General features: G+C 33.6%; 8 protein-coding genes across 8 annotated transcripts in view; 5 read left to right on the top strand and 3 right to left on the bottom strand.

Moving 5' to 3' along the window:
• Nucleotides 1-775, top strand: part of LOC133688797 (kunitz type trypsin inhibitor 111-like) — a 790-nt gene extending 15 nt beyond the window's left edge. The window contains exon 1 of the mRNA XM_062108413.1: nucleotides 1-775. This exon is cut by the window's left edge and continues 15 nt beyond it. Within this exon, the coding sequence (XP_061964397.1) occupies nucleotides 56-637 (582 nt within the window). The 5' untranslated portion in view covers nucleotides 1-55 and the 3' untranslated portion in view covers nucleotides 638-775.
• A 9,163-nt stretch (nucleotides 776-9,938) lies between these two features.
• On the top strand, nucleotides 9,939-11,649 carry LOC133672426 (stemmadenine O-acetyltransferase-like). Its single transcript, XM_062092873.1, has 3 exons — nucleotides 9,939-11,174; nucleotides 11,386-11,399; nucleotides 11,556-11,649. Exons 1-3 carry the CDS (start codon nucleotides 9,939-9,941, stop codon nucleotides 11,647-11,649), a joined length of 1,344 nt encoding a protein of 447 aa, XP_061948857.1.
• Nucleotides 11,650-12,127: 478 nt separating this feature from the next.
• Nucleotides 12,128-14,051, top strand: LOC133697887 (uncharacterized). The gene is made up of 5 exons (XM_062120745.1): nucleotides 12,128-12,391; nucleotides 12,487-12,552; nucleotides 13,019-13,101; nucleotides 13,184-13,386; nucleotides 13,850-14,051. The coding sequence occupies exons 1-5, from the start codon at nucleotides 12,156-12,158 to the stop codon at nucleotides 13,940-13,942; spliced, it is 681 nt and encodes a 226-aa protein (XP_061976729.1). The 5' UTR covers nucleotides 12,128-12,155; the 3' UTR covers nucleotides 13,943-14,051.
• A 23,645-nt stretch (nucleotides 14,052-37,696) lies between these two features.
• On the bottom strand, nucleotides 37,697-38,343 carry LOC133698412 (classical arabinogalactan protein 9-like). Its single transcript, XM_062121323.1, has one exon. It carries the CDS (start codon nucleotides 38,246-38,248, stop codon nucleotides 37,835-37,837), a length of 414 nt encoding a protein of 137 aa, XP_061977307.1. The 5' UTR covers nucleotides 38,249-38,343; the 3' UTR covers nucleotides 37,697-37,834.
• A 2,622-nt stretch (nucleotides 38,344-40,965) lies between these two features.
• On the bottom strand, nucleotides 40,966-45,632 carry LOC133680763 (bifunctional riboflavin biosynthesis protein RIBA 1, chloroplastic-like). The gene is made up of 7 exons (XM_062103746.1): nucleotides 45,400-45,632; nucleotides 44,448-44,811; nucleotides 44,137-44,358; nucleotides 43,344-43,666; nucleotides 43,019-43,148; nucleotides 42,033-42,329; nucleotides 40,966-41,581 (listed from the first exon to the last, which is right to left on the bottom strand). The coding sequence occupies exons 1-7, from the start codon at nucleotides 45,462-45,464 to the stop codon at nucleotides 41,324-41,326; spliced, it is 1,659 nt and encodes a 552-aa protein (XP_061959730.1). The 5' UTR covers nucleotides 45,465-45,632; the 3' UTR covers nucleotides 40,966-41,323.
• A 4,414-nt stretch (nucleotides 45,633-50,046) lies between these two features.
• On the top strand, nucleotides 50,047-54,777 carry LOC133672702 (dicarboxylate transporter 2.1, chloroplastic-like). The gene is made up of 4 exons (XM_062093195.1): nucleotides 50,047-51,038; nucleotides 52,224-52,537; nucleotides 53,721-54,169; nucleotides 54,421-54,777. The coding sequence occupies exons 1-4, from the start codon at nucleotides 50,196-50,198 to the stop codon at nucleotides 54,534-54,536; spliced, it is 1,722 nt and encodes a 573-aa protein (XP_061949179.1). The 5' UTR covers nucleotides 50,047-50,195; the 3' UTR covers nucleotides 54,537-54,777.
• Nucleotides 54,778-55,215: 438 nt separating this feature from the next.
• On the top strand, nucleotides 55,216-57,706 carry LOC133672691 (phytosulfokine receptor 1-like). The gene has a single exon (XM_062093184.1). It carries the CDS (start codon nucleotides 55,492-55,494, stop codon nucleotides 57,538-57,540), a length of 2,049 nt encoding a protein of 682 aa, XP_061949168.1. The 5' UTR covers nucleotides 55,216-55,491; the 3' UTR covers nucleotides 57,541-57,706.
• A 1,905-nt stretch (nucleotides 57,707-59,611) lies between these two features.
• Nucleotides 59,612-63,767, bottom strand: LOC133688047 (uncharacterized). Its single transcript, XM_062107430.1, has one exon. The coding sequence runs from the start codon at nucleotides 63,620-63,622 to the stop codon at nucleotides 59,828-59,830; it is 3,795 nt and encodes a 1,264-aa protein (XP_061963414.1). The 5' UTR covers nucleotides 63,623-63,767; the 3' UTR covers nucleotides 59,612-59,827.
• Between the last annotated feature and the right edge of the window lie 1,169 nt (nucleotides 63,768-64,936).

Below are 64,936 nucleotides of genomic sequence, written 5' to 3'. Positions count from 1 at the left end.
CAAGTTTCAAAAGCACTATTAGCATACTATTTTTGTTGTTAAAGATAAGCAAACCATGTTGAAATTGATTGGAAGCTTGAGTTGCATATGGCTACTCATGGCCATATCTACCATGGCTCAAGACCAGCCTCCTGTGCTTGACACTGCCGGACGACCTGTAAGAAGTGGCGTAGAATACTACATCCTGCCAGCTGCAACCGATATTGCTGGTGGGTTAACACTAGTGGCTCGCAATGGATCCTGCCCATCTTTCGTTGGTCAAGAACCCCTCACACCAGTTGTATCACAGGGCCTTCCTGTTGTCTTCTCACCGTATGTTGCTGGAGAGACCATTGTTAGGGAATCCAGTAGCTTCATAATTGAGTTCTCAGCTGCCTCAACTTGTGTCAGCTCTACTAAATGGAACTTAGCTGCAAGAGATCCAGCAACGTCAAGGAGAAATATTGGGATAGGAAGCAGTGGAAGTTATTTCATGATTACCAAGGAGAACAATCTCTATTACTTGGCATTTTGTCCGGCTGATACTTGTAACATCTGTAGGTTTGATTGTGGCACTGCTGGCATCACGATAGAGAATGGCACGAGGTTTTTGACTTTGGATGGTCCTGTATTTCCTTTTAGATTCAGGAGGGCTTAAATTGCTATCATTAATGTAGTAGTGAAATAGGAGGCTATATTCTCCAAATAATGTCGAAAGGTTGGCCCTTTTGTCATTAAAATAGTAAATAAATGGAGACCACTCATGAATTATGATAATACAATTTATCTACTTCAATTTAGTAGTGTTTGATCTACTAATGCTTGTTTAGAACAAGTAACAAAATCATAATTGAATACACCTTTTAGTCCCCACGAATTATTTATTACAAAAAAAACCTATGGAGATAATTTACTTTGTACCAATACCCATTACACTTTATGCTACAGTATAATGATTATTTTGTACTTTAATGAAAAATAAATTTTTTATAAGATTTATTTGGTATTGTCAATTGGGAGTGCACAAGTCTTTTTTTTATTTAAATAGTAAAGTAAAAATATTTAATTCCCTTTAAAAGTAAAAAATCTAAATGGGCATCTAGGGGCTTTATAGATTTTTTCAGTTTTATTAACACGATAAAATGATGAAATTACTTTCACAATAAAAAAAATATAATGCTTCCGTATAAGAGTGTTTTTGTCTTTTTATTATGTTTGTTTTTATAATAATAAAAATTTCATTTAGGGGGTAATTAGTAATTTAATAAATATAAATATTATTAAAAAATGTTAGACGCGTGTGTGCAACGCGCATCCACATGCAGGGTGCCTACACATCTTTTGAGCAGTGCGTGTGGTGTCTCCCAATAGCCAAACACCGCCTTCTGCATGCTATAGCTCCTCCATGATGTAGCGACATGTATGACCAACGACTCTCTGATTTGGTACCGATAGCTTTTTCTCCTTTATTTTTTCTCCTATAGCTCCTCCATGATGCAACGACATGTATGACCAACGACTCTATGCATTCTAATAATTTTTTTAAATTTTTTTATATGTTAGATTTGATTTTTATTTTTTAAAAAAATAGATTATTTTTAAAATTAAATTTGTTTTGTAATTTCATACTCTTTTGATTTTTCTTCCTATTAGATTTGATATGTATTCTTTTAATATCCTATTAACACTTATTACCCACATCTTATTCAATACCAAATAGAAATCTGAAAATAGCCCCACAGCGACCACAAACCACAGCCATGGCGGCCATGCACCACCCTAGGTGCAGCTTCCTGCAGATTAACTTGTTTGGGTGGAACTATTCAAATGAGATTGGGCTAAATTTGAAATTTATGGATGATAGATAAAGATAAAATATAAAATAAATTTATTTTTAAAATAGTTTTAGAATAACTTTTTATTTTTTAAAACATTACCAGAAAATTGATAAATATAAACAGAAATATCGAGGGAATATTTCCGTTGGTAAATTTCCGAAGGATTTTACCGACGGAAATATTCCTTCAGTATATACCAAGGGAATTACCGTGAAAAAAACAATTAAAACAAAGCAAAAAAAAAATAATGAAGTGTTATTTTTACCAACGGAATTACCGATGGAAGAAATCCGTCGGTAATTCCGTCGGTAAATTTGTTGGTAAAAATGTGAACACTGTTCATCATGTCAATTACAAAGAGAATCACCGACGAATTGAAAAGTCGTCGGTGTTATTTCACGGTTTTCTGAAAAAATTCAATTAATTTAAAATTTTCATTTAAATATTACAGACGGAATCACCGACGGATTGAAAAATCATCGGTAATTTTTTGGCGGTTTCTATAAATTTTTTACGAAATTAAAAATTTAAATTAAATATTACCGATGAAATTACCGATGGAATAATTAAAAAATATTAATATTCAATTAGTCATCGGTAAATCCGTCGGTAAAGTGCCTCAATAAAAAATCTGAATCCCCTTATTTCACAAGAAACAAATCCATTTCTTATTATTATTCTTCCTCTTCTTGCTCTTCTACTTCTTCTTCTTCTTTTTCTCATTCTTCTTCACTATATGTAAAAAACATCATTAAGGTATGTCTTCTTCTTCTTCTTCTTCTTCTTCACTATATGTAAAAAACATCATTTCTTATCTATTTTTTTCTTTTCTTTTCTCTCCTCATCTCCTTCTCTTTTCCTCCATGCTTGGGTATGTCTTCTTATTCTCTCTTCTTTTATCCTCTTAATTTTTTTTAATTAATATTCTTAACGAAATTTTTTTTCTCTCCTTAGCTTCACTTGCAACTACATTAAGGTAAGATTTTTTTTTTCTTCTTTTTCATGATTTTTTTCACCATATTTGTTTTTTATTTTATTTTTAATTGTTTTTGTTCTTAATAATTGTATAAATGTTGTTGTGAGATTTTTTTTTCATATGAGATCAATTTTTAGTAGATTTATTTATAGGATTTTTAAATTTTTAGCAATTGCTGCTTCATTTTTTTCATATGAATTTTTTTAGTTGAATTTATTTTTTTGTTTTATTTTTTTGTTGCAAATTTGTTTGAGTTGATTTTCTTATTCTTTTTTCCAAGCATTTTGATTATATATTATAAAGTGTTAATTTATGTTAATTTAATTATTTTATAATTTTATAAAATGAATTTTTTTAAAATGTTTTTAAATAATTACCGAAGGAATTACCGACGGAAATTCCATCGATAAATCCGTTGGTAATAAAAAATATTATTACCGAGGGATATACCGACGAAATGAAGCGGATAAATTTATTTTTTTTATTACTAACGGATTTACCGACGGACAAAAAATTACCGACGAAAGATTCACCGACGGAGCATTTTTGATGGTGATTCCGTTGGTAAATTAATTACCGACGGAATATGTGTCTTATACCAACGGAAAAATTCCGTCGGTAAAACTGTTAAATCTTGTAGTGAAATCAAAATAAAAAAGATAATAAATATTTTCATTCTTCTTATATTATCCTAGTCTCTTTAAAATAAAAAATAAAAGAAGAAGATAGGAAGACATGTACCTTCTATCTTTATTACCTCCATATCAGTTGTAACGAAACGTAAACAAAATTATTGATTTGTTAATTAATAAACTAACTAGGCCAGATACAAAACCCTAATACCTCCATATCATAGTTTTTAACTTGATCTAGTAATAACATTTTTATAGAAGCATTGTTGTAACACAAATGAATGAAGCTGATAAATTGTTTCAAACAAACTTAGAACTCCATTCTAAAGTTTCCAATAAATCATTTAAAGTTTTGGAAAAATGAATGGCATTGTTTCAAGCTATAACAGCTAAAAAATGATTTATTTATTTATTTATTAATATAAATGTTTGAGCCAGCTTGTATGTACCTCGACGAATCTCACGATTCTTGAAGTTAACGACCATATAAACCTCTAATAACCATGAAATTTATAAAACTCGAATTAGTGATATCTAGAAAATAAATTTAAAACCTAATAAGTTGAGCTACACCTCTTAGAATTAACAAACAATCCATTTCGTTTACTGCAGTGGAAGCTTACCTACAGTAAAACCTCATTTAGTTTTAGCTTCTTTGTAATGTAATGTAATTATAATATAATATCTCGTACTTGTTCATGAAAAATTGGTAAATGGGCTAATGGGGCCAAATGTGAATGGAAGCACTCCGGTCCACTTTTTATTTTATTTTATAGGTTGAAACATTCCATTCTTTATTAACTTCAAATAAAGTGGTTCAAGGATAAACATTGGGTATATAGGCTTCAAAAACTCTCACACTCGTCTCAGATAAATTTATCTCCCAAGTTGGCTGGTGATAGTGGCAGCTCATGACCCAGATGTTGCAGTCGTAGCTGCAATAAGGGCTGCTTCACCTATTTGACCGCCAGAAAAAAGTTTGGGATCATAATTTTAATGGACTTTTCCTTTGAAAATGTAGCAATATCTGCCTCATTCCTATCTTTATATTTGATATGATATCGTCTTTATATTTGATATAATATCATAATTTTAATAACGAAATAGTCACAAGTTTGAATTTTATTATTTTTATTGTATTTGATAAAAATTTAACACAAGATAATATGAATCTGTATAAATTTATAGTCCACTTGAAGAAATGTGTTAGAGAATTATATAAATTATATCTTAGAGTCTCACCTAACTGCTTAGGTTTTTGGGTGAAATAATTATTTGATATGGTATCATAATATTAATAACCAAACGATCACGAGTTCTAATTTCACTATCCTTATTTTCTTTTCTAATTAATAGCATAATGTAGTTTTGACACTTTTACTTGAAAGGGTGTGTTATATAGAGGGTAACATCTTGACCAAGTGATCACAAGTTTAAATTTTACTATTCCCATTTTAATTAATAAAAATTAAGCATAAAATAATATGAGTTTATATAAATTTCAATTCCAAAATATTTTTATTTGAGGATATGTATTAGAAAGTAATAGAGATTGTTGTACTTAGTAATCATGAAATATTTTCTTGTTTTTCTTGTCAAAGCACTTGTTAGGTGATTGTTCAGTGGGCGGAGTTAGGATGATTTGTTAGAAGGAAAAAAACTAATATAACAATATATTATATTTTTTTTACTCTATTTTTTTTTTTTGGATTCGAGGAAACCTCACTCCCCGGAAAGCGCACTTTGTGGGCTCAGGTGAACGAGTAAAACCCCAGCTGTCCCAGGCTCTTACAAGAGGTGCACGCCCTGACTCTAACTTGAGACCTACTATGCAGATTTCAAGCCCTTTACTCTATTATACATACATGAGTTGTAAAAACAAAATGGTTGCATGATTTAATTTTATTTAAAGAACTTATTATAAATATATAATAACCTTTGTACATGTAAGAAGTTTATAGTAATATAAAATTGAATCAAAGCTATAAAATTAATTTTATTTTTATAATGCATCAATCACTTTAATTTTATTGGTATTTATATCTATATAAAAAAAGCAAAAACAGTAGAATTAGATAAAAACACTTCTCGAATTCTTAATAAATATTTCAAAACAAAACATAAATAGATTTTAAATTTGGATCATCAGTTACTTTATTGTGATGGAAGATGAATTAATTTTGGTGGCTCTCCTCAGTTCTTTCCATTTGTATTTTTATTTCTCTTTTTTATTTTCTGTATTTGGGCTCCAGAGAGTTAACAGGGCAAAGCAAATTGAGTTGGAAAAGTTGTTTATGATTTTATTTTCCACGTACAGAACAAAGAAATTTAAAGTCAAAAATAGCAAATGTCTGTATATATCTCAAAATAAAAGAATTTATTATTGGAAGAGTTCATTTATTTAAAGTAAAAATATTAAATCTTCCTACCCTTGAGCACTAAATAATAATAAAAATTAAAATATTTTGCAGGACCCGGGTCATGCTTGACTCCCCTTAATTCCGTACCTTCTAGATTCAGGAGGGCTTAAGTTACTACCAAATGGGTGGCCATATGCTCCAAATAATGTCAAAGGGGTGGTGGCCCTTTTTGTCATTAAAATAGTAAAAAAATGGAGACCATTCATGTACAATGATAATATAATTTATATACTTTAATTTAGTAGTATTCATTTCAATTTAATTATAATGTTAAATTTAAATTTAATTAATAAATAAGTTAATTTATATATTTAAAAGAGATAAAATTCAATTTATTTTGTTTCCTATATTACCCTCATTTTACAAAGATCTTTTTTTAAAAAAAGATGGATAAATAATTATTTAGGGAAAGTTAATTTTAACATTAAATTTTTTAAAAGAATTATAAATCAGAGGGATTGACTTCTAATTTGTTTTGTACTAGTTTTAGAGATTAAATTTTATTTGAAATTTAATTATTGATATTAAAGATGATATTTCATTACAACCAGTGAATTGAATTCATATATTATTAATGAATTAAATATATAGCTTGGTTAATAAAAAAAGATCATGGTAAGAATATGTTGATGAGTCTAGTTGATCCCTAAATGTAAAGGCGTAATGTCAATAGAGCCCTGCAAATTGAAAATCGCCTCGTGCCTAGTTGTTTAAGAAACTGTTCAGACGAAGCTGGGCCAATTGTGAATATGTGGATATGAGTACCCTTTGATAATGCTTTATTACTGCTTTCGTCAATAGAAGTGGTCCGAGTACAAAATCCCCATTGATTTCGTCTGAAGTTCATATTAGCTGGCTATATTTAGCCTAAAACCACATTTCTGATATATATTTTTTTATTAATATGAGTGCGTGTTCGAATCAGTTTGTATGCATCTCGATTAATTTTATCAATTCTAAAATTAACGATCATATAACTCGTGATTCATTAATATAAAAACTAGCTTAAATTGAATTAATAAAAAATTTAATATTTTTTTCAAATAAAAAATTAAATATTAAATTAATTCAGATAAATAAAAATATAATTATGGCTTAACTCGTCGGCTAGGATGATAAATAAAAGACTTATTCATCTGAACATTCAACGATCAAACATTGTTGTTGGCTATTTGGATAAGTTACTTATCTTTGGATTAATTGAAGATAGTTTAAATTTTAACATTGATGCAGTAGAGGTTTTTTTAAAATGTGTGTGAATATATAAAAAAAATGTTTTTTTAAAGAATCTCGATTATCTAATAGTTGTATATTGAATAATTTTATTTTCTGATGAAACAAGTTCTGCGGTGATTCAATTTCCTAAATTATTACTTATTAACAACAATAAAAGAATTGAGGGCTGCTTGCAATGTTCATATTAGTTACCTCTTTTATTTTTCTTTTCTTTATTTTATTGTAGTTTTATTATTCAATAATTTATTGATTTTAAATTCATCTTTATAATTTGTTCCGATTTATTTTCTTTAAAATTATTACAGTGTTAAATAAATATCCTAATATTTAGTTGGTGCTCGATTTCATGATGACTACATTTATTATCATATAATTAAATAAAAAATAGTTTTTTTTAAAATAGAGTTATTAAATCCACTAGAGTTCATTACTTGGATCGCAGATTTAGTAGGTTAAATTGCAAAGTCCCGATCATGCAATATCTCATCATCTCAATATTAAGAAAAACAAGATATTATCTCGATTTTTTTTAAGTCAAACCATGTTTTATCTAATTTTGGTGCTCGATTAATGTTTTGATTTGATAAAATAAGATAAAATTATATTAATGTAAAATAATTAAGGTTTAAGGGATCAAAATTGAACCTAAAACAAATATGGTGGGCTGGGATGGACAAGCAGGGTAACTTTATTGGCGCATGAGTCACATACGCTAGCTTGTTGAGGCAATTCACCATGTTTAGGTGGCACATGCAGCTACTTTTGATGGCGAAACACAGTTGTTCACAATTGCAATGGAAGCAATGTGACAAGCTTTTGATGACAAGCTTTTCTTCTCCACTCTCTTTTCTCTTTTCTCTCTTCAAGAATTACACTTATCTACAAAAATAATAATAATAATAATAAAATAAAGGTGTCCTATCTTTTTTTAAAAAACTTGATCTTCATGCTTTTAAATGTTATTTTTGCTTTAGACCCTTTTTTAAAAAAATCATTTTTTATTTAATTTCATCCTTTTATATTGGGTTGGTTAAGAATTGAACTTTGTGATTTTTTTTATTTGAGTGATTTTAATCTCATAACCTGGGTTATAAATTTAAAAGGTTAACCTAATTTGACATCAATCTTTTTTTTATTCCTTTTTTACACTGATTTTCTTTATTAATTGCATCCTTCAACATTGGGTTTGTTGAATATTGAGCTTCATGATTTTCTTCATTTTTCTTCACTTTATAAATATTGATATTTTTATTATAATTCAAAGTATTAATATAAAAAATATTATTATTTGTGTTATAAATATACTTGGAATTCTTAATATAATTATTTGTGTTAAAATATTATTATTATTTTTAATTCTAAATATTCATATAAAAAATATTATTTTTTGAGTTATAAATATTATTGGATTTCTAAATATTATTATTTTTGTTATAAATATTATTATTTTTATCATAATTCTCTTGAGTGTTCTAGATGCAGAACCAATTGGCCTTAAGTCTTGTGTCATGACCCAATTCTATTGGATCCAATGTTAGGACCCATTTCGCATGGGTCCTACGTCCGGACTCAAGTTTCTTGGGTCCTGGATATGGAGGCAATTGACTTGTGTCCTACCTCTAGACTTAATGTTCCTGGGTCTTGAGTTTCTAAATATAATTATTTGTGTTATCAATATTATTATGTTTATTATAATTAAAAGTATTCATTTTAAGAATAGTATTGTTTTTATTATAAATATTATTATTTTTATTATAATTGAAAGTATTAATATTAAAAATAGTATTATTTGTGCTATAAATATTATTATTTTTATTATAATTCTAAGTATTAATATCAAAAATATTATAATTTGTGTTATAAATATTATTGGGTTTCTTAATATAATTATTTGTGTTATAAATATTATTATTTTTCTTATAATTCAAAGTATTCATATCAAAAATATTATTATTTGTGTTATAAATATTCTTGAGTTTCTTAATATAATTATTTGTGTTATAAATATTATTATTTTTCTTATAATTCAAAGTATTCATATCAAAAATATAATTATTTGTGTTATAAATATTATTATTTTTTTATTATAATTCAAAGTATTAATATAAAAAATATTATTATTTGTGGAATCAATATTTTTATTTTTATTATAATTCTCTTAGGTGCACCAGACGCACTAAACGTAGCACCAATTAGCCTTGGGTTCTATGTCGGGATCCAATGCTCTTAGGTCTTGCATTAGTATTATAATTAAAATATTATTTTTTGTATTAAAAATATTATTTTTTGTATTATAATTAATATTATTAATAAATTTGAAAAAAAATTATTATTATCATTAATAATTTTTTTTAAAAAATATATATTATTACTATTGAAGAAAAAACATTATTTTTTAAAAAATTAAAAAATATAAGAATTTAGATAAACAAGTTAAATATTATTTTTAATAATATAAATATTATTATTGGGTATGGTGTTCTTGCCAATCTCAATAGATCTGACAATATTGCAGCTAGACATAACACTTGTGAATTGTGATGAATCTTAGATTCTTTTATATCTTTTATAAAAATAGAAAGTTGGCCGCGGACCTAACTAGTTAGGTTTATGGAGTTACAACTTAAGTTATGGAGTTACAACTTCAGTTAATTAATTCTTTGTATTTAAGGAGGATGCGTTAACTCAAGTAGTTACAAGTATGAACATAGTCAATCTGTTATTTGACCGGACCAAAGTAACAGACTTGGATACCAGGTATGTTTATTGTCTTAACATGTTAGCAAGGATCAATGTTGTAATTTATTTTCAAAATTCTGAACATTGCCTAGTACTGATTCAGGTACCAGGCTACAAGATGGAGGTTCAAATTCTGTCACAGAAGTTCATAAAACCCTACAGTCAAACCCCACTTCACCTAAGGAACATGAAGGTATCATTGATTGATCAACTTGCTCCTCCGGCGTATACACCTATGATTCTCTACTATTCTGCTGTTAACGGTGAGAAGACGATGTCCGAAAGGGATAACAGATTTAACAGGTTAGAAAAATCATTATCAGAGACACTGGCATGCTATTATCCATTAGCAGGAAGATATATTGAAGACAGGAACATGGTTGATTGTAATGATGATGGGGCATTATTCTTGGAAGCTAAGGTGAGTGGCCAGCTTGCTCAACTTGATCTCCAGGGAGCGGTTGATGTTAAGTCGTTGAATAGATTCGTTCCATTTGGAGATGAAATGGCCTTTAATCCTATAGTACTAGCAGTTCAAATCAACAAGTTTGACTGTGGTGGGTTGGTCATTGGTGTGTGCATATCGCATAGGGTAGCTGATGGTCACACTATGGGGGCATTCCTAAAAGCATGGGCTACAGCCTGCCGAGCAGGGATGCATGAAGTGATCCGGCCTAGTTTTGATGCAGGAGCTCTATTTCCGGCAAGAGATGTCTTACGTTTCGGTACTCCAGTTCCTAGAGATCATGGAAGTCAGATTGTCACAAAAAGGTTTGTTTTCGATGGAGAAAAAATAAGCAGTCTGAAGGCTAAAGTTATGTCCTATGCTCGTGATTCAGACGTCAAACGCCCTCCTTCGCGGGTGGAGGTGGTGACAGCACTATTATGGAAAGCTCTAATAGGCGTAGCTCAAGCAAAACATGGAAAACTAAGACCTTCTTTGCTAACCCTTCCATTAAATCTTCGGGGGAAAGTGGATCTTCTGATTACAGAGAATTCTTTTGGAAACCTCTACAGGATGGTCGGTGTTCGATTTAATCCTAAGGAGAGTAGTTCAGAGATGCATCATTTGGTAAGTCTGCTCAATGATGCAGTAAACAAGGCCAACAAAGATTGCGAAAAAGTGGTAAATTCTGATGATGTGATAGCTATGGTCAGTAAATCCATGGAAGAAATACATAACGGAGCAAGGAATGGGGATCTAGATATCTGTGTGGTTCCTAGCTGGTGTAAGTTTCCTTTTTACCAAATTGATTTTGGCTTTGGAAAACCAACTTGGTTTAGCAGTGTGCATAAACCTTTGGAAATAGTACTTCTTGTGGATACCAAATTTGGGACTGGAATTGAAGCTTGGGTGAGCTTGGAAGTAAAAAATATGCTTCAGTTCCAACAATATATATCAGCATATTAAGGCCATCACTTCTATCAACAATATATATCAGCATATATCGCAGCAGTGCAGCAATACTTCCTCAGATGACATCTATTTTAAAGCTATTCAATTATCAAAATCAAGTTTCAATAATCAAACAGGGGTTTATGACATCTAATTTTATGTTCTTCAGGATTTTATGTGCCTGTAAATTGGGTTTTTATTTAGAAACCGAAGGAAATTAACCTCATTTTATCAGTTTCTAATAGACTCCACGTATTTAAACCTTCAAGATTAACCAGTAACTGGATATCCTTTCTCTCCATGTTTGATTTTCTTCCAAAAATTCCCTATGCGGTTCAGGGATGCTCGTGAGGAATTCAAGGTGGAGGCATTTACAATCGAGTCCGAGGGACTGTACCATACTGCGTTGGCTGTCGCCATGGAAGAGATATGAATCATATGGTGATGGTGATGGTTCCATCTATGGAATTTTCTTTTAGAAAACAGAGAATTAATGGCTTGTTGATCACTTCTTGAAGAAAGTTGCGTGTGTGCTAAGTGAAACTAGAAGAAGTTTGGCGTCTCAGCAACTTGTTCGAAATTATAATCAAATGTTTAACTCAGAAACTTGGAAAAAAATGTAAGCAAAGAAAAAAGAAAATTACCAGGTCAAGTCTAAAATGCAGCAGCATCCTTTCTCTTCTCCCCCACAAGGAAATTCAAGAAATTGTCAGTAAAGTTCAAGAGAGCCGAAAGGAAGAAGTCTTGAAAGAGTCACAAGTTTTAACTTGCAAGGAACAGTCTAAGAACATGGCATGCTCTAAGACTTATGTTAGGTTTAAACCAATAGCTTGAAGTGACAAAATTTACATCATCACTTGGCCTTCAAGGATTCTCGCATGAAAATGCGTCAAGAATCAAGACCTTGTACTCCTTTATCAAGCACACAATCTGCCCTTTATGCAGCTCATAAAGACTGGCTTTTTGACAATTGACATATTATCATTAACTATGTCGGCTAAAAGGTCTTGGACTTCTTACAATCTACGAAGTTTTCTCGAACTAATTCATCGTTACAGAGCCAGCTCCAGCAATGTTTCTACAGTGTCCAAGATCGGACAGGGTTTATCATTTCATCAAGGATTGCAGTTGATTAATGCCAATTGCCAAGAAGGGAGACGATTCGATTCCAATATGTAATCTTGCTTCTCAAGTTTTCACTTTATTTTATTTTATTTTTTTATCTTTTTTCAAACTTGTGCAAATTTTTTTTTTCCTGTACATAATCTAGGATGAAGAGTGGCAAGGTTGCCCCAGCGCCGGTTCCAAATCCTCCCGGAAGTAACTTCCCCCGTTGGTATGGTCTCACTTTGCACCATAGTTGTTAGACGGGATTCAAGAACTAAGCGGAAAAGAGCCCATGTCATTGAATCATTGAATTAATTTAAGAGTCATCGACTCAATTATTTTATTAAAATGATTTCATTTAGTTATTTTATTATTCTTTGTTTTTTTCTCTTGGTGTTAACCCTATTAACTTTGAACTGGATTTGAATGGAGTTCGAACAAATCACTAAAAAACTAGCTAAGTTAATCCAGTTTTTATTTAATCAATGTTTTGTCTAATTTAATTAAAAACCCAATGCAGGTCGAGTTTTGATCTTAAATTTTCTAAATCAACTTGTGTGTGTGTGTGTGTGTGTGTGTGTAAACTAGACCTATTTATCGAGGCATGGTATTATTTTTATGAAGCCAAAGCTAGCTAATTGATTGAGTTATTATTATTTGGAGAATAACATTGCAAGGAAAATCATTCCATGCAGGGCAAAATGGATCTTGGGAACTATACTATCCATCTTACTACCTTTTTGGCAGCAAGAATGGGAGAAGCTCAGAAGGATGGAAGGTACAGACAGAAAAACTTAATAAATGCTCATAGACATGCATAACTAAATCTTGTTTATCAACTTGGGAGACTATGATTTTAGGAGAATCGGAAATTATTGTTGAAGAGGTTGAACATGTAGCAGAGGTGGTAGAAAAGGTGGCGACTGTGGCGGAGAAGGTATCAGAAGAGGTGGCTGAAATGCTGCCTGAAAACGGAAAACTAAAGGAAACAGCTTTGTTGATAGAAGCCGTTTCAAAAGCAACTGCCTATGATGCTAAACTAACACAAGACTTTATTCACAAGGTAAGTTGTAACAAGAGATTTCAACTGGCATAATTGCATAAAGTTTGCAGAAACTCGAGGGACAAATCTTTAAAGCTAAGATTCACTATTTGCACCCCATGCTTTCATCAATTCATCAAAAAAGCCCCTGTGTTATCACTTCGGTCAATTAAGCTCCTGTATTTTCTATTTCAATCAAATATAAAAAGGTGGGAATGGTGGGGGTGAGTGAAATTAAAGAGAATGAAAGAAAAACTGGTGATAATTATTCCAGAAGTGAGAAAGCCTACTCAATTGGCTAAAGTAAGTTTCCTAATAATAGCAAGTTATACTCAATTGATTGAAATCTAAAATACAAGGGCTTATTTGACCAAATAGATAATAGAAGGGCTCTTCTGATGAATTTGTGAAAACAAAGAGTGCAAATTGTGAGTTTATGCAATCTTTAAAACATCAAAGTAATTGTTTCTCGTAAAACGTGCAGGTGGATGCTGTGAGGCATGACATTGATGACTTAGAGACGATGGTTGAACCCGTAATAGAAAAGCTTGTGCAGCAAAACTCTCAAGGAAAGTGAAACGGTGAAGAAATCATCAGTTGCCTTTGTAACTGCAGTGCTCCTATGTACTAACACAAGCAAAGTATATGTTTCTTTTCAATCAAGAAATGAATCTACACATTGAACATGGATCTTCTCTGTAATTATGAAATCATTCATATTTGAGAATGGTTATCAGATAATGTTCATTTTCAGAATAAAAGCTAACGGTAGAATTGGCTAAACTTGTAAGCAACTGCAGATAATTATAAAATCAAAACCCCAGATCTGAAACAAAGAAAAAAGAAAAAAAAAGTCCCAGTGTAGAGAATTATCTCTTCAAGATAGGGAATGATATTATATTAACCAGAGTAATGTTGTCTTCTAGCACTTGTAGCCTACAGAAGAACCAGTTGAATCAAAAATCATGTCGGCCAAGAAATGATATTCAAATCTAATAGGTGATTAACCAAGGTGGTCAATAAATAGCAGAATGCACTGAAACTGATTGTTTTCAGCCACAAGACAAACAAATATGCTGCAGTATCGAAGTAGGATTGGATCTGTCAACCACTTTTAAAAGACTAGCTGTATAGGATTCAAGAATTTCAGATGATAATTTTCGCCGGTAATCCCAAATTAGAAAGGAAAAAACTACACTCACTTCAGGGTTTCTTTTTTGTTATACAAGGAATAAACTGAATCTTGAAACAGTAATGTGTTAGATTCGTAGGAAAGAAGGTTGATGCAAGTATAAAAACATCAGGAAAGGAACAACTGCTGTGTATGTCCTACCTAAAACATTAAAAGAAAAAATATGTGATGCTTTTTTCTTCTTTCTTTTTGCTTTTTGGAATTTATTTTTTTTCAATGTAACATTCTCTGCAATTACAGTAAAAGTACTAAATCAAAGGATTCGAAACTAAACTATAAAACAGAACAACAAGTCTAATCCAAAATTTTTGTTGAAGTTTATTTTGATTTATAAGTTCTTTTTTTTTTGTAGATCCCTCAATAAGAAAGACCTACCTGAAAACAACAATAGAGAAGGAAAATAATTAGTTACCATGATTCTAGCCACAAAAATGATCAAATGGTGGTGGTTATTGGCATTTAAATTGCCAGAAGAGTGAATCAAGTCTTAAATCGATCGAGGCTTGGGAAAATTTAGGGTCTCGGATTGATTTTTTGTTTTTTGACTGACACAAGTGGGTTTGTTGAGTTGTGTATGTTGTTTTTCAGGTGTTTTCAATTGAAAATAGGTTTTTTAGTCTAAAAAACAAAAGACAAGTTTCTGCCCATTTTCGAACCAAGCATGACTGGCAGAATTTGTGCCCACAAGCCTGAAGCTGGTAACAGTCCTCAAACTCACACAGGCAAATAGGGCAGGCAATGTTATCACCTTCATATCGTTTGACAGATCTATTAACACTGACAGACCGTGCATAGTTATGAATCATCTCCTCCACTCTAAGTCTCAGATCCTTTTTTCCAGTAAAAGAGATAACATGTCGCCTTGTATTAAGCATAAGTTCAGCCTCAGGGAGCTTCTCTTTGAGCCCAAGCAATTCAGGACCAAACTTCTCCACCACCTTCTTCACAAGATCATTCGGCATGGCTCACCTCAAAGACGGATATCTGTTTGCTGCTTATCACGGAATGCTAGAAGAGATGCTACTAACTTCTGTTCCGTAAGGGCTGCTTGGTTCTCTGGGCCAAAGATCCTGATGGTGAGGTTCTGCCTATCAAATAGAATGCATGTTCCCATTTGTTGCTGCACTGACTTCATGAGCATGATGCCATCTCTGGAGGAAAGAAGCTGCAGAACAATTGGGGTGAGGCTACCATGATTTACTGTCTTTCCATTCATCAGCTGCTCCAGGAGCCTTTCAACTCTGCTACAGTCCTTGTTGCACTAGCAGGTATCTGCACTCTATAAGAGCCATTCTCATTCCTTTCTAAATTGCAGCGGACACCTGCATAGTCAAATTTGTTTGCACAAGATTATTAGGTTCAGGAAATAATAAATAATTGGCATTTCTTGTATTAAATCATAGGGTTAGGTTAAACAATATGAAAAAAGAAAAGAACAAGGACTAGTGTATCCCAGAAGAAAGATGCTTAAGATCCACAATCCTAGGATCAAAGTGAGTGTCATCCATCCAAAGGATATTTGTAGAGCTTCCCTATTTCCCTGAAGCTCAACGTTTTGTCCCATGCATATGCTTGAAATTCCAAATCAGTGCTGACATGAACCAGCCATAATTAACGATACTTGTTCACAGAAAATTTGATTGTTAAACTCAAGATACTTTTGTTACCAGGAAATTTTTTTTAATAAATAACAGTTTTTTAATTTGAAAACCAATATGAATCAACCTAATAGATATTTAATTTGAGAATTTAGAGGCGAGTTAGTTCAGGAGTACCGGACCATGTTCCTAAAAATTTAGAAAAAAAAAAGTTTTACTTAAAATTAATATATTTTTTAGTATTTTTAGATCGTTTTATGCGCTAATATAAAAAATAAAAACAAAATATTATTTTGATATATTTCTTAATAAAAAACATTTTAAAAAATAAATACAACCACACTCCCAAACACACCCGAATTTAAATGAACCCGTCAAACCAAAAAACCGAAAACTAATAAACTTCTCTTTAGTCAAATAAACAAACAATAACAACAAGACAAGAGCATAACCAAGTACCAATAACTTCAATATTATCATTGTAAGACAATTAAACACAAAAAAATCATACTTTTATTTTTATTTACGAAGCTAAAATAAGGATATAAAATATAAGGTGCTAAGCCTAAACCAATCATATAACGATACAAGTATCTTCAACAGCCATTGTCACTATATATTTTTTGTGTGAAATAATCCAATTCAATCAATATTAATTATGTTCATCAATGATTGATTGGCAAATGTATTTATTTTTATACAAATAATTAGTTTCTTCCAATACCTTAGTATTACATGAACAACGACAGAAAAAAATTATAATTATTGTAAACACGATATGAAATGTATTAATATATTTAGATATGATTTCTAGATCTTTAGTTTCTAACTAAGATTTCAGAAAAACCCCTATTTTGAGACCATGTGCTTGTATCAGATTGGCAATTTGAACCCTGTATTAATAATTTTGCGAGTTTATTCATTACATTTAGAACTGATTTCAATTGTTAACAAAAATCTATGTAAAAAATGTTTTTTACTGATACGCTCCATCAAAATCTTGACTCCATAGAGAGAATCACATAGTAATCATGTGAATTTCTCATAACTAGCAATCTTGAAATTAAAAACAAAAACGGAAAGAAAATAACTTACAAATATTTTGTTTATTTTAATTAATTTTAGTTCTTTTAAAAATCAAAGCTAAATATTATATTATACTCTAAAAGACGTGGGAAAAATAGTATACATTTACTGAAAACATAGACTCATTGCACTGTGAATCATGTTTGTAAACATAGAATGTTTGTACTCTAGACGATACTGTAGCGTCATGAAGGTGTTTCCTCTGCTTTTTTTAGTAAAAAAGTGTTGCTAAGAACGTTGTCTTTTATGTTTTTTATGTGAAAAACTATTGGGTCTAGCTGCCTAAATCGTTTCCAATAGATGTTGGGTCTGGCTCGCAGCCATACTCAAGGCTATTGGATCTGGCTTTGAGCCAAACTCATATATGTCCAATTTTAGATATTTTTGCCTTTGTAGATTTTTTTTCTTTTCTCTTAGTGAATTTTTTTTTCATACGGTGAAGACAAAATAAATTGATAAGACTTTTTTTTTATATTATATAAAAGTTGGGTGATGATAATATTTTTTTCATTTGAAGTTAGGTTAGTTGAATTTCTTTTCCCTTAGAAGTCAGACATGTTAGCAGGACCCAATAGAGATGGGCCCTACTGCCAAGCAAGACCTAATAGAGATGGGCAACACCTAATACATACAATGAATAGCGCATAACAGAGCAACGCCCAATACACTAGCAACTAATTTCTTTCCCTTTATTTTTTCCCTTTAAAGATATTTTCAATTTTATTTTTTCCCTCTTTGATTTTTCTTTTCTTTTCTTTGATTTAATTTTTTTTCATATTGTAAAAGGGAAATAAATTGAAGAGACTTTTTTTTATATTGTACAAGAGTTGGATGATGATAATTTGTTTTTCAATTGAGGTTAAGTTGAATTTTCTTATTAAACCTTGTTTGTTTTTACTTTTCAAAAATGCTTTAAAAAGATTTGAATTTTTATTTTATTTTTTTCTTTACTTCAAATAAATATGTTGTGATGTTTTTGTATTATTTTGATGTGATAATATAAAAAAAATATCTCAATACATTTTTTTAAAAAAATATTTTTTAAGATATTTTCAATTTTATTTTTTTACAATATTGGGTCTAACTCCGCAACCAAACCCAAACCCTTTGATCTGGTTGTGGAGCCAGTTGATGTTTTTGTATTATTTTTATGTTATGATATAAAAAATCAATTTAAAAAAATAAAAAAAATATCATCTCAATATATATATATATATATATATATATATATATATATATATTTTTAAAAATAATCGTTATGTAATAATATAATAACTAGCATATTGGCCCGCGCTCCACAACAAGTTAATAAAAAAAATTTCAAGTACAAAATTTTTTGAAATAGGTTAAAAGCACAGAATGTATTTGCACCATCATCACCTTCAAATAAAGTATTTTCTATAGTAGCACTATGAATAGCGCAACGCATAACAACACCAAATACATCAGCAATTAATTTCTTTTCCTTTAACTTTTTTTCCTTTTAAGATATTTCTAATTTTAATTTTTTCCCTCTTAATTTTTTCTCTTATGAATTTTTTTTCTTACTGTAAAGAAAAAATAAATTGGTGTGATTTTTTTTATATTGTAAAAAAGTTGGATGATGATAAATTATTTTCATTTTAGGTTGAGTTGAATTTTCTTAGAAAAATGATTTTAAAAAAATTAATTTTTTATTTTTTTACTTCAAATTAATATTTTTTGATGTTTTTTTATTTTTTAAATATATTTTTTAAAAAATATATTGAGATTGGGTATGGCTGCGCAACCTAACCCAATAGTGTTGGGCCCTGCTGTCCAGCTGGATCCACTAGAGTTGGGCCCAACAATATTGAGTTCGTCTTTGTAGTCAGACCCAATACTATTTTGAGTCTAGTTTGGCCTTCAGATTCAATAACATTGTCACCAGACTCAAGACACTTAATATATTCTCTATATTATACATATTTTTTTTACATTTGAAAAAACAAATTGTTATTCACTCGTTTCGGAGCGCAAGTCAATATGCTAATTTCGGTTAAAATTATGTCGCCCAACGCCACGAATATTTTCCAACGCAAGTTTTAATATAACAAATAGATTTTTGTTAGCAATTGAAATAGTTGGATTGAATTGCCTAAATGATTGTCTGAAACTTTTATTTCACTACAAGATTCGATAGTTTTACCGACGGACAAATTCCGTCGGTGTGTGATTAGAAGTTTGTCGGTGATTTTTTTACCGACGTCATCACCGACGGATTACGTCCGTCGGCTTTACCTTCGTCGGTGATTCCAATTTCCATCGCCATATCGGTCGGAAAAACAAAAAAACCATTTGCCAATGGTTTTACAGACGGAAGTTGCATGCCAAAAAAAAAGATTCCCGCTTGAAATATACCAACGGATTTTTAGTCCGTCGGTGATATTCCCGCTTGAAATATACCGACGGATTTTTAGTCCGTCGGTGATATTGTGATTTACCGACGGAAACAAACCGTCGGTAAATCTATCGGTGAGTGTATGAAATACCGACCGAATATGTCCGTCTGTAAATTCGTCGGTACTTGTGGAAGCTATTGTTTAATGCCGACGGATTAAGTCCGTCGGTAAGTCTGTCGGTAAAATCCTTGGCAATATTTTTTTTCTGAATTTGTTTTTAAAAAATTATTTAGGATATATAATATAAAACTATATAAATTAATTGTAATACAAACCAATTATACAAATAAAATTTATATTAAACATAAAAAAAAACAATATTAAATAATATTCATTACAAACTGAATATGTTTCAAGAAAAATATTAAATGAAGTTTTAAAGGTAAATAATGTTGATTACAAATTAATATAAAGGTGGAGCTGGTGGAGGAGGAGGAGATCCTGATGGAGGTTGGTGGTTATACGGCCAAAAAAGATTAGGCGCACATGTTCCACTATTTGACAAGTTCATAATCATTTCGCGAAGCTGTTTATAAGCCGCTTTTTGTTGTTCATGAGCCGCTTCATACTCTGGTTTTTGTTGTGCTTGAGACGCTCTGAGTTGCTCAGACTCCGCTCTTTGTTGTGCATGAGACGCTTTGAGTTGTGCGTACTCCGCTTCTAGGTTATCGTATTTCTCGGTGAGCTGAGCCGTGTGTTGCTGCAAGGCCACGAACTCTTTAGATTGAGAGCTCGATATTGATTGGGAGCTCCCAACAGTTAAAACACTACGGGTCAACCGCAAGTTGTCGGCCGTAGTGTTGGAGAGCCCGTAAACCCGATTTTTATCGGGTCCACCTGACGAGCCAACCTCCATCCACAAATCCAGATCGAATTCCGGATGGGTCAAAATATCGTCTCCGTATCTCTCCCTCAACCGATTATTATAAGTCTCCTGAAAATAAAAATAAAAGTAATCATCATATTCAATACATTGAACATAATAACTTACAAAATAAAATGGTTAAAAACAAACATACCACGAAATGCTGAGCACGGTTATCAACGAACTGTTGCGCCCCCTTCTGACGGTCTTGACTCCGCACGTGCGTCTCCACAAACAGCTCCATCGGGCTCGGCTCACGTCCAAGAGACGCAGCCTATAATGAAAAAAGATATATTAACAATAACTGAATTTAACGATATATTTCATGTAAATTAATCTTACCATCCGTTTCGCATGTACAGCAAACGGAACGGAGCCGCCAGTATGCGTTGTCACCCCGCCATGAAGTGGCCGATTCCGGTTGCCAGCACCGGACTGTGAGCGTCGCGTGAACCGCTCAGACGTCACGTGCTCAAGATAGTGCGGCCATATATCTTCCGGGATGTATATCGATTTGAAATTCCTCCAAACCGCAACATCGTTCCAACCTTGGAAACCCCTATCCCTCGCGAGTTTTTTTGCCTTTTTCTATGCTTCATACCAAAAATCACGCAACCTACTTCACGCAACCAAAAATTACATTTCGAAACATAAGTTTTTATCTAAAAAAAATCCTGTATTATTTTCGATCTTACCTAGTTGCCGCGTGATTTTCCCACACCCTCCTCACAACAGTGTTATGCTCACTGTCCCAGCAGAATTTGTGCTGTGTATAAATAAACAAGTTTAAATAAAAATAATAATTTATTTACAATTATATTAATAAGCTGAAAATTATAAATTAATACCAACCTCAAACCTGTTAAACCATGCATTGATTTGAGGCATCCATTCAGGATGCTTGGATAACTGACTCCATTGAAATAATGGAATCTCCATCGATGATTTAAACGCCGATGATATTACTCGAGCGGCTTCAATGTTTGTGAACCTGAAAATAAATGAAATAAATTCAATAGTGATTACTTCATAAATTATGTTGTAATTTTAAAAAAACTAAAACCTTAACAAACTTACATTGAAAGGTCGTCCTTCCACTGTGCCTCGTACTTGCGGGTAAATTGATTCCGCTGCGAAGGCACGCTGCCTCTGCGCTGTGAAGTACCGCTAGAAGAGGCAGCATCGGTCGACGGCGCAGGTGGTGTAGGTGCCTCTTCTTGAGAGGCACCTAAGGAAATATCATCATCGCTGCTAGACGAACTAGCTGCGACCGCACTTGAGCGACCAGCTCTGGTTTTCGTTCTACGCATCTACACAATTTGATACAAATAATTATATAATTAAATTCAAATGTAAAAAAAAATTTCGACAGCACCTCCCCTATACCGGATACTACCCAAATCCACAAACTTGCACATATTAACAATAGCCACAACCAATTTACCCAATCTATACTAACCCCGAACAAGATAACAAGGTTTAGGCAGGAAAGAGATATAAAAAGTGCAGATTATGTTTACTTTAGCTTCCAACAAATGTAAATCATTCAATAATAAATTTAAAACAAGCAAGCCCATGAAAACAGAAAAAAATAGACCAACAGTGAAGACAACTTCTTGATAAAAAAGAATGCCTCAGTTTTCTCAACATACAAATCCATTTCTACTCTTGAAAATAAAGACAAAAAATGTATGCAGAATTCCTCAGATCAAAACATTTACATAGCAACAATTAACATAATCTTTTAAATTTAAAAAGTAACAGCCACTCACTCACTCACACTGACATGATTGAAAATCCTGTAGATTAAGCAACTTAATCATCATTAAGACAATTCTCTACCACCATGATTAAGACATCAAACCAATATAAATCAAGCAATCACACATCCATAATTAACATTGACAATATAAACCTCTTAATCACAGCAATAAATCACTTCAAATTTACCCAATGAAACTAACATGACCAACCCTATTTCGAAACAACAAAATTAATAATAATTATGCAATAATAAAGTAAAATTAATAATTATTCCAACATATTCAATTACTAATTCTATGGTAAATTCAACATGAACAATAAATATTCAACAAATTAACTAATAATAATTATGCCAATACAACAATAAAAAATATTCAATAAATTCAAAAAAAAAACTATAGACTTTAGCAATGAATTATGCAAAAAAAACTATACACTTTATCTACATTACAAAAAATACACCAAAAAAAATAACCAAAAATATAGCAAAAAAAAACTATTAAAGTAAAATAAAATAGAGGAAACACTAACCTTTTAAACTGATGAAGATGATGAAGAAAAATTGCTAGAGATTGGAGGTGAAAGCTTTGAAGAATGGAGAGGAAAAAAATCAAAAGCTTTAAGGTGAGAAACGAAGAAGAAGAAAAAATAAACTGAACGGGCGGTCACTTGAACTTATATGGCAGTTTTACCGACGGATTCACCAACGGATATAAAATTAATTATTATTTTAATTTATTCCATCGGTGATGTGTTAAAACTCCGTCGGTAAATTTTGAATTTCGCACCAAAATTTTTAATGACCCTCCATATTTTTCGTGGTCCGTTGGTAATTCCGTCGGCAAGATGACGCGGTCAGAGGCGCATTTAATGCACAACCCTTTGAAATTCGAGCGGTCCGTCGGTAATTTTATAGGTAAAACTGACCCACCGATAACTTACCGACGGAGTTAAATTCGTCGGTGTGGTCGTCGATGATCGGGTGGCATTTCAAGTAATTATTTTCGAACTCTCTGTGAAACGCCGACGGACTTAAGGCCGTCGGTGATGTGGTGGCATTTCAAGTAATTATTTTCGAACTCTCTGTGAAATGTCGACGGACTTACGGCCGTCGGTGATAGGGTGGCATTTCAAGTAATTATTTTCGAACTCTCTGTGAAATGCCGACGGACTTAAGTCCGTCGGTGTGGTCGTTGGTGATGTGGTGGCATTTCAAGTAATTATTTTCGAACTCTCTGTGAAATGCCGACGGACTTAAGTCCGTCGGTGTGGTCGTTGGTGACGTGGTGGCATTTCAAGTAATTATTTTCGAACTCTCTGTGAAATGCCGACGGAGTAAGTCCGTCGGTGATGTGGTGGCATTTCAAGTAATTATTTTTGAACTCTCTGTGAAATGTCGACGGACTAAGTCTGTCGGTGTGGCCGTCGGTGATGTGGTGGCATTTCAAGTAATTATTTCATGTCACAAAATATATCATCCATGATCAACAGTATATTACTAACAAAGTTTAATTAGTATAAACTTACTGAATAAAAAGGTCTCAGCTCATCACAGTTAAATAGAACATAGTTGTGTGCTTGTTTGAACTCTATTTCCGACAAATATCTTCCTCTTACGGCATTTTTAGGTGTGGGTCGTCCAGTATTGGAGAATATTGACAAGTTCCCACTGGAAGGCACTTCACCGCCATCATCATGCCGTGGAACGTGATTGATTCTCGTTCTCAAATGAGGTTCGAAATAGTACGAGATAAATGTTGAGATCTCTTCAACAATATAGGTCTCACATATCGAAGCCTCAACATGCGCCTTGTTCTTAACCTTTTTCTTCAGATTAAACAAGTACCTGCATTGAAATATTAATCAAGTATTTTCAATTAAAAAAAAACATATAAAATACTTTTATATATGAATTACATTGCAACTGTAATATCTAACCGTTCGAATGGGTACATCCATCTATATTGGATCAGTCCTCCAGCTTTTGCCTTGAACGGTAGATGTATAGGGAGATGCTCCATTGAGTCAAAAAATGATGGAGGGAATATCATCTCAAGTTTGCATAGTGTCTCGATGATATTCGTTTGAAGCCTCTCAATGTGATCAACATTCAACTTGTTGGAGCATATATCTCTGAAGAAATGACTGATCTCCGTGAGTGCATCCCATATTCCCTTTGGCAACAAATCACGAAAAGCTAATGGGATGAGTGTTTGCATAAACACGTGGCAGTCATGACTCTTCATTCCATACAATCTGCAGTCCTCTATATTAACCAGCCTTGATATGTTCGATGCATGTCCATCCAAAAAACGCAGACTCTTAAGCCATTTGTAGACTAGCAGTTGTGCGTTTTTCTCTAACACGAAGCTTGCTCTTGATTTTGTGACCCGTGACTCATCATAAACCAACTCCATATTTTTACGGTTACAGTATAAAGCTATATCCAATCTAGCCTTGATGTTGTCCTTTGTCTTCCCCTTCACATCCATGACGGTGTTGAAAATATTCTCAAACATGTTATTTTCGATGTGCATGACGTCAAGGTTATGGCGGAGCAGATTGGTCTCCCAATAAGGAAGCTCAAAAAAGATACTAAGCTTTACCCAATTATGGGTCAAACCAAAACCAGGAAACTTTTGCTTACTTGATTGAAGGCCAAACACAATGTCACCGTACTCTAAGACAACATCATGCAATTCTTCACCGGAAAGACGCGGGGATGCAACATCTTTTTCAACTCTGCCAACAAAGAAATCTTTTCTGTTCTTTCTGTACCTGTGATGAATTGACAAGAAGCGACGGTGACAGTCAAAAAAAGAAGCTTTACCTCCATTTGCTAGCGTGAATGCCTTGTTGTTTTCCATGTAGTATGGACATGCAAGTTTCTCATGCGTGCTCCAACCAGAAAGCATTCCATAAGCTGAAAAATCAATGATAGTCCACATCAATGCCGCCCTCATAAGGAAATTTTGTTTCCTCGATATATCATAAGTCAGAGCTCCGGAGGACCACAACTGCGCCAACTCATCAATCAACGGTCGAAGACAAACATCTATATTCCGCCCCGGGCTTCTTGGACCGGGTATGACAATAGATAAAAATATAAACTCCGGCCTCATACACATTCCCGGTGGCAAGTTATAAACTATGAGTATGACCGGCCAACAAGAATAAGGAGCAGTAAATGACCCAAATGGGTTGAATCCGTCTGTACACAACCCAAGACGCACATTCCTTGATTCAGCTGAAAAGTAAGGATGAACACTGTTAAAGCGTTTCCACGCTTCGCCGTCAAAAGGATGAACCATCACTCCATCAACCGCATGGTGTGCTTGGTGCCATGTCATGTGCTCAGCAGTCCTTAGTGACATGAATAACCTCTGCAGTCTAGGTATGATCGGGAAGTATCTAAGTTTTTTATATGCCACTAGATTCTTTCCCCTGCCAGTTCTAGGTTTGTAACGGGAATGCCTGCATGTCATGCACTCGGTCATCTCAGCATTTTCAAGGTAGTATAACATGCAGAAGTTAAGGCACATGTCAATTTTTTAGTATCCTAAACCGAGGGGTTTCATCATGGACTTCACAGCATAGAAGTTCTCTTTCAGCCTGTTCCCTTCAGGTAAAATGCTTCTTGCCCATTCAATAATCTTGTCATACACGGCCTCACTCAACCCGTGATCTGACTTGATGGTGAACACCTATGCTACGGCCGATAATTTACTGTGGTTTGTGCAGCCATCCCATAATGGTTCGTCAAAATCTTTCAACAAATCAAAAAACCTAGCTGCATCTACATTAGGTTCTTCTTCTACGATTGGACATTGACTGCCATTACCTTGATTCATTCTCATTGCATCCATAACCATATTTCTGTAAGGATTAGTGTTGTTATTTGTTGTTTCATGCACGTTGCTAGCACTAGAAGTAGACCCAACCACCGTTTCTTCCATTCTCCTCTCACTCTCGCTAACAAATACTTCTCCATGTGCATACCAACACTGGTAATTCTCCATAAACCCTTTGTGTAGAAGATGCATCATTACAACATCTGGATGCAGATACTTTTTCTTTTCACACTTCCTGCATGGACACCTAATAGCGCCTCCAGTAAAATTTCTGGGAATAGATGTTGCGAAATTAATAAAACTCTGAACCCTATTACAATAATCCATCCTCTGCAATCCTTGGGGTGACTCTCGATACATCCATGAACGATCATCCATGACTTATATCGAACCTCTATAAAATTATGATGACATCATGTATTAATTAACTAAGTTAGGTAAATAAACTTGCAAAAATATTACTTTACCTCGAGATTATCCAACAAACTAATCACAACTTCTCATAAATATTAAATATTCATTATCATTTATCAACGTCCATACGAATTAAAATATATAAATTTACAGAAATTACCACTCCACAATACCATTGATAAAACTTTAAACGGGCCCATTAAGCAAGCTATTAATTATTTCAAAATAGCACATGTAATTCAGTAATTCCATAAAGAAATAACAATTTACAAACAAATACAATCTTATAAAATCTAAAACAAACCATAACAGGTACAAAATTATACATTCATATACTACAAGTTTGTTTGAGAAATAACAATAAAACATGTACATCTACTAACAAAATACATATACTAAAAAAACAATAAAATTAACATTTAATTAAATGTTAAAATTTAAAAAGATAGAATTACTTACAAAAATTGATAAAATCCATCAGTAAATCAGAATACGAATGTTGTGACCACAAAACTTCAAGAAATATAACTTGTTGTGCTGATATGAGGAAGATTTTTTTTTTTTGGGGGGGGGGAGTGGGGGCTGGTTGTTTGCAGATGGGGAGAGTTGGGATGAGGAAGAAGAAGGAGAAATAGGGGAGGAGAGGGTCGGCAGAGCTGTCATATATTAACTTTTTCCGACGGTTTCACCGACGGAAACTCCGTCAGTTATTACGTCGGTGATTCTAACGGAAACATAGACACGTCACCGTACGGATCTACCATTTCAAATCCCTCTGTGAGTCCGTCGGCAATTTAAACGGCAAAACCGGTCACATCACTGTACGGGCACTGTACGGGCTGTCGTTTTAAATCCGTCGGAAAAAAAACCCGCCAAAACCTCCACGTCAGCGACCCGCCTTTTTTTTAAATTCGGAAAATTTTCCGTCTGTAATTCAGTCGGTAACTACCGACGAAAAATTTCCGTCGGTAGTTACCGACTGAATTACGGACGGAAAAGTTTCCGTCGGGAATTACAGACGGAAAGTGGTCGTCGGTAATTTCGACCTCAAAATACCGACAGAAATATTCCGTCGGTAAATCCGTTGGTATTTAGCTTCTGGTAGTATTTCAATCCATTTTATTCTATTTCGTCCAATTAATTCATTAATTTCAATTATATTAAATCCGATTTAGTCCGAAATTAATTCCAGACAATTAAAACTGATTCAATTTGCCAATTGGACGCAAACAAAAAGTTTCCAAATTGAGGATTTTCTTGTAAATTTGTAAATTAAATGTTCATATATTGGTTGGTTTCATATCTAAATGTAGAGGTCTTTTCTATTTTTAGTTCAATGAAATTTATATCTTTGACAAAAAAATTATAATATTTTTATTCATTATTGAAATGAAAAGTGTAACCATGGAATACATTATACTCTTCAATTCTTTCTCCTTTCCCCCTTGTTTTAGTGTTGTAAGATATTCTACCATTTTATATGTTAATCTTAAGAAACTCTCTTGATTTCTTTCAATTAATGTTCAATTTATTTTATTTTTTTGTCTATAACACGTTCGACAATAAATTTTCTCCAACCACATTAATCTTGAGTTTTTGTTAATTAGTATTTAATTGGATTCTTTTATATATCATATTTTCAATAATAAGTCTTCTTTAATTGCTATCCGAAAAAAAAAGGGAAATAAAATATTAAATCCACAGATCAACGAGACAAAAGGAACATGTCCACCTTTGCGTCTAAAAGCTTGCGATGGTCATGATTAGAACAATTTGATTATTGTGTAAAAAAAGCTTGAAAAAAATAAAATAAAATTACAACATCTCATATTAATTTACCAAATAATTTAATCAGAAAAATATTTGAATAAAATAAGTACTGTTCATTAACAAATCAATGGTCGTAATTGGTTAGAAAAACCTAGAAATTAATAAGATTTCGGGTTTTGCCAAAAATAAAAGAGAAAAGATTCTAAATCTTAACATAAAAAAGGGCCAATCACACTGTGTATTTTCAAAACTATGATTTAAGTATATAAAAAATAAATTACAATCTTCAATTTAATTATTAATTTTGACTGATTTGATAATATCATTTATATCCTAACTATGATTGTACAGATTTGTGCCAATTATTATCATACCATTTTCACTAGAATTACAAAATCTATTCTTACAAACAAATATTACAATAACAAAAAAACAAATCTACACTGTCATTATTATTATTATTATTATTATTTCCTTGTGAAATAATCTCATTCTCGGGACCATCATTATCTGCTGACAACTATATTCCTTAACAGTGTAATTTCCTACCCTAATTCCAGCACAAAAGAGTGTATTTTGCCTTACTACATGCTCTGAAAAAAAACATCTTTTCCTCCTATAAATACATGCACCTCTCTTGCAATTGTAACACAGAACACAACTCTCTTAAGTACATTGTCTCTCTCTGAGTATCTGCCATGGCTTCCACATGTGTTGTCTTGATGACCCTGATGGCGATTTTGCTTGTTGGGTCTACTATGGCACGGTCTCCAAAATCTTCTCCTACACCTTCACCAGAAGCTCATGTTCCTGCTCATTCTCCCACACCTGCACCTGCTTCTGATCCTACTCCTCCTTCACCATCACCATCAAAGGCACCACCGAAAGCCGCACCAACTCCAGCCCCTACTGTTGGCTCTCCTCCTTCGCCTCCTCCATCTTCTACTCCGGCTCCAGCCAACCCCACTGCCTCTTATTCACCAGCTGAAGCTCCTAAACCATCAAATGCTGTTTTGAAGAAAGTGTCCATTGGTGGAGTTTTGTCTGTGGGGCTTTTTGCTGCCGTTTTGGTTGCTTAGGGTTTCATGGATTTGTTCTTGGATTATGTTAGACAGGAGTGGATTTAAGAATTTTTCTTTTTTGTTTATTGAGTTAATTATTCTTGTTGTCCAAATAAATTATGATATATTTACATACAGATTTATTTCTTGATTAACTTCATTCTGTATTATCAATGGTTGCCATGATGGTTTATATACAATTTTCTCTAAATTAGCTAAAAATAAATTATAATCAGGAGATTATTACATGGGTTCATAGATAAAGATATAAATTGAAAAAACAAATTAATTAATTACAACCCTAAATTCAACAGATCAGACTATTTTTATTATCTAATATCTCTAAAAAAATATAATAGTAGAGAATTAAACTATCTAAGTAATTAACTCTTGAAAATATTATTACAAAAAAAATCCATCTTTCTTATAACCAACGCTTAAATTTTTATTTTTTTTCATGTATGGTGAGATGAATTCTCGAGCCAACTTCAAGTCAATTGAAACTAAGATTTAGAAAAAAAAAAAAGATTTTAAAGATAAAATTTCAAAGGTGAATCTCTAATATTATTTCATACATTCAAAGTAAATAATTTGAAAAATAAAAATTTCAAAATTAATTTTGAAAAATAAATAGAGGAAACACAATTTCTTAATTGACCAGCATTTCACCATGAGGTTTTGATTTGTTAGCATTAATTTGTATCACTGGTCAATATAGCATATGTGTGTTCTCTATCTTGTTTGATTAATTTCATTATTTTTGCAGAAGATATATGAATTATTTTGCAGAGGAAATTTCTTATACGCACCTGGCCAGCTTGAATTGTCACAAACATCATTAATTCCCTTTAATTTGCGTTAGACACAGCTTATTTTGAATGGTTCGGTTTCATTTTCCATTTTCATCCCTATATTTTTATGTTGTTTTTTTAAGATTCATCTTTAAATAATTGAAGCCTTCCTAAAAAAATAAGAAGTGAAAGCATCTAATCTTAACACTGATCTTATTTTTTATTATATTGATTTAAGTTTTCCAAAAGACTGTCCTACCAATTAAATTAAGGGTTATTACCAAAATTTTTAGATTTATCGATAAAAAATTTTATTGGTATTTATACTCACAGTTCATCAGCACAAAACTTGCCGATATGTTCACGGAAGAAAATAATCCATCAAAAAAACTCTTGTCAGTAATTTGTGGTCTGTCGATGAATCTGTCAGTAATACTTTTACAGATGGATTTACTGACGGACAAAGTGCACTAGGAAAAAACTTTACTCGCTTCATTCCATCGGTACTTTCATCGCTGAATATAACATATCACTGACGTATGTCATTTCATCGGTGATTTTTTTTCATTAGTTTGTATGTCTGTCGGTGAATTTGACATGTAACCATCAAATAAACCGTTTGTTATTCCATCAGTGAGTAAACAATGACAGTGGCATCAGCAGTAATTCTTTTCCAACTCTCTGGAATATACCAACGGACATAATCCATTGGTAACCCCGTAAGTAATAATATAAAAGTATATTTTCTAAAAAAATCTATTAAACAGAAACATAAATTAATTAATATAAAATTCAAATCTTTATTATAATTTTAAATATTTATAAGTTCAAATACAATCAATCTAGAATAGAGGCGCTGCAAGCATCCAACAATTGAAACATTGTGGGCCATCCATAAGAACTCGACCGTAATGTTAAAGAGACCATACACCCAATGTTTATTGGGTCCACCAAACGATCTTACCTCCAATCACTAATCTAGATCAAGATTTGGATTGGTCAAAGGATCATAACTATATCTCTTCTTCAACTCAATGTTATATGTATCTTGGAAAAAAAAACAACAAAATCAAAAAAATAATAACTTAAGAAAAAAAATGGTTGAAAACAACATACTACAAAGTGTTGAGCTCAACTATCCACGAGTTGTTGCACCCGTTTTTGGCATTCATCAATCCGCACGTGTATTTCCACAAAAAAGCTTCCTCGGGCTTGGTTCGCGTCTAAGAACCGTAGCCTGCAAGAAAAAAAATTTGTTAGTTAAATATATTTATAAAAAAATAACTAATAAAAAATGGATGTAATTAAAAAGAATTTTACTATCTACTTCACATGCAAACAAATGGAATGAAGCAGTCAATGTGCATGGTAATGGAATACTAAACACGTTGGTTCCGGTTCTCCATACTATAGTGTAATCGTTACACAAAACTATCGGACTCACCAGAGTGTCATTGTCATTACATTAAAGTTAATTTTATTAAGAAATATTACATTATAGTTTATGGCATTACACGTTCGTGTTGTGCAAATTAATTAGAATTGTCTTCTTCTTCAATTTCTTCATTGTCATATTCATCACAATCTTCTACGATGATGTTGTCTATAATCATCTTCATGGACTTGTGTATGTCCGCTGGTTCTCAAAACATCATTTAACTCTTTAACGTCAACATCAACAAATGTATTCTCGACGATGAGAAGATTTAAATTTTCTTCTAAGTCATTAAACGAAGCAACTCGATATGGATCAACTAACTCATCAAGTTAAAAGACATCATCTCCCACAGTTAATTCATTGTTGTCATCCTGAACAACCTAGACACGACCTCTAGGTTTGTTTTTCACTACGGATAACTAATCAATTCTTGAACGATCATTTTCTAAAAGAAAGAGTATACATGTAATAAACTTGCTACCATTGCTTGACAAAAACAAAGACATCATCGACGTTGCGGAGTCTAGCCTTTACATTAATTTCGACCAAACCATGATGGGGATCTACTCTGATTCCTCTATTAGTGGTATCATACCAATAACATTTAAATAATAGTATGGACATGTTAGTTTTTCATGTATGCTCCAACAAAAAACTATTCCATAAATAGAAAACTCATTGATTGTCCACATTAAAGCTACATTTATCTGAAAAAATTTGTTTCTTTAATACACCGTATGTCAAAGTCTCAGATGATCATAACCGCTTCAACTCATTAATCAATAGACAAGACATACATCTGTATTCCAACTCAAACTATTAGGATCGGGTATGACCATAGATAAAAACATGAACTTCGGCCTCATACATATCCTCGATAACAAGTTGTATACCGTAAGTATCATCGACCAACAAGAATAAGAAGCATCAAATGACCCAAAAGGATTGAATTTGTTTATATATAACCTAAAACGTGTGTTTCTTGATTCCAATAAAAAATAAGGATGCACCCTATTAAAATGTTTCCAGGTTTCACCATCGAAAGAGTGCACCATCACTCCATCCATTGCATCATGTAAATGATGTCATGTCATGTGCTCAATAGTCTTTGGTGACATGAATAACCTTTACAGTCTAAGTGTGATTGAGAAATATCTAAGTTTTCTATATGCAATAAAAGTCCTTCTCCTACCAGTTTTGGGTTTATAACTAGCATGTCCACATATTCTACACTTGGTCAACTCTATATTTTCAAGGTAGTATAGCATGCAAAACTTTGGACACATGTCAATTTTTTGATATCCTGGGCTGAGGGTTTTTATCATGAATTTAGCAACATAAAAGTTCTCTTTCAGTCTATTCTCTTCAAGTAAAATGTTTTTCTCTCATTCAATAATTATATCGTAACTGGCCTCATTCAACCCATGATCTGACTTGATGGTGAATATCTATGTAACGACCAATAATTTACTGTGATTTGTGCACTCATCCCTTAATAGATCGTTAAGGTCTTTCAAAAGATTAAAAAAATTGGCCGTGTTTGCATTAGGTTATTTATCTAATATTGGACATTGACCGACATAACCTCAATTCATTCTCATCGCATCCATAATTATATTCCTTTAGGATTACTATTGTCATCTATAATTTTAAGCACATTGCTAGAACTAAAAGTAGACTCAATCATCCTTGCTATCATGGTCTCGTGAGAAATATATAGTTCTCTGTATGCAAACCAACATAGGTATTTCTCCATAAACCTTTTTTGTAGAAGATACATCATTACAAATTCTTGATCAAGAAATTTTTTATTTTTACATCTCTTACATGGATATCTAATATTGCCTCCACTAATATTTCTCGGATTAAATAGTGCGTAATTAATAAAACTCTAAACTCCATTATAATAATCCATACTACGCAGCCCTTTAGATGAATCTCGATACATCTATGAACGAACATCCATTAGTTATGTCAAACCTATACAGGATATTGATGACAACATATATTAATTAATTATGTAAACTAAATAAATAACAGAACATCGATTTAACTCAGACTTATTCAAACTATTTTAATACTACAACTAATTCATTATCAATTATCTACATAAATTCAAATTTCTATACATTTACCGAAAATTTCAACTTGACAATAAAATTGATAAAATATAACATGGACTTATTAAATAAGCTTTTATTTATTTCATCACAAAACACCTAAATCAGGAATTCAAATTAAATTTCATCAATTTACAAACAAATATAATTTTACAAAATCTCAACCAAACCCTAACATGTACAAATCTTGCATTCATATAACAAATTTCTATGGAAAAAGGCTATAAAACAAATAAACACCCAAACAAAAAACATATACTACAAAAATATGCAATAAAAATTAACAATTTAAAATTGAGTTCAAATAAAAAATAGGTAGTTTTGCTTACTTAAAACTAGGAATCCTCAATAAAATTTAAATCAAAATAGGGATGTTGACAAACTGAGTGTTGAAGTGGTTGGATTTGTAATGAGAGGTTGATTTGTGATAAAATTAGGGGGTTTTGTGGTGTTTGTTGCCGAGAAAAATGGAGGAAGAAGAAGAAACGAGGGAGGGAGAGAGGAGGGTCGCATGTCAGGTCATAATTTAAATATTACAAATGGATTTACGAACAGATTTAAATACATCGGTAATTTTGTCTATAAAAAAACACATCATCATACTTTTTAGCTATTTTTTTCATTCCTTATTGCCCACTATAATTCCCCCAGCATATACCGAATGAATATTGTCGTTGGTGTTTATCGATGGCTATTACAATGGCATATGCAGTCAGAAAAATTCATTGTAATTTACAGATGAAATATTTTTATCGGTGTGTCTGTTTGTATTTACTAATTTTCTGGTAATGGATTTATATAAAAATGTAAATATCAAGAAGGAAATAGAGAAAATATATTTTGTTGTATAACATAAAATTTATTTGTGCATGTTGCATATGGGCAGTCGAAATGAGGTCTTGATGCTAGTAAAAGACTATTATATATTCAAAGTATTTTTATTTATTTTTTTGATTTTTTTTACTTGTTATGATTAGATTGTCATGTGAGATAATTAAATTTGTTCTATTAGTGCTATTTTAAAAGATAAATTTGAAGCTATTCTATTTTGTCATATTTTTTTGCCACTATGTTATTTTTGAAAAAAGAAAAACTCGTTGTTGTTTGGTAAACACTAGATAAATTGCTCGTACTATACCGTGGCTGGATTAATTTCTTACCAACATAAAAAAAAAAAATGATATTCATGTGATATCAATGTTTTAAAAGGAGTAAAAAAATCTAAGATTTTGGTAACTAAAAGTGGTCGCATGTGCTGCCAGAGCAGTGAGACGCAACGCAAGTAAACCCCATATAAAGTGAATAAACAAAAATAACAAAATATTAGTGGTTGAAAATAAAATAAAATAAAAAGATAAAAACCAAGCAAGCCCGGTAAACTTTATAAATCCGGGTTAATCTCTAAATTTATAGTGTTTTAAATTATAGACTTGTGCTAAACTAAGAAGCTCAACACCTGTCAAATTAAATATCGAAGGATGAAATCAATAAATTTAATTAAAAAATAAAATTGCTTTTAAAGAAGCTAAATTTAACAAATATATATATAAACTATAAGGGAATCCTTTTTATTTTAAAAATAAAGATAAATCTCATAGAACATGAATAAAAAGAATGTTATAAGATGAAAAAAAACCAAAAAAGCCCGAGTGAAATTTTTAAAGCCGGCTTAAACTCTCTAATGACACCTAATAATTATCAAATAACCAAATATAAAAAACAAAAAAAAACTCCTTCATGGACAAAGTTTTATACATTAAAAGGGAGAAGGAAGATGATGTAATTTAATTGTTTGGAAATTAATCCAACCACTAAAAAGCTCCTGTTTTTTAAATGATTAAAGGATCTCATGAAAAAAATCTCTCAGCTTTTAAAACAAAGCCAATTAATTTTTCCAACTAGGAACAAAATAGTAATTTCAATTTGTAACTTGTGCCGTAAAATATTGACCTCTTTTGGCTCTTGTTATAATAATAGACGGAGAAACCTAGGTGAAAGTGGACGGAGCATGGGAACATGGATGCCCGACTGTTACCGTTATTTGCCACTTCCGACGTTCATAAACTTATTCTTCCAAGACCTGTCACGTTCTGATAAAAAACAAATTAAGAAAAACCTGATCAAACATGAACAAATCTCTCTGTTGTTTCCACACATGAAGTTTATCAGATGAAGATGAGAAAAGGAAGACATAGGGATCTAACATGTCACGGGAAATCTAGCAGCCCACAGACAGACGGCGCTGCTAAATCCTAGAAAGATCGCTAATTCACTGTAGAACAGTTCTTCCCACTTTCCAGGAGAATAGATACGAGTGAAAAGATCCAAGAGGGTTCGAGAAAAAACTACTGCAATTTTGAAGAAGGTTGGCTGGCGAGTGGATATATTATTTTTATATCTTTTTATTCAATGATAAAGAATATTTGATGAGTTTATGAGTTAATTAATAGTAATTTTTATTCTCAGATGATTTTAAAAATGCGTCACTCATATTGTGTTAAAATATATAAATTCATTTTAAATTATTCTAAAATTATTTAATATCTTTATCTTTTATATCTTGAAACACTATTCTAATCCAAATTTAACATTCCAACATCAGCCTAAACCACAAGCTCCAACTTGTCTAAAAAACTCTCCTCTCCTCGGCTGCCCTTTCTCTTTAGAAGTGATTTCAGCTTTCACGGCGTATGGGTCATGGAAAATCATTCTCTTAGCTTTGGAAAATCCGAAAAAGAAAAGGAAACCCAAAGCTCAATCTTGACTGCTGCTTTTGTTGATCCTCAGCCGCGGCAGTCCATCGAACCACCGTAGCCATTCAAAAGCATCCACTAGGCAGTCATTTTGGCACTACTTAAATCTGTATATATTTCTTTGTACAATCTCGATTTATCACATGATGGGAGGAGGGATATCAGTAAATTCACGATTTTTTTATGATAAAGGAGAGATCACTGGAGTTTCATGTGACTATATAAGAAATCTTTGGTTTACGGATCAATCCACGCTCTGTAACAACTTATGCTTAAGGCCTCAAAATGGCACCAATGCCTTTTAAGTAGGCCCATTCTAACAAGAAAAACGGACATGGTGGGACCAGTCCAAGAGAATCCGTGACCGTTGAATTCCAATTACCAGCAGAGACTGGAGGGCTAGGAGTTAGAGTGGTAGTGGGTGCTGTCGCCACCGGAGTTGGAGTGGTAGTGGGTGTTGTAGCCACCGGAGTTGGTGGTGGTGCAGGTGTTGGAATGGTGTCTGGCAGTGGAGAATTTGTGGGAGAAGAAGTTGGAGAGGAGGTTGGAGATTGTGCCATGGTGGAGGTCCAGAACAATGCCATTAGCATCAAGGCCAGAGCCTTTGAGCTGGCCATTGTTAAAAGAGAAGAGCCAAGGAAGAGTAGAAGTGGCTTGAAAAGAGGAGAGAGTGATAGAGGAGGGCTAGACCGATTCCACAATCGAATGGTGGCGTTTGCTCCCTATTTCTTTACTTATTAATAGTGATTTTTCGTAAGTAATTTTTCTTTTTAGTTTTAACTATGGAACTATTTATGGATTTTTTCCAAAATCTATTCTCTCTATTTCTGCTTCTTCTTCTTTTTAATTCAAAATAACAACCATGAAAATTATTTTACCTGTTTGTATTTCATTGTTTTTTAAAAAAAACAAAAACCTTCAAATTAATTAGTAAAACAAACTTAAACCCTATATAGAATTAGTGCTGTTTGAAAAATTAATTATTTCCAAGTTGACGATCAATTCCAAATTATTTCCAAGATTTATTTCCCAGTCGTCCAAGAGTCTTCAAATTAGTTTAAAAAACATTATTGCTCAAAATATGAATCACCTCCTCAACATTTGCCCTTCTTGATTATTTTTGCAGGGGGAGCAATTATATTGGAATCCCACAATATATATATATATATATATATATATATATATATATATATATAGCAGCACTAAAATGAGTTGAAACAATATCAATAATATATTTAATGAATATAAGTACAAATAATTCAGTAATAAAGCAATGTAATAAGGAAAAAAAAAGACGTCGATCATAAAAAAATATGGAGCAAAAATAATCTCCAAGTCTCTCCACCCTAAAGCACCAAAACGGCAGCCAAAACACCAACGGCAACGGATCCACCGAGAGCAAATCTATTCAAAACGGCACCATTGGCAGGAGCGGGGGCTACAGCTGGAGAGCCGATTGTAGAAGGAGGGACATCTCCAGTTGAGGGAACTGGAGTCACTGGGAGAGGAGAAGGAGGAGAAGTGGTAGTGGTGGGGGATGGTGCATTTGCTGCCGGTGGTGGGATTTCCAATGGAGATGGTGCAGATGCCGGTGGTTTCACGGTGGTGGGTGCAGGAGCAGAGGCTTTTGGTGGTGGGGCAGCGACTGGTGGTGATTTGGTGGGTGAGGATGCAGGGGAAGATGAAGGAGATTGTGCCATTGTGGAAGCCACAAGGAATGTGATTAGCATCAAGAAGGCCATGCTTTTATTTGCAGCCATTTCTCTGTGGAGTGAAAGAAACGATGAGAAAAGCACACAATCAAAGAGATATAGAGAGAGTGAGGGACAGAGAGTTTTGTTCGTGCTTGGCCTTGGCAAAGTGTGAGAATAAACAGAGGGTGGAGGGGGTATTTATAGGGGGAACATTTGAAGAGAGAGAGAGAGAGAGAGAGATGACTTTTGGTCAATTTGAGAGCCGTTGGATTCTTTTTTTTACACGCATTTCGAGGATAATTAACGGTAATTAATGTTTTTTTTTATGAAAACATAATAATAATTTTTTTTAATTAACGTAAATATCAAAGCCAGTTTATATATATCTCGATTAATTTCACGAGTTCTAAAGTTAACAATCATGTAAACCTTCAATAACCTTAGATTCATAGGATTTAAACTGGTTATATTTAGAAACAAATCTAAAACATGATCAATTGAGTTACACCCTTTAAAAATTTAAACTATTTATTTTTTATTTGATAACCAATGGATCCTTTCAAGTTTAAATATTATTAAATTTAATTAAATTTTTCTAAATTAATTTTATACAAGTAAGGATATAAACATATTTATTTTATCATTGAAATCAAAATAAAACAAATTAGAGAATGGATAAAATCTGTTTATGGAATGGTTAACCATTTGTTACCTTTAATTTTAATACATTATGATGAACAATTAATTGAAAATAATTATTTTTATATTTTATCATTATAAAACCATATTACATTACTTTATTTGTTATATCTATCATTGAGTGTTTTTAGAATGGCAAGATTAATGAATTAGAAAATATGGTAATATTTATAATAATTTTCCATAATAAAATAATAGAAATTTAATAAAATTGCTAATTATCTCCATTACTATTTATTGTTTTTTATTTATTTTTTTACAATATTTTGCTTCCCCATCAACACGGAGATTAGGGGAAAAAAAAAACACGGTTTTGAGTCTTTCTTTGGGTTGGTGGTCAAGCACTAATAAGGTTTAAAGTACAATTGTCAAATGAATCAGAGACGTACACGTACGTGGTAAGTTTGAAAGTTGGAGAAATATGGACCGTCATGATGAATAGAGAGCTTTTGTCATGTGCGTAACGGTCGAAAAATGGAAAGCGTGTCCGCGTAGATGGGCCGCGTGATCTGATCATTATCAGGGAAAAAAATTAACTTTGGAGTTAATTAAGTAATATATTATTTAGAGGACAGCTAGATAGGTGGTCCCGATATGCTACTGCAAGTTTGAATATTTTTTTTAACGTAAAAAATAATAATTCAAGTGCTATTAGCGAGGTTTTTTTTTTTTTCTAGCAAGAAAAAATCATAATCTTTATAATTAAGTTTTAATTATAAGAAAAGTCCTAACAATTTTAATGTAAGTTTATTAAAATAATATAAGAATAGTATAATACTTGTGTATTGTCTCTAGTAACTCTTTGTAAGTATATCAAACTTGGTTTTGTTGGTTGTTCTTGGAATTTTTCTATTTGAATTATTATTCAGTTTAAATTTTAAATTAAACTATAAAAAATTTAATAAAATATGAACTAATTGATTTAACAAGTTTAAAATAAATATAAAACATTAACCAAAAACATGGCTTTATAAAAAAAAATTAATAATGTTTTTTTTATTTGTAAATAATGAGACGATGGTTGACATGACTGGTTTATATTAAATATGGAAGATTGGCAAAAAATATGGCTTGACAAAAAAAAATTAAGACGGTGTGTTTTTTTTTTCTTTTGTAAAAGCTAAGGTGGAGGCATATTAAATCGATTCAGGGTAACTTATTAAACCCCTAACATGTGGCATGATCTTGATTGAATCTAATATAAATTTATTTTGTAAATTATTTTTTATTTAATTATATGACATCAAACACAGGCAACCACAACAAAACAACTTCAAAAAAAAAATCATGACAGGTTGAAAATAACGGTTATTAAAAAAAAAAATTAGATGGAATTTTAAAAAAATAATATCTAAAAAATTCTCAATTAATATAAGAATTGAAAAATACACACACTATGTTTTAAATTATTAAGAAAGTAAATTAAATAAAAAAAACAATACATATGCATGAGCTTGGGTGATCTAGCATGCTAAGACCTTTTAAAAAATCGGCATAAGAGTTTGCCAATTCACGATTGCATGCTTGTTTTTAACTTTTTATAAGCGCAGATTTCAAGCTTTATAGAGGTGGAAAAAAATTTGAAAAGACAATTTTTTGACTCCAAAACTTGATTTCAAATCCATTTTCACCTAAAAATAGTTAAAAATCACTTTTATAATCTCAAGAAATTAATCCCTAAAGCAAAAAATAATCCAAATTGGTTAGAAAACAAGAATTCTCCATCAACCTCAATCTACATTTTGAAGCTATATTCAATCTAAAAAACACTTCAATTACACAATTTTTGTTTAAATAAACACTTTGACATCATGTTTGGCTACTTTTGTTTAAAAAATCAGACCAATTATCTTTTTATTTTCTTTATCACTTTCTAGCAAATCTCTCTCATCTCTTCTTATTCCCTCTCCATATGAAATACCAAAAAGTAAAAAAAAAAGAAGTAAAGTTTTGAATTAAAATATAAAATTTTCATAAAATAAAATTTAAAATATATTATTTAAATTAACTTGAATGAATACGCTAAATTTATGACCCGAATCTTCCAACATGTTAAGCTCCAAGTTGGATTTAATAACTGTGCATACTTCAAACTATTTGAATTGATGGGAAAAGAGAGAGAATCGCATTAACATCCTTACAATGACTACGTTACAAAAGCATAAAATGGGATTTTTTTTTTTTGTCTACTTTACACCTTAAAGAATGAAAGGCTCTCGATTACACTCGATAAACCTTCGAAAAGTTTTCTGGCAAAGCAATGTAATCATAGTTTTGATTTTGAGTTGGAGTACAATAAAAGAATCTATGCTCTTTATCTATAATTCAATCCATAATGCTGCCATTCTGTCATGTTAAACAACCCATCTGGAACCTCATAATTGACTTGACTGCTGGGAGTCTGAAGCATGGATACAGCTGGTCTATCCATCAGTTAGGAGATCAGATGGGAGTTTCAACACCGGATTTACCATTACCATTGCTATTGATGAGGTTGCTTAAGTGGCCATTGAATTCAGCACCATAGATATGCCCCATTTTAGCACGTTTGGTTTCCAGATATCTCTTGTTGTCTTTTGTGATGGGAGTCAATAGCGGAACTCTACCTGAAACTGCCAATCCATAACCTTTGAGCCCGATGTACTTTGCAGGGTTGTTCGTCATCAACTTCATTGTTCGGACTCCCAGATCACGCAACATCTGCCAAGAATTTCCAATAAGATCATGTTAGTTAAGCAAAACACTAGATTGTGTGACTTGTTGATCCACACTCATTTCTACCAGCATGAAGGTAGCAAGTTGTGAGATGGTAAAAGGGTGTGTGTCACTGGGTTCCAACAAGATTGCTACTTGATATAGCCATTTTGGATATCATCAGTGCTTCGTCAAGTTGAATTACAACAACCAGAACACTCTTTAAATTTCAATTAATTGGAATGAATGTACTGCATTGTTTTGCGAACCAAAACCAATTTATTAATGTTTTTGTTATGACGTGTCCTACACCGACGCAGAGTTTCAGAGCATATACTTATAAATTTATGAGAAAACACAGCTTCCTCTGCCCCCCTCTAGTTTGGTCATGGAAAGTGGATGTATATGAAATCCTAGTTAACAATGGGATGCTTTCATTGTGTGGTTTAGGAAATACCTGGGCGCCAATGCCATATTCTCGTGAATCAACAGGAAGCCCCAGCTCCTCATTTGCTTCCACGGTATCACGTCCATCATCTTGGAGGTTGTATGCACGAAGTTTATGACCTAAACCAATGCCACGCCCTTCATGCCCACGGAGATAGACCAACACACCCCTGCCAGCAGCCTCAATCTGCTGCATTGCAAGTGCCAGCTGATCCCCACAATCACATCTAGCAGAGCCAAATATATCTCCTGTGAGGCATTCTGAATGTACCCTCACAAGAACATCCTGCCCATCTCCAATGTCACCCTGTTTGGACCAGAAAACTACTTGTAAGTGTGAAATACACATGAGTTTTTCTTGTAAAAAGTTAGAAAATGGGTGTTCGACCTTAGAAAACCTCTATCTAGCTGGAAAATACAAAACTACAATTGCATTCATTTCAATACACATGGTATTCTGCATCTGTACACAACATAAAATTTCAATACTAACTTTTCTCGTTTCAAAATGAAAAAATTGAAGACGTTTGTCTCCATGTTCTCTGCATTGACTGGAAGTGAACTCATGTTTAGTTAACTGTTAACAAGATTGCATGTGCGTGTGCATGTAGGTATTCTTGTTCTAAGAACCAAATGCTACATTAAGCTGTGGATTAGCTAGATTCCAGAAAACTAGCTTAGCATGGACTTTCTGTATGTTTTAAAGCACATTATTTCCTTTCCTTCTCTTTCAAGATGCAGTTTCAAACCTGATTTAGAAATGATTCTTTCCAGAGGATCTAATCTTCGTCCTAATAACTCTAACATTTGGCAGATCCTATCTCTATAAACCATTGAAAGTTGAAAGTGCAATGGAGCGACAACAACACAAAAACCTTGTAAGCAGTCAGTCTACTACTATAAGAAAATGACCTGAAATCATTTTCCTGTCTTCGGAAACATTAGTTAAAAAGCTAAGCAAATAGTTTGGATTACTAAATTATGTTAATTCCTCACCTTAACCATTGCAATATGCTCAATGCCATCTAATATTGACCTATAACAGTAAGCTGTGAACGGTCCCCACATTGTTGGTATCTGAGCAGCAGAAGAACGATCTACCAATTTATCAGTCTTCCTTCTATACCTGTCAATTATTATATTTTTGTTAAGAAAGTACCACAAAATCACTTAAAAAAAAACCCAGCAAGACAAACTATATTTCTACTACAAAAGTAAGCAGATAAACACCTGACACTGATAAAGCTACTTAACCATAATCTATTTGTTTGATAAGGATAACGTAAATCTCCCAAAGAAGAAAGAAGATGGAACACATTACCTGATTAAATCAGCTATAGATATAATTTTCAAGTTCTCCCTCTCTGCAAATTGACGGAGCTTTGGTAATCTAGCCATGGAGCCATCATCATCCACAACCTCACACAGAACTGCAACAGGGTCCAATCCAGCTAGAACAACAAGATCAACAGAAGCTTCTGTATGTCCAGCTCTTTTCAGAACTCCACCCTCCCTATACCTCAATGGAAAAATGTGGCCCGGACGGTTGAAATCATCGGGTTTTGAATCTTTGGATGCTAGAGCTAACATTGTTGTTGCCCTATCATTAGCTGAAACCCCAGTGGTTGTACCATGTTTTGCATCCTAAAAAAGTCATTTGCAGGCAAAAAAAAACTGAGAATTGTGATGGTGAACTGTAGAAGTACATTAATTAGTTATATCTTTGTGTAGCTACTTATGTCTGAATAAGTAACTTTAAATGGTTGACAAAGAATAAACCATGGAATGTAAAGCATTGGAGAAAGTAGAGCAATGAACCATTTTACCGGTGTTGTATTTCTGTTTCTTCTGAACAAAATCATCACAGAATAAAATACAAAAATTCACTGTCTTGCATATAAACAATTCATACTTTTCAAATATATCGTTACAAAAGAAAGCATTTTCCAAGCACAACCAAGGCTAGATCGATTAAATGTTAGAAGTTTATATTACTCCAAGAGAAATGAGAGAAATTCTTATTTCTACTGAAGTGCAATCTGCGCAACTGTGTTGACACTAGAAACTCAATTCTTATTTCACATACGAAATCCCAAATTCAGAAAAGTACATACCACTGTCACAGTGAATGCTGTACGAAGTTTTTCATCATTTTCGTTTTGCCTAACCATCAAAGGGAGCTGTAACCTGTCCAGATCTTCCCCTTGCATGCTTACACAAACTATTCCAGTGCCATGCTTCACAATAAATGCCATAGCTTCAGGAGTTGCCAACTCTGCTGCCATAATGAGATCCCCTTCATTTTCTCTGTCTTCATCGTCTACAACCACTACAATCTGCAACAAAAAATTAAAACATCTTGATGAAACTGTAAAGCATAGAAAAGCTATCATAAACAACAAAGCAAAATGCAGGAAGCAACTACCTTTCCTTGGCGAATATCTTCAATGGCATCGGGGATGGAAGAAAATCCTTCTGTGGGGCGATCCAATTCATGGTCATCATTACCTACGACAAAATCATTGGTGATGGAAGCAGTATCAGCTGATAAGGTCCCAACTGAACCATTATCAAGAAGAGTACTCTTTGCTGCAACACCATTGCCATTGGAAAAGGACAGCAGGTCATCACCAGATATCAGTGTGGCTCGAGTTTTGCCAGCACCCTTAATACCAAACGATGATTTACAACCATCCAGACGAATCAATGCCAAATTCAATGCATTCCCATTTGCACAAAATGAATTCACGCCATGTAATCCATTGAACAATTTGAGATTTCTGCTTGACCTGCACATAAATATCAGTCAATAACCATTTCAAATATCAAAAATCAATAGACAGAGCAGTTCCATTACGGCAAAAATTCACAACACAACAATAAACTTATCAAAATGCAACAAACATATACTCCATTGGATTGCTAAAGAGTGGAACTAAAGAAAATCCAAATTTTGAATCATGAGAAAGTATTGTTCATCTCCAACTCCTCTTCTAAAAATCAAAACTTTACTAGAATGAATGGTAAAAAAAAATGATTCTTTTCTAGTGATCTCAGTCTATCCTTTCTCTTACTCCTCTTCTTAAAATCATATTTGATGAAGAATTCTTGATCTGATAACAGCATAACGAAAGACAGAAAACCTATTTCTTATACACAAATATAAAATCAAACACAAAGGGTCAACTGATCCAAACACCGCTAATAAAGATAGCACAACCAAAACGGATAACCATTTATCATTCAAAACAAATGTAAATCAAACAGAGGAACCATTGACCATATGAAAGAGCAAGCAAAATCGAAAGTAGAAAAATTTAACATGATAAGCCATTAAAAGAACCACCAAAACATTAAAAAAAAAAAAAAAAACTTACTGGGAGCCAGAGAGAGCTGCTCTTGTGGTAGTTGAAGGGTAAGAAGAAACATTAAAAGAAGCCATTTAAAAATAAAAAGAAGCTCAAGATTTTATACCTATGGATCTTTTAAGATAAAAGGGTCTCTCTTTGGCTAGTATTTATATTGAAAAAACGAAGAGGGGGAGGCAAAATTGAAGAAGTAAGAATTAAGAAAGAGAAGGTCATGAAGAAGGAAGCAACGGCGAATTGTAAGCGCACGAGTAAGGTTCTTACCCGCAGGTGACGTGGCTTCCATGACTAATATTGCACCCAAATATTTATTTGTTTTTTTAGCAAATTGAAAGGGAGTTGGGTGATGCTAGCATGAATGCATTACTTATATCATGTTTATTTTCATGTTTTAAAAATATTTTAAAAAAAATTATATTTTTTTAATTTTTTTTAAATTAATTTTTTTTTTGGTATTGTTTATTTCATTTTAATGTATTGATATCAAAAATAATTTTTTAAAAATATATATTATTTTGATACTTTTCCAAATGAAACATTTTGAAAAATAAATTTTTTATTATTATTATTATGAAGAGTTTGAAAAACAACCTTTTGGTATTATTTTAGTCCTTTAAAAATTAGATAAAAGAAACACTAGTTTCTAATATCAAATTTTCATTTTTGATTAATAAATGTGTTTCCTATAGTTTTATATTTCTTGCATGAATTTTTTAGTCTCGATGTTGCTGGCAATACCTTCAAGTATCCATTTTGGCTTTTAAGGGCGGGTATGCTCATATATATATATATATATATATATATATATATATATATATATATATATATATATATATAAAAACCCAAAAACTCCTTTTTATTTGTCTTAAGAAATTACATAATACTTGTAACAAATATTTCAATAGCTTTTTTTAATCAAAGATTTAATTTCTAGCTAGCTACCAGTACAACTGTGATAATAGACCAAAGAGCTAGTTTAAGGAGGAAAAAAGAAGAAGAAGATTGCAACATAAATAAATAAATAAATAAATAAAAACTTTGGAAGAAGATTTCACGTAAATATTGGTTTGTATCACTACTGATGTTCATTAATTAAGGGCTTAAAAGATAAACGAAAAATTAATATTGAAATTATTAATTGAAGAAATTAATATGTAAACGATCATCAAATAATTTTTTTTCCTGTTATGGATATTTGGGCATGTATTTAAAGAATAAACAATTAAATTCTACGTGGAAAAGCAAACAAATTTGAAACTTCCACTGTGATAAATACATTAATAATTGTCCACTTTGAAAAATCTCACAGTCAAGGTGGATTAAATATGGTATTTTATAGTTTAAAATATTTATAATAGATATTTTGATTATTCTAAAGTATCAATGCTACAAATCTCTTTAACACAAACAAAGATATGTCTGTATTCCAGAATTTTGTTGGGTTAATGTTACAAATAAAAAAAATAAAGGATAAAAGCATATTTGATTGAATAGATAAAAATGATATAAAATAAATTAATTTTTCAAAAAATTTTAAAATAAGTTTTTATATTTTAAAAATAAAAATAAAAATATAGAAAAGATTCAACTTTCAACTTTTACTATGTAATTGTTGAGATAAATTTTTTTTTTTTTTATGTGGTCATGCTATGAGGTGGTTGGTAGGTAGACGATAGAATGTTTGTGCAGTAGGATAACTCGTATTAGCAAGAACAAGACATGCAAATGTGTGCCATGCAATTTGATGAAATGCTCACCACATGCAACGGTGTCACTGACGGCAGGGCCGCCGCATGCAATCTGATTACTACGACGGTGATAGTTATTTTCTAAAGAAAATTCAAAAATTCATAAAATCTACCCATAAAAACAAAAATTTAATATTTCATTCGCAAACGTGAGTCAATCTATATTTTTAAAAAAATTAATTTTATTTTGTTTAAAGTTATTTTTTTATATTTTCATTCTATTTTGATGTATTAATTTTAAAAATAATTTTTTAAAAAATAAAACATATTATTTTAATATATTTTTAAATAAAAATATTTTAAAACTGCTGATTGGCTGATTGGCCAAATATGAGCAGCAGCTGTGACGTAGCAAGGTCTCCTTCAACAACTGATCCAAAATCCAGAAGAGAGGTCTAGAAAAAGCAAAAGAGCCGTGTGATTGGACGTTGATTCTGATCTGTGTCCCTATCCACTGAATGAAACGTGGCTAATCAAAAAGATGGTGAGTGGCTGGCCCACAAGTCACGCCATTTCGGAGACTCTTAAGTTGCCTTGCATGATTAACATGCTTGCTTTGACCACCACTTTCCTCCTTTGACAATGCTTTGACCTTTTGGCATGCATGACGTTTTTATCAGTTATATAAATCACCAGTCAAGAGTTGATTTTTTTTTAAATCCAAACAATGTTACTTTGACTAATTCTGTATTTAAAAAAAAAAAAATCAACAGCTTGGCCGGGTTTTAACCGATTAGATTTGAGTCGACCAACCACTATTTTGGATTTTTTTTTTCGTGCAAGTTAAGTCTTCTTTCCTTCTATTTTTACTTATGCCCCTTAAGTTTTATAATTACGTTTTTATTTATTATTTAAGGATCAAATTAATGTTATTTTCTTTTTCTTTTTTATTTAAATGAGCCATATACATGTATATTTCTACAGTTCAATAATTAATACAATAATATGTTAATTCAGTATCCGACTTGAATTGGACATCAAATTAAATCATATAAAAATTGATGTAGTCTAGTTAAAATTAAAAAAAATATTATTTTAATTTTTTTTTAAATAATAAAAATAAAATTTTAAATTAACTTTAATCAACTCATTCAAGACCTATATCTTGGACCAGTTAACCAGGCAGCACATAATCGATGAATGTATACATTAACATATTAACATAATGTACGTGCCTTTTATTAATTAATTTGGATCAAATGGCAGAATATTGAGTATGAAAACTTTTACTTGACGGTGAATTGATCGACTCTTGGTTATGTCACTTATGGATTATTATTATTATTATTATTATTATTATTATTATTATTATTATTATGTTATTGAGTTTTTTTTTTCTCTGTAGTTATCGCTATATTAATTTTGTCAAGTTTTGTTTCGAAAAAGAAAATTCTAAACCTTAATAATTAATGTGCAACACTTGTAATTAAGTGAGTCGTAATTCATTTGGACTCGGTAATTGAATTTCGTGATAGGATTGTTTTCTCTTTTTTGGATACGTTCTTTTAATATTTATCCCTCCGTAACAGGAATTATCAGATTAAAATTATTTATTTAAATCAGATTCATTTTTTATTACATCCATCAAAATCAACACATCCTTGTTAAATCCAACTAAATATTTATAATATATTTTTTTATCAATTAAATAAACTTCTAATTAAACATTCATACCATTATTTCTAATGAAACAACAAATCTCTTTAACAATATGCATGTAATCTATTTTACATTTTAAATGCTTGGTTATAATTTTTAAACAATTTTAGAGATCAATTGACATTTTTAAATGTCGAAGATACTTGTTTACTGTTAAAACTAGAGACCTCGATTTTATTGACAAGACGCAATTTCTTGCATTAAAATTCTAATTTGTTTTGAATCTTGGTTAAGATACTAAATTAAGCTCTTATATTATAATAGAAAATATACACGTCATCTATACATATGAACATTAAAATATACACATCAAGTGTATGTATACAAACCATATAGGTGATACACCTATCAATCTACAAAAAAATATTTACTTTAGCTTTACTATTGATGCTTTTTTTAAAAAAAAAAGTTACACAAATAATAACTCTATGTTAAAAACAACCTTTGTTGCATTCCAAGTAGTTATTAATTTTAACCCAAAATATTTAGAAAATCATCTAGGAATCTTGTTAAACAATTCATGAACTTAAAAAAATAAAAAATCACCTCAAATCCAAAATAAACCTGAAATTAAAAAATTTCTTGAGCTTATATTTATTTTTAGGCGCTTTTAAGGTAATTGAATATTAATTTAGGCTTAAAAAAACTTAATTATATAAAATAAAAGTTTAATAATTAAATTGCAAACTTTTTACAAAATTATTGCTACAATCCAAAATGATACGTGAGAGAATGAATAATAAATGAAGCTACAATAAAACTAATAAAATGACTTGTGATATAGTATAAAGTAAAACCAAAAACCCTTTTGAAAAACATACACACACTAATTAAAATTAAAAACCTCAAAGCTATGGAGAAGAGATAAATTCTTAAATTAACACTCTTAATAAAGAAAAATACCTGCCTAAAATCTAGAATACAAGAATTTTTTAAATTTGTTTTATGGAGTAGCCATAAAAGACATGAATAACTTCAAAAAGCCTTTGTAAATGATGTACATTCTCGGACTTGAGACAACATTTGATCTTAAATTTTTTCGATTCAATCCGGTTTAACCCTTTCAATCAGTTACCTAGACACTGTTCCAAAGCAGTCAAGTTTAATTTTATAAACCATGCATAAGACATGAACAGCTTCAAGAATCCTTTGTAAACCATGTCCATTCTCCATTCTCATACTTAAAAAACAACGTTTGACCTTAAAAATTTAAAGAATGAAAGGTCCTCAGTAACGTCTCATATCTTGTGGCCTTTGTGGCTTCCGATAATTTCCCTCCTCACACGTCAAACACAAAAAAAAACTATCCTTGTAGTTTCCGCTCCCTCTCCCTCCCCCACTGTATACCTCTCCCTCCCAATCTCTGTTACATAGAAAACACAAAGGAACAGAGTGAAAATGGAGAGCTTTGCCCTCCACTCTCTCTCCACCACCACAACAACAACCACCACCTTCTCCACCTCTCTCTACACCCGCATTTCCCTACTCCACAGATTACCTAAACCTCTCTCCATTACCAAATCCTCACCATCCATTCCCTTACTCTCCACCATCAGATCATCCACTCAAAAACCTCTCTTTTTCTCTGCATTTCACACTAAAAACAAAACCATCGATTTGAAATTTAGAATTCTCGCATTGGACACAAAATCCAGTGACAACCCGTTATCAGACTCGTCAGAAAAACCAACCCCACCTCAAAAAGGAGCAAAATTGATACCCCTTTTGATATCTGTCTCTATAGGCTTGATTGTAAGGTTTGCTGTGCCTAAACCAATAGGAATTACCCCACAAGCCTGGCAATTGTTGTCTATTTTCCTTTCTACTATTGCTGGTCTTATTTTAAGTCCTTTGCCAGTTGCGGCATGGGCTTTTTTGGGTTTAACAACTTTACTTGTTACTAAAACTTTGTCATTTACGACTGCTTTTAGTGCTTTTACTAATGAAGTTATTTGGTTGATTGTCATTTCTTTCTTTTTTGCTCGCGGTTTTGTTAAGACTGGATTAGGTGATAGGATTGCTACTTACTTTGTTAAGTGGCTAGGGAAGAGTACTTTAGGATTGTCTTATGGTTTGATACTTAGTGAGGTTCTTATTGCGCCTGCGATGCCTAGCACTACTGCTAGGGCTGGTGGGGTTTTTTTGCCTATTATCAAGTCATTGTCATTGTCAGCAGGGAGTAAGCCTGGCGATTCCTCTTCGACAAAGCTCGGTTCTTATTTAATCCAGTCGCAAATGCAGGTTATTTTCTCTTTACACTTTGTATCTTGGTTTTGTATCATTCCTTGTTGGTTTTGCAATTTGTGTGGATGTGCAGGTGCGGTTACTTTTTCAATTGTGGATGTAACAGTGCAATTTGTAATGTCATTTGTGTTTGTGAGGTTGTTTATTTTCCTTTTTCAACTGGAGGGATTAAATGTCGAGGACGTTGTTGCTTAAAAGAATGATATTTTGTTTGCTGATTTTGCTAGTTGATGAGCTCTTTTTCTTCATCATGAATTTAGAAGATTCATCAAAACGTCAGAAAGAAATGGGTGGTTGAATTGCGTTTCCATGGGAAAGTGCCTTTTTTTGTAGTGAATTGCTAATTAGGCTGATGTAAATGTCTTGCCACCATCCTGACGAGGCTTTACGGCATGTCTAGGTGGCATCTCGTAAGAGAATGTGCAGGCTTAATCGTGAAGGGAAATGTATACTAGTTGGGTTCCTCAGTTCTTCACCTGATTATTATTATCTGGAGAGTTCATAAGAGGTCCCGCATAAGGTTTTTAATGCAGGGGCTTCCTCTCCTTCTTGTGGTGGAAATCCTAGTGGTGCGGCCCACAATGAGGATGCTGCACAAATGATGGGGTGAGCTGCAAACAAAGGTCCATTGGTTTTATGAACTGGGATGCCATGATTTAGTGGATAGAGGAATAAATTCATTCGCTACCATCAGTCTAGGCTCTTGGGAGCAACTGATATTTTGTTCCTACATTAGTTAGTTTCAGAGCCAGCCAGGAGGTCTCAGGCTCAATCAATTCCTTTACAGGGGTGAATGATGCGAGGGCATCCTCTCTCTCGGAGCAGAAATCCAAGTTGTGGGACCCACAATGGCGGTGGTCCATGCAAGGGACCCACGCATAAAGGACCATTGGGTTTACGAATTGAGATGCTATGAACATGTGGATATAGAAATAAATTTCCCTCTACCATTAGTCTAGGTTTTTGGGAGCAACGGGCAGTCTGTTCCTGCATCAGTTTTGAATGGATTGTTAGCTTTCAAAACCCTTTCATCTCTGTTCCATGTTATCAACTAAAAGCATGGCTTTGTTTTCCTCTGTGGCATGTCAATGGTTTCTAATAGCTTGTTCTTAAATTATAGCTCTCTCTTTTATATTCTCATGTCTGTTACCTAAAGCTTCACTCTCTTGCAATGTTGTCCAGTGTGCTGCCAGCTCCAGCTCTCTTTTTCTAACAGCGGCAGCTCAAAATTTGCTGTGTTTTAAATTAGCCGGGGAACTTGGGGTGATGATTCCAAACCCTTGGATTTCTTGGTTGAAGGCTGCTAGCTTGCCAGCATTGATTTCTCTTCTAGTAACTCCACTCGTCTTATATAAGCTCTACCCTCCTGAAACCAAAGACACTCCAGATGCCCCTGCAGTGGCTGCAAAGAAACTGGAGACTATGGGTTCTGTCACAAAAAATGAATGGACCATGGTTGGTACAATGCTTCTTGCAGTTTCTTTGTGGGTATTTGGGTAAGTCATTTATCTCATAACACCTCAGATTTTATTAACTTTTTAAATGTAACTGGAACAGGATCTCCATACACAAAGCATAGATTACAGCTGACACATCAGCGTAAATTAATAGAAAAAAAATGTGGAGAGATCAGAATTTCCTTAGAACTTCGAATTGTTTGTTCCCTGTTGTGGATTTCTGAACCCAGATGTTTACCCTGGACTTTTGGTCGTGTGGATGTTGTCATGATTGAGTGGGTTGCATCAGCAGGCTTAAGGTCCGCAAGAACAGAATGCCATATAGTTGATTTGTTATGATCTGCTGCAGCTTTCTGGGCATTCGTATGAGTTTGTGTATCTTTTTCCTCTTTAATTCCTTGGCACCCAATGATAATCTTCCCTCCTCCCCAGTCCCCAGCCCTAACAAAAGTTGAATGTGCAAAGTGGTTTTCTCATTTTATACTTTAGATGTTCTTATACTAGCTAACTGCTGTCTTAAAAAGACTTGGTCATTTCTGTGGAATAAGATGATAGTTGAATGTGATTTTTCTAATAAATTATTTCTTTAATAAAATCATTCTTTAACATTGAGATTGATTTGAAATTAAATTTTATAATTTTTTTCGATTTATTTTTTATAGGATTATCTCGATTTTATGACTCGAGTTGCAGGTTTGACAAGTTAACCAAAATCGACTCGAGTTTTTTTTTAATTTAATTTATTTTCAATCTCATCATTCAACATTGAATTAATTAAAATGAATGTTTATAATTTATTTTGACTTGATTTTTATAGGGTTGTCATGATCTAATGACCATGGTCGCAAATTTGATAAATTAACCCGGGTCAATCGAATATATCATTTCTCAATAATTGAAAAAAAATATCATTTAATATATTATCATATCAATATTTAAAACAAATATTCAACATGCATCATATTTTAAATTCATGATTAAAAGAATTTATTAGAAAATATATTAATAATGTTTGAATATTTTTTTTTTATAAAAAAAATAATCTGACCGCATTGCAGCGCATGATAATAATCTAGTAACTAAATCACTATATTTTGTTAAAAGAGAACATGGCATGTCGTTCAATCCTAAAACATTATTATGTTCACTGTCGATATTTTAATGCTTTCTTTCTGAAATGTGTTTATGGTTTTGGATTCTATATTGGATGGTTTGTTTGCAGAGATGCTATCGGAATACCAAGTGTAGTCGCTGCAATGATTGGCTTATCAATACTGCTTCTGCTGGGAGTTCTTGATTGGGATGACTGCTTAAGTGAAAAATCGGCATGGGATACCTTGGCTTGGTTTGCAGTTCTAGTGGGAATGGCGAGCCAATTAACAAACCTCGGTGTTATATCCTGGATGTCTGGTTGTGTATCCAAGAACCTTCAATCTCTCTCTTTGAGCTGGCCTGCTGCGTTTGGGGTTCTTCAGGCATCTTACTTCTTTATCCATTACCTATTTGCTGGTCAAATTGGTCATGTTGGTGCTTTATACTCTGCATTTCTCGCAATGCATTTGGCAGCTGGGGTGCCCGCTACATTGGCAGCTTTGGCTTTAGCTTACAATACAAATCTTTTCGGTGCTCTTACCCATTATAGCAGCGGTCAATCTGCTGTATACTATGGAGGTACGGATCTGCTCCCCCAAATTATGCAAGCAGTTGTGAAGCATTTCTGCTTCGAATCTCGCTTCATGAACTTTATTTTCATTGACAATCTATGAAACTCCACGCTAGCATTTCTAATTGTTCTGTTTTAGGGTTTTCCATGTCAGAGATCTATCTGTTGTGATCACACTGAGAAGTAATTCTGTCCTAAATTATCTGCGTCGAGTCGTTAGCATAGCATCTGATAGTGTTTTAAATGCTTTTTGCAACAGCTGGTTATATGGACCTTCCTGATGTGTTCAAGCTCGGCTTTGTGATGGCCCTTATTAATGCCATCATCTGGGGAGTTACTGGAACTTTCTGGTGGAAATTTCTAGGCCTCTACTGATTTTCTTTTGCACTGTAAGTAACTGCTGGGGCTCCTTCTGAAATGATATCCTGACTTGGAGAGACAGCTGAGCCTACAACTTTGAAAAGAATTTATTTTTTCTATCTTGGATTTCTCTATTAGTTTCACATGTATAGCATTATGAAAATAATAATGCTGATTGAAACATTCAACTATTTTTTAGCGAATCAAAGTTGCAGAAACTTCTGTATCAATCCTTTTATTAATTTTGTTTTTCTTACTTTCTGTTTGATCTTTGGCAACACATTATTGCTCATCACCATTGTCGAATTATGCTATGTTTGTTCCACGAGATCTGCCAATGTCCTCAACTGGACTTTGCTTTTTTTGTACTGCTGTGACTGACCATTACAAAAGGGCAAATCCCAGATTGGAATTTTATGAGAAGCAGAGAAAGAGAGGGATAATCTCAGATTGGAATTATAGGAGGTTGTTGAAGTTTTCAGTGACTGCTGGAAATAATTGCTTCTCACTCCAAGGTGCTTTTCCAGTGGCCCCAATTAAACTAATGACCATGCAAATTGGACAGCTTCATCCATTGGAAGATAAAACGCGTTTCAAGCTGAAAAGCATAATTCTTTATGCCTTTTTAGTTTGAACAGCAGTTTTTACAACGTAAACAAACTATCCTTGAAAAGTCTAAACTACAGAAGCAACCATGAAATGGACCGTTCAAAAATAATTTTCTTTCTCAAGACAAAAGTGTAAAAAGTCAAGCTTGAAGTAATTCACTTGATGACTTCTAATACTGGGCTCCAAGTCAGGCATAGAAAACACATACATGACATGGAAGGGTAAAGACTCAACTGCAAAAGCAATGGAAGGAGTAGAAGGAAAAGGAAAACAAACAATCATGCCCTTATGCTTAAACTATTCCATTTTAGACACCAAATCTTCACTTCACTGGTTTCTTTTCTTTGATACTTGGTGAAAAATGCAATACTCGTACCTTTGTTTCACCTTCATCTTGTTGACAATCAGTTTCAAGGCTCCCTTCACAAGATCTGAGAATTTCTCATGCAATTCAAATGATCTTAGATCCTTAACTAGCTTCTCCAGTTCCATAGACTATGGGCTTGATTGGAATACGTCAGACTCAAATTGTTGCACTTGGATAGGAGTCACCTGTGACAATTCCACTGTTTCGAGTAAAAGGGTAGTCAGGTTAGAACTTGGGAGCAAAAGACTCAGAGGAATAATTAACGAGTCCTTGGCAGGTTTGGATCAGCTGAGTATACTGAACCTCTCACAGAATTTCCTTCATGGATACCTTCCAGCCAGATTACTCCACCTGCAGAATCTTGAGATCATTGACTCGAGCAATAATGATCTTGTCGGTCCATTACCAGGAGGTAACAATTTATCCTCGATCAGGTATGTTGACATTTCAAGGAACAATTTTAACGGTTCTGTCGATGCAGCACTTTGTGAGAGCTCATCATATATTCACACGCTCAATCTTGGAAACAACTATTTCACTGGTGAAGTTCCAGCAAACTTTGGAAGGTGTTCTTCTCTGCAGCAACTCTTTCTTAATGACAATCACCTCTCAGGAAATCTCCCCAAAAGCCTCTGGCAACTGCGAAATCTTCGTATATTGCACCTTCAGCATAATTTAGTTTCTGGGCCACTAAATGATGAGATTGGTAAACTTTCCAACCTTGTGGAATTGGATATCTCCTCCAATAAGTTTTCTGGAATTCTTCCAGATGTTTTTGAGAGGCTTAAGCTTGAGAATTTCCTTGCCGGCTCAAACAACTTCAGTGGGCATTTGCCCATGTCATTGGTAAATTCTCCATATATTGTAATTCTGAATTTGAACAACAACACCCTTAATGGTCCAATCAATCTCAATTGTTCTGCAATGGTTCATCTCACCTCTGTCGATCTTGGTTCTAATAATTTCCATGGTCCGCTGCCTGATGTTATATCCTCTTGCCAGAGACTGACCAATCTGAATCTTGCTCGTAATAACCTTGGTGGTGAAGTTCCTTTTGCGTTCAAGAATCTCCAAGCCCTAAGATCCCTCTCACTCTCAAACAACAGCCTTGTTAACATATCATCAGCCCTAGCAATTCTACAACATTGCAGAAACTTAACTTCACTGTTCCTTAGTTTTAACTTTCACGGTGAAAAAATGCCCAGAAATGTGAATTTTCACTTCAGGAACCTCAGGGCACTTGCTATTCCTTATTGTGAACTTACAGGTTCCATGCCAACGTGGCTGAGTGGCAGCAAGATGTTGCAACTTTTGGATTTGTCATGGAATAGACTGTATGGAACTATTCCCTTCTGGTTCCATGAGTTCAAGTATCTCTTTTACATGGATCTGTCGAACAATTCTTTCACTGGTGAAATACCTGAGAGCTTGACAGAGCTACAGGGCCTGATCAACATGAAAATATCATCAGAAGGACTTTCTTTAGGCTTCCCACTTTTCTCGTTCGTAGCAGATGGTGCAAAACTCAAGTATAAAGGTATTTGGGGCTTTCGACCAACTTTGGACTTGAGTTACAATAAGCTCACAGGAACCTTATGGCCAGGTTTTGGAAATTTGAAAGAACTCCACGTTCTGAAGCTGAAAGAAAATCATCTCTCAGGAACCATTCCCGATAGTTTCTCAGGCATGACAAGCTTGGAAGTTTTGGACTTATCTTATAATGATTTATCAGGAGAAATACCTCTCTCACTGGAAAAGCTCAGTTTTCTGTCGAAGTTCAGCATTGCATACAATCAATTGCAAGGAGATATCCCTTCAGGAGGCCAGTTCCTGACATTTCCACCTTCAAGCTTTGAGGGAAACAAAGGTCTGCGTGGACAACAGCTTACTCCTTTTCAGCCTCAGCAGGCTCCTCATGATGTTCAGCTGGCTGATGAAGAAATGACTATAATCGGTTTGCAATTTGGACTTGGAGTCATGACTGGGTTCCTTTTCACTGTCACCTTATGCTTCGCATCCGGCTGGGTGTTTGCAAAGACATGATAAACAAGCATCAAAATCAGTGAGTTGAGCACCAAATGTAGCAGGAATTAAATCTAAACAGAAGTGGCCATAATGGCATTTAGATCTGACAAGGAAGGTGGCCCTTGTCATTTTTGTAAATGTGGATTTGGGAAGTTCTATGTAATATATCTCCTGTTTCTTCTCATCTTTCCACTTGTTCAGTTTGCCAAGTATATATCTGAAACCACACATCAAAACAGTTGAGCTTTCTGCTTGTTGAACATGCCTTCTAATACTATTCAGTGAATAAATACATTTCAGAGGATTGCAGGCCTTGTTTACCTAGGAATGTAAAGGGAGTTTCTGACATCAATTCCCTCGACTACTCGCAAACCTCTCTCCGATAATTGTTTTCTTCTTTTTAGGCACTTCTCTTCACGTTCTCTCCCTCTCTTTCACTCCTTTTTTCAGGGTTCAAAAATAGGATTATATCATGAACGGTATAAGAAGGCAAAGAGATCATAAAGAAATAAAATATTGAAAAAAGGGATAGAGATAACAATTTCAGAGTGTCCCCCCTGTAAAAACAACACCATTTAGATTTCTTCTCTATTTAATTTTAATTAATAATCCCAACTAATAATTCAAAGAAATTATTAAATCCAAAAGAGCTTATATTGCCAAGCTGAATCCTGAATCATTACTATATACTACTGATTTATCTTATTAAGATAAATGCACTCCCATCCAAAAATTATATATAAAAAAAAGCTTTGCATTTATTTAACTCTGATAACTAATATGGCGGGTACCCCTTAATCAGCCAACACACTATCTTTTTCCTGCATTATAATATATCAATATTCTACAGGTAAGTCCAGAGCAGAAACATCATGATAAACATTGTGGTTGGAGACGGGCAAAATCCCACTTAATAAAGAATACATTATAATATATGCCACTTAACCTTCCTTTCTCTTTCCCATTGTGAATCTTCCTTCTCTGTCCCATGGTATTCCACGAAACCATAGTGGTCCGAAACTGATTTGTGAGGGGATGTTCGGGTAATTGAGGGGCACTGGCTGCTGGGTAATTTGTTGGCGTGGAGGAGCTGTTGCGGTTGTGGTGGTCGTTTTGTGATGAGGAATAGAAGTGGGAGGAGTTGTTGTTGTTATGTTGTTTGTGGTGGTTGATTCTGTGTTGTGGTTGATTTGGCAGGGAGCTGTTCGACGAAGGAGAGAGGCTGAGATGTGGGTGTGGAGTTTCGCCATACTTGTCAGATTCTTCTTTTTCTTCGATGGAAATTTTGAAGAGAAAAGAAGTAGATGAAGTCGGAGATGAATTATCCGAACTCTCCCTCTTTGGAACTACTCGAATGACTCGCCGTATTGTACTCATATTTACTATCCACTTCTTTTTTTTTTTTAGAATTCGAGATTCCTTGCTATAATATTCATGGGTCTTGTGTTGTTTTTTAGGTCAGGTTGCTGATTTGCATCCAATAATAAAGGAAGAAATTAAATGCATGGCATTTTCCGGACACACCAGTTGCATACACTGTCTGCCAGCTATAGTTTTAGAAAACTTCGGTGGAAGCACGAGCCATATGGTGTGTGAAGGTGAAACCTTCAAAACTCTCGTTACCAGGGAGTAATATTCTCTAGTTCTCTACTCTATTTTATTAGTGTTTGAAATCCTGATAGATATTATTTTTTATTTTTTAAAATTTATTTTTAATATTATTATATATTTAAAATTATAAAAAATTAATTTTAAAAAAATTAAAATTTTTCAAAAACACTATTTAACACAAATACAAATATTCTCTTCGCATATTATATGAACTTCAATTGCGCTGCACGTTTAGAAGGCACTGAAGGATCTGTAGAGCCAAAAGACACAAGATAATAGGCATACGCACAGCTACCATCATAACAAGCAGGTGGTGGATAATGTCATCGTATCGTGCACACCAAAGGCCCAAGAAGACAATACAAAATGCCTCAATAATGGTGGGTCATGAATTCATGACACCTGAACCCCATCAAAACATGTACCAAGTACGTTTCGTTTTTATGCACCAGGAAGAGCATACTGGGAGCTTGAGATCTCAAGAAAGCTTGGATTCTATTTCATAGCAGTACTATTACACATAAATGATCCAGACGAGAACAAGCTAAAAAACTAGAGCAAAGACAAAGTTTAATCCAGTCTAAGATTGCATATGGATATCAGTCAAACTACAGCTACCAAATAGAAAAACAAAAAGGCCTAACACGTTCTAGATGATTCCCTTGATACTCTCTGACTGCAAATTAACTGCAGTTTATACAAACATCATCAACTCGGGCCTACTATAGACGTTATCCTGCTCATCCTCCAGTATAGGATAAGCTGCCACAAGAGCATCCTGAGCTCCAATATACAGTGAATTGTATATCTTCCAGTATACTTCCCTGACCTTCCGGGCAGGATGGAACAGCCCCTGAAGACAGTAGTTCAACACAACAGCAGCACCTAAGGCCACCCTCATTCCTTCAATGGCTTCAGTGACAGCATTTATCACATGAGGGGAAGTCTCAAATATGTTGGGCCACACATAGTTAAGCAAGTGGACCAATGCATCTTCACAACCCAAACCAGCCACACCCAAAGCCATATGCTTAACAGCGGAAGCTGCAGTCTGCCTGTGAACTAAATCTCGGTCCATGAGTGCATCCTCAAGTAATGGAGTCACTGCATAGATATAGTCTTTACCCATTTCGCCAATGTACTCGAACAGGAAAGAGAGGGATTTTAAGACACCATTCTGCACATTAAGCTCTGGGACACGATATTCATTCATCAAGGCAGGCAAGACCGTAAAAGGTGAACAGGTTTCTGCAACTATAGCAATTGCAACAGTTGTGCAAACACGGTTTTGGCGCTCCTGGACCTTGAGATTATTTAACAGTGTCGCCAAGACATCCTGCGGTCCAATGGCCTTAGCAATGTAACCAAAAGTATTCACAGTAGCACGCCGAATGCCCTTCTTGTGGGCCTTAAGCATCTCAAGAAGCTCAAAACAAATCCTCATCCACTCCCTGGCAGGAACAAACTCAGCTCCACGATCAGCAATTCGACCAACAAGGTCAATACAGTTCTCCTGGACTTTCTCATGCCTATTCTTCAGAATTGGTGTCAGTCTTGGAAGCAAGTCCTTAATAGGAGGAGTCATTTTGGTCATACCAATGACATTGACAATTGCTTTGAGAGCTCCTAGAATTGAACCAAGAACTTCAGGGTATTCTTCTCCCAAATACTCATACAACACAACACCAAGATGACCCATCAGTTGTTCCTCCTGACATTGCTTCATGACAACAGCAATCCTAGAAATAAGATCAGCAGCTTGCTGTCTCACTTTAGCACTCTTGTTGTTCAAGCGCCACTTAATGGTACCACAAATCTGGGGAAGGTAAGGTTTCACCCTCTGTCCAAGAGAATTGACAACTGCACCAAACCCATTAAGCATCACATTAGCATCATCACTGGTCTGCTCTTGGAAAGCATAGAGAATACCATCAATCAAAAGCTCTTCCAACCTAGAATCAATATCAGATGCACCCATGTTCGCAACAACCTTCTCAATTGTTTCCATAACCATACGCCTATATGGTTCACTCTCATCTTTCAGATCCTCAACAATTCTGCCAGCAATATCTTTAACACCAACCTTGTCAGCAATCTCAACAGTTGTTTCCACGAGTTGCCTATAATTTCTCCTATCCAAGGCCATCCTTCTAACCCAGAAGTTCCTAAAGAACTCAGGAAGAATATCAGAACGTATATATTCAGCCTCCACGCCCTCTGTACTCACACATTGCTTAACCACTTTCAACACAATCTTCTTCATTTCTTCATCAGGTGACTGAAACTCACGTATCAGAATAAACATGACTTCCTTGGTGTAGTAGTTGGCATACATAGCATCCATAAGAGGAATAATAAAACCAATTGCTTTCAAGAATGCAGCCAAGACCTTGCCACGGTGTGACCTAATGCCCTTCCACAATGGCTTCAGAACAGAATCAAAGCTTTCAATGCCATATGGGGCAGCAGCCTCAGCAAGAGCAGCCAAGGACAAGGCAGTGATTGTCCTCACCTTCTGATTCTCATCATTCAGACCATGTTCTATGATTTCCACAAGAGACCTCAAATGGGGAAGAACAGCACAGCCAATCAAAATAGCAATCTGTTGAACAATTTTGATTCCAGTATGACGAGCTTGCCAGGATTTCTTACTCTGACACACAGCTTTCAAGAAGGGCAACAATGCAGGAATCCCGAGAGCTGAAGCGACAACGCTGAAAGCTCTTGCAGTTGTGTTCCTAACATACTCATCAATATTATCAATATCAGGACGCATAGCAGCAATCATAGTGGCCAAACCAGCTGCTTTACTCAAATTAGAAATAATTTCTCTCCCTTCCACACGGGCATAATAATCCTCATCAATCAAGAGTGGTTCAATAACAACAAGAATCTTATGAACATAAGGCCTAACTAACTCATCCAATTTATACAAAACCCTATCAATTACCTTAACCAGAAGATGCCTCTCCTGATCCTCCAAGGTAGGCTGCATAAGCAGTGGCAAAATTCTGTTGAACAACGGCCCAGCACCAAACTCTCTAGCCTTATCCGTCAACTGCCTCAAAGCAGTCTTCCTCTGTGGAGGTGTCCCGTTCTTCACTTTCAGTAAAAGTTTCATAATCTTCCTCTCTTTCTGCTCCTCTGGGGACAACTCCTCCTCATCTTCCTCATTCAACAAAGCACCAAAATACTGATAATCCTCAGGTTTCATAAATGGCAACCCAGCAGGAGGCTCCTGCCCTAGATCAAACTGTTGCCCTCTGTTCTCATCAGGAATAGAATAAAGAGGAGTGCCCATTGGTGTTGGGGTAGCCAACAACTTCCTTGCTGGTGTCCTAATAGGCACATAAGAAGCCGGTGGCTCCAAAATCTTGTACCCTTCTTGAGGAAACATAGCATCCAACTCCTCATCAGTCAATGGCCTATTCCTCTCCTCAATATCCTTCTCCCACCTCAGCAGATTATACTGCTCAGGCGTTATTGCCCCGCGCATGGCAAGTGCATTCGGAGTTGGAGTAGCCATATCAATTGCACCAAGAGGAGTAGGTCCAGGAGTCACACCACCAAGACTAGGAGTAACCGCCCCAAGAGCAGGAGTCGCACTATCCATACTAGCAGGAGTCTCATCCCAACGAGACTTTTGCCTTTTCGGGGTAGGGGTAACCATTCCTTTAGGAGTAGCGTCCCAAGCAACACCAGCAGGAGTAGCCCCTGGCGTAACCCCACCTGCAGGAGTAGCATCTGAATCAACCACTCTCCCCGGTGTAGGAGTCTCATCCCACCTATTCCTCCTCCCAGCACCAGGTGTAGCATCTCCAATCCTCCCCGGAGTAGGTGTCGCATCCCATCTCCCAATTCCCGGTGTAGCATCAGGTAAATCCCAATCCGAACCTGTCTTCGCCTTCTTAACCACTTTCCCATCATCCTCCTTCGATTGATCCCACCTATTGCTCCTTTTAGGCACTGAACTCGCCACCTTTTCCTCCTTTCCAGCCCTCGCCTCCTCTTCTTCCTTCTTTTTGTTGGCAATCTTCCTCAACAACTCCTCCTTTTGCTTTTTCAAAGACTCTTCCATCATAACATCCGAATAAGTCCTCACACTGGGATCCGGCGTCTTCTCACCGGCAGCAAAAGGATCATGCCTCTCCGGCGAAATAATTCTATCCAATCTCCTCCTCCTATAATCATCCTCGCGATCAATAATTCTCGATGGCTTCCTAAACCCATCAGTTTCTTCGCTATCATCACCGCCACGAGGCATTTCTTTAAGAACTGATTTCGGTGCAGTATACGAAGCGAGTCTCTGAGCAACTTCGTTAAGACCCATGTCGGGTTCTTCATCATCGGTAGCTGGAATCGATGTTTCATAAGCCTCACGGTCGACTCCACCATACAAGTCACGATCGAAGGTTAAAGAGGTTAAAGAGGCAAGTTGTTGTTCCATTTTTTTGCGTTCTTCTTGGGTTTTGGCGATTTCAGGATCCATTTTGTTAGGGTTTTTTTGTGGGTTTTTGCTGAATTGAAATGGGAATTTGTCAGATTTTTATTGAGTGTTGTTTTGGAGAATTATAGCGGAGATTTGAGTTTTGAGTGAGAGAGGATGGCTGTGTGTTTGGATATTTTGGGAGTTAGTTGTTAGTTATGGGCTAGGTTTTGTTGGGCCATTAGATTAGGGTTTCATAGGGCCAAGTTTTATGAGTACCTTGTTTTTTAATTGATGGTTATCACGATAGTGTTTTTCTTTTACATAACTTCGGGCATTAATTTTTAATTATTTGAAGTCCAATTATATATTTACGTAGAAAATATAAGATTTGACATGCTTATAAAAAATAAAAATTTACATATTTTAGACATCTTAAAAAATTGTGAAAAAATTTAAAGTGAGATGAGGTAAGTATTCAATCTATCCTTATATTCTAAAATGAGTCAATTATATCAATATATGTTAAGTGAGTTTTAAATATATTATTCTGATAATTTTTATATCCTAAAATAAATCAATTATATTCATATATGCTAAGTGAGTTTTAAATATATTATTCTGATAACTTTTTCAGCAAAACCACTAGATGAATGGACATATACCAGTCATTTTTTTATATATATTGAATAATAGTATGATAAATTTGAATAAAAAAAAACATTTCAATGAATTGATTGATGCACCACCATATATGCAATAATGAATCATCTCCCATTCTTTTAAAACAAATTAGCAAAACAAAAAAACAAAAAAATCAAAATATATATTTTTGATGTATTTATGTTATTTTTGCTATTTTAGTGTTTTCTTTAAAAGAATTTAAAATTTAAAAAATTTATTTTCAATGCATTCAGTTTTTGACGCAATTATTTCAAAATCATTATTTATTTTTCTTATTGAGTTGATATTGAAGTTGATTTTTTAAAAAATATGAAAATATATATAAAAACAAAAACATTATGTATGGACAAGAAGACTAAAAGTGCAAAGAAAAAAAATGAAGGACCAAGATGATTTTGAGTTGCTTGGTCATTAAGTTTGCTTAGAAACCAAGCAATTGAGAGGCAAAAGATAAATTTATTTGGCCTATAAATAATGAAAGAATCTCACAAGCAAATAGGGGAGAAGAGAAATTAGTTATAGCATTAGCCGTAAAAAAAATACACACAATCAATTAATTTTTTCAACTACACATTCTCCCTAAAGACAAAAAAAAAACCCTAGATCTTATCTTTACAACACTAAAGACGCCCAAACCCAACACCCTGACAAGCCAACCTCTCTCCCACAAGCTTATTGTTTGCCCTAACCCTT

The sequence above is a fragment of the Populus nigra genome, chromosome 1 (genome assembly GCF_951802175.1).
Source record: "Populus nigra chromosome 1, ddPopNigr1.1, whole genome shotgun sequence".
NCBI lineage: Eukaryota > Viridiplantae > Streptophyta > Magnoliopsida > Malpighiales > Salicaceae > Populus > Populus nigra.
The sequence above is the reverse complement of the archived record's forward strand: the minus strand, read 5'-3'. Positions and strand labels throughout refer to the sequence as shown.

Excerpts from the sequence above, each read along its gene's own strand:
- LOC133672426 (XM_062092873.1), top strand. The coding sequence starts at position 9,939 with ATGGAGGTTCAAATTCTGTCACAGAAGTTCATAAAACCCTACAGTCAA.
- LOC133688047 (XM_062107430.1), bottom strand. The coding sequence starts at position 63,622 with ATGGATCCTGAAATCGCCAAAACCCAAGAAGAACGCAAAAAAATGGAA.
- LOC133698412 (XM_062121323.1), bottom strand. The coding sequence starts at position 38,248 with ATGGCTGCAAATAAAAGCATGGCCTTCTTGATGCTAATCACATTCCTT.
- LOC133672691 (XM_062093184.1), top strand. The coding sequence starts at position 55,492 with ATGCAATACTCGTACCTTTGTTTCACCTTCATCTTGTTGACAATCAGT.
- LOC133697887 (XM_062120745.1), top strand. The coding sequence starts at position 12,156 with ATGCAGCTCATAAAGACTGGCTTTTTGACAATTGACATATTATCATTA. Across the intron at positions 12,553-13,018 it reads GGAAGTAACTTCCCCCGTTG|GGCAAAATGGATCTTGGGAA; the intron begins GTATGGTCTCAC and ends CATTCCATGCAG. Across the intron at positions 13,102-13,183 it reads GAAGCTCAGAAGGATGGAAG|GAGAATCGGAAATTATTGTT; the intron begins GTACAGACAGAA and ends CTATGATTTTAG.
- LOC133680763 (XM_062103746.1), bottom strand. The coding sequence starts at position 45,464 with ATGGCTTCTTTTAATGTTTCTTCTTACCCTTCAACTACCACAAGAGCA. Across the intron at positions 44,812-45,399 it reads GCAGCTCTCTCTGGCTCCCA|GTCAAGCAGAAATCTCAAAT; the intron begins GTAAGTTTTTTT and ends ATTTATGTGCAG. Across the intron at positions 41,582-42,032 it reads AATATGGCATTGGCGCCCAG|ATGTTGCGTGATCTGGGAGT; the intron begins GTATTTCCTAAA and ends AATTCTTGGCAG.
- LOC133672702 (XM_062093195.1), top strand. The coding sequence starts at position 50,196 with ATGGAGAGCTTTGCCCTCCACTCTCTCTCCACCACCACAACAACAACC. Across the intron at positions 51,039-52,223 it reads TAATCCAGTCGCAAATGCAG|TGTGCTGCCAGCTCCAGCTC; the intron begins GTTATTTTCTCT and ends AATGTTGTCCAG. Across the intron at positions 54,170-54,420 it reads ATCTGCTGTATACTATGGAG|CTGGTTATATGGACCTTCCT; the intron begins GTACGGATCTGC and ends TTTTTGCAACAG.